At 37.9% G+C, this 72,089-nt stretch overlaps 1 protein-coding gene across 7 annotated transcripts; it reads right to left on the bottom strand.

The window, feature by feature from the left end:
• Positions 1-16,394: 16,394 nt before the first annotated feature.
• On the bottom strand, positions 16,395-64,946 carry MAP3K7 (mitogen-activated protein kinase kinase kinase 7). Of its 7 annotated transcripts, none has more exons than XM_064707278.1 (18): positions 64,292-64,946; positions 53,197-53,307; positions 51,532-51,597; positions 50,709-50,754; positions 49,907-50,045; positions 48,132-48,256; positions 44,449-44,577; positions 42,204-42,334; positions 41,698-41,779; positions 40,369-40,520; positions 39,603-39,762; positions 36,953-37,033; positions 30,665-30,732; positions 25,028-25,136; positions 23,071-23,157; positions 22,181-22,242; positions 21,525-21,640; positions 16,395-19,486 (listed from the first exon to the last, which is right to left on the bottom strand). In XM_064707278.1, exons 1-18 carry the CDS (start codon positions 64,379-64,381, stop codon positions 19,306-19,308), a joined length of 1,935 nt encoding a protein of 644 aa, XP_064563348.1. In that variant the 5' UTR covers positions 64,382-64,946; the 3' UTR covers positions 16,395-19,305. The 7 variants fall into 7 exon arrangements, with proteins under 7 accessions (XP_064563348.1, XP_064563349.1, XP_064563350.1 ...); XM_064707279.1 differs by having other exon boundaries at positions 30,665-30,729; XM_064707280.1 differs by lacking the exon at positions 36,953-37,033.
• Positions 64,947-72,089: the final 7,143 nt, after the last annotated feature.

Raw genomic sequence — 72,089 nt, 5'->3', positions numbered from 1 at the left:
TGGATGTGCCCCCGATGGATTTGCTTGCCCTGTGTGCAGCCACAAAAGCAAGTCCAAGGACAAGAGCACTAAGGGGGATGTTTTCTTCAGTGTGAGGGCAGATAGAATTACACACAATAAATGTTAATGTTAAAACAAGTCAGGCAACAGCACTGGGGAAGACTCAGAGAGCTCATATGCTGCAAAAGCCCAAGGGACCTTTTTCTTATGTGCATACCTTATATTGTGAAGTATGAAATATTGTAGCTAATGAGTCCCATTTACCTGAGATGTTAATACATCCACATCCTGTGCCACTTTATCTTTTGACATTTTACAGCTTCCTTTTTTTTAATGGAAGCCATAATTTTCTTGAGTATATTATCATGAATTCATTTCAACACCTAAAAGCTCAGCTATACTTTAATTGTGACACAGATATTGGCAATATGAAATCTGATTTTGCAATGCAAATGCCTGTCTATTAGCAGAATATTGTAAATTTGATCTGGACTCTGGAACAGCAGCTGTTTATTCAGTTCGCAGGTTTCTTGCGGTTTGTGGTTTCTTGTGGTTTAAACATTTGCAGGGTGTAGACACTAACGAGAGCACTGAATTGTTTATGGTGATCTTTGAAGCAGAATTGCAGATTTGTTATGAATTTTTGCCAGGCCAGCAGAAACCTATTAACCTCTCCTTATGCAAAGTCCCACATGCAGAGGAACCTCTCCAACCCAGCACTGTGGGACCATGACATCATGCAGGTCAGGGAGAGTTTATGCTGCTACTGTACGGCAGCTGGTCGCGTCCTTCCTTCTGATCTCTTATCTGGAGGATGGGCTTTTCACCAGAATACATCATCCTGGCATTAAGCACAAAACCCCAACAAACCAACAACTCCCCAAAATGTTTGCAGCGCTCACAACAGAAGCCCATGTAAGAGCACTGGATAAGGCAGCAGGTTAGTGGTCATCTCAGCAGCTCATGATCTAGCTTTGTAAAGCCAGCTCTGCCCTGGGAGTGATTGAAGGGATCCTCTTCATGGGAAACATGTAATTGTCAAAACAATACTGCCCTACAGAGGAACAGGAAAATTATTCTCACAATATTCTCTCTTTTCTACCTAATTCTTGACAACATGCCTTCTTCCTTTTGGTACATAGCAAAAGGGAGCCCTCTAGAGTAAGTGTCACATAGAAAAATTTTGGTTTCCAGATGCTTTGCAGTTGGTTTCATTTTGTACTTCATCAGCTGTGAAGGTTCATGGAACATGGTGATTTATGTTTCAATCTCCAGCTCAAGGGAGGCACAAGCTGCTCACATGGGCCTGGGACATGCTGCCAGAAGAAAGATCTCATCATCTGTGCCCTGTTTCTCTAAGCATTCATCAAAGACTTCATCAAAGGCAGAAAGAGTTGGGAAATCATTGTACTGGCTCAGACTGGCCATTCTCATGCTCCCTAAAATGAACAGGGGAATGAAGGCTAGGGAGCAGACAACCCTCTCACCATGCTAGCTTTCACCTTTTAACACTTCTCTGAATCTTTCACAGCTGCTGAAGTCCCATGTAAATGCAATGCTTCTCCTTTTCCCATTGTTATCCATCATGGTGCATTGCTCCCAGTCCCACTTACCTATGTGCTGCCAATACTGCAGCACAGTGGGTGACATGACACAGTAAGTGTCACGTCCTGTTTATTTCCTTTGTCTAATGACCATGCCTTTTCCTCCCCCTGCTCTCAGACTCCTCCAGCAAACCAGCAAACCCAAGCTGCTCAGCTTGTGTTAGCTGCAGTGGGGGGAAGGAGCAGAAGGGCTGGAAGAGAAGAGTCATCATGGTATCAGTGGTGGACCAAGGAGAGATAAAGGAGGATAAAGGGACAGCTGGAAGGAGTGGGATGAAAATTGAAAGCAGAACTTTGGCCCTAGCAAATCAAGGAGCCTCTGGTGTATGTATGGTCTCTTCCTTGCTGGTGACTGAATGCCAGACTCAGACCTGCTCTGTGCCTGTGACAGCAGCCCCCAGGACAGGAGAGTGCAACAAGCCCCTCAGTGCCCATGGACATCCTTCAAAGGGGACATGGCATACCTTGGTCAGCTGCAGCCCTCCTGAGCAGCCTCACCATCCCACCCAGCCCTCCTGAGCTGCCTCACCATCCCACATCTGATGGGCCCCGTGGCCTCCTGACATCTCCTCATACAGAATTACTGCCGTGCCAAGGCTAACAATTCATAACTGCCTCCATTCCCCATGCCATTTTGGCTAAAGCACAGAGCAGTAGCTCAGGTAAATTACAGGCCTGCACCAAAAATTACTGGGTGTAACTCCCTGGCCTGAGTTGAAAGGATGATAGACCTGGGGATTGCAGATCTTCCCTGTGAGCCTGGGAAACCATGAATCGCCTTGTGGAGCCTGTGGCTTTACTCAGTAGTGCAAAGTCGTCTCCTTTTCCAGCCCCTTTTGTTTACAACCCCAGTGGCAGTGCTTGCACCATCTCGGGCAGCTGCATAGCTCCAGGGTTACACATCTGTGTGTTCCCTGGTCTTTCCTTCTAACCCAGAAACACCATGGAGAGTAAGAAATTCTTGCTCAGAAATGACTGCCTGGGAGGCAATGTAATGCATTTTGATTTTAATGGGATTTCCCATTTCTTCTTTTTCAACTCTCAGATAAAGTAACAGAAACAAGCAATTTTTCCTTGGGTGCCAGCCTGTGGTGGCTTCTCCATCATGTGACAGCTTGGCCTTAGGCTTCCACCAGCACTGAGTTCTCTGCACAGTGCCCGACTGCAGGCAATGAAATATGTGAGAGAGTGAAGTTGTTTGGGTGAGAAAGACACAACTTTTGTTATTGCTGTCATTTTTAATATTGGACTAGAACAAGGGTAGCAACAGCAAAATTAATTTCCATTTCTTTCCTAATCAGATGCCATAGAAGAATCAGAGATAATTATGTGAAAGCTTCCTCTCAGACTTCACTGCTGCCCTGGAGTGGGCTTTAGATTTCAATGTTTTAATTTTTGTAAAATTTCTATCCAGTTTTGTACTGGCTTAACGTGGGAGACATCCCTGTGCCAATGTGTCCCTCTGCTCTCTGCTGGGGTGCCTGGTGGGTGCTGTGGGCCAAGCCCAACGTGCTTCTCCCTCTGCAGGGATGCATCTCCTGTCACTCCTCACTCTCCCATCTGACTGAATCTCTGAGCTGCATCCTGCTTAGCACACAAACACAGAGGGACTCCAGGCATGGGAACACGGCTCACAGGAGCTGGAAGTGCTCCACTGGTACAGCTTATAATGAGATCCATCTGGGAGAGAAGGCAAAGGGAGCACTGGCTGGCAGGGCAAAACATTTTCAGGAGTTGTCATTTGGCACAGTGCCCTTACCTTCCCCTGATGGGAACAGCCTGTCTTCATCAGAGAGGCATGAAGGCTTCGTCTTGAGTCACCAGTGGCATCAGTCTCCAAAAATACCTTCCTGCTTCTGGCACAGCCCTGGTTATTAGGTCAAGCACATTCAATACCCAGTAAGTAATACAGGAGTTTGGCTGTGACACATGCTGATTGCAAAAGGCTTCACCTGATGAAGAATTGCTCAATTAGTTAATGAGTTCCTCTGAAGAACAGAGAGTGGCAAAAGACCAGATTTTGAGGTATTGGCTGCTGCTTCTGGAGTGACAAAAATCAGAGTGTAAAATGGTGTACACAGAAAAGTCAGACTGTTTCAAACCAGTGTACTTGTCTCTGAATCAGAATGGGGGGATTAGGTATGATTGTCTTGTCTTTCAAAAAAGATCTTTCTATCCCAGCAGCCTCCATGTTTCCAACACTTATGCTCCTTTTTATCCAAACACTCCTTCTCTGGAGAAAAACATTTTAAAAAAGATTTGGCAAAAACACATCCAAGAACAATACACCAGCAAGCAGAAACTTTGGGACCTCCCTCAGGACAACATTTCTACTGCTTCTTGTATTTGTGAATCTTGAATTTGTGAGGCTTGTTTCCCATGGCAGTGGGGCAGCACCATAATGCCTAGCTAGGCATGGATCAGGCCACTTGCAAATTAGCATCAACAACTGTACTACAAAAATTGGTTTGTCAGATTCTCACATAGATGTTGTAGCTCCAGAGCATTTAAAGAGGCAAAGTGTAACTGAACAGCTCCAAATTGGCTTTTAGAGGAGGAAGGACTGTGCTTAAGGTTCACCAGGAAAAGCAGCATAAGCAACTCTTCTGAGCAAGCAATGCTGCTACACCTCGTGATGCTTTAGCCTCCTGTGGTGCCAGATGTAGCTAGTGTTTTACTATTTCTTTCTTCAAATAGCAGTGCTCAGGGGGGATAAACTTTACTTAACCTAATTAATTTTAATCACAGCTTTCAAATCTCATACTGTGCAAAGAATTACAAATTGGAATACATTAATAGAAGCCGTGGTTTGTGCTGCAAGCTAATCGGGAAGTATGCATTTACATTTTCTGCATGAGTTTGCAATTACCATTAAAATAAAATTCAGTTATGTCCTTTTAAATTACTAAAATGTGAAGAACAGATTGAGCTGGTCCCATTTGTTGTAGAAAATTACTTGAAAATGGACTAGATTTCAAAGAATTAAATGATTCTTAGTGAATAAGAGGCTTTAGAAAATGATTTCCAGTCGTCTAGAGTGAAGGTGCTTCCAGGCATTCTGGTTTATACAATCTTTCTTTAAAAATAAGAGATTGCCTACCTACCTGCTTCAGTATAGGTTCATGGAGGGAACAGAGAGAGCTCTCCCATGAAGCCTTGGCAATATCTTCCTTTAGGAGTAAACCAGAGAAACAGCTCAGCTGACCACATGCAAATTCTAACTCCAAAATACCACAGTACTGAGCACTAGGTTAGGAAATTTTCTTCCCTGTGGGGAGGTTCCTTTTCATGTTATGAAAGAGAGGTGGGTTTGGAATAAAAATACCTCCAAGTACTAAAATGAAGCAGCTCTGGATTGTTGTTACAACCATACAACTCCTCCATGTGTCTTTGAAATTGTAATTCTGGTATGACCAGGCAAAAAGTTTTACACACACCCAATGATTTAAGAGTCTTTGTGCCATTTGAAAAGAATAAATGCATGCACTTGGAAGACTGATCCCTCTGGCCACTGCTGGTGACTGGGGCCCATTCCCCAATGCCTGGCTGTGAGATCACTGGACTATTTCTCAGCAATACCCACTCTTGTATCTGGAGAGTTAGGTGTCAAATTCCTGTGGTCTGTGTCACCTCGAGGCCAAGGCCACCAATGACCACAGAAGAAGTAATAATAATAATGAGGCCCTGGCTTTTGCTCATGCATTTTCCAAAAGACCTGATTTTCTTTTGATTTGATTGTTACTCCAGATAAAAATGGTTTGGCCAACCAGCACTCATCTTCAAAAGCAACTTGATCTTTTAGGAATGTCAGTCCCATCTACTTCAGTGAAATGTAGGTTTCAGGGTGCCAAACACTGCTGAGCATGGAGTTCACATCCCATAGTAATTCAGTTCTTTGAGAAAGTGTTATCTACTTAGAAATGCTCTCATTTGCTAGAAAAGCTGAATTGCTCTGACAGGAACATTGTCCTGAGGAAAGTGTAGGGGTGCAGTCTGACAGTGTGCAAAGTTGGTTTTAATTTAAAGCTTTACATCATAGCGACGATGGTCAAGACAGTACAGCAGTGTTTGTATTTATTTTCTGGCATAAACATACTGTTGCAATTTTCTTTTTCTTTAAATTCAAAATCATGTAAAACGAGCAGTGCAAACTCTAAAGGGAAAACCACAGTGTCATCATGGTTTGTACAGACACAAAAACAGTTTATTCTTTTGTACAGCAAAAAGGTCAAAAAGCACGGCTTTGAGGAAAACACAAGCAGATGTATCTATTATAGATGATAACCTTTAGCTAAGTTGTAAGCTCCATGCTTATTAAATAATTGATATTACATCAGAACTTCAGGAAAGCCTTGTTTAACATGCTGAGTTTAAAAAAATGGTTTGTCATAATACTTTTTTCTAGAACATAATATAAAGAACAAACACAGACACAGAGACCAACAGGATGGAACATTTCCATGTTATTAAACAGATCACTCTATGTAAAATAGCACTAAACCTCCCTGGAAGAGGGAAATTAACCATGTTTTCATGGTGAAATATCACTCCAAACTTGTATTTGCAAGAGGAAACTTGCCGAGGGTTTATACTCTTTAAAAATGCAGCCTAAATGCTCTGTAGAGTGCTCATAACCACAGAATGATATAAGTAGCTTTAAAGGAAATGATGAGCTGATTCTTAACTGATGTAAATCACCAGAGCTCTGCTAGAGTAAATGGAAATTTATTCAATGGACAATTTTAATTTTAAATAAGGTACAGATTGCAGATCCACCAAACCAGTTTCCACATACTTTCTTTAAATTGCAATGAGAAAAGGAAAATTCACTTTTCCACCCTTCCAGTTTCCATAGGTGACTGTGAGACGGTGTGCTCATTTGGCAGAAGGAAATGTAAAAACACACCTAATTTTCCTCTCTGTCATGCTCCAGTAAATCGCTGGTAAGTTTAAAAAGGTTGCAGTGCTGCAAAAAGGTAGTCAGAGGCAGCATGTAGCTAAATGCAGAGATGCTTCACCTCCAAGTGATTCATCTGCATCTTTTATGCCAGGTAGGAGGATGAGAGTGGTACAAAAATCCCACTGCTTCCCTCTGAAGAGCCCTGCCCACTGCTGAAACAGGAGCTGGACTCCAGCAAGTGCTTTTTGAGCTTCTCAGGGTTAAAGGGAAGTGGCCACTGTGGATATGGAGGCTTACACCAGGGCTTGGAGCAGGAGAGCCCTGCACTTGTCCTGCTGCTTTTTGGCAGCTGCTGCAAGTACTGCAAGCATCCTCTGTTTGTTCCAAAGGCTACTCTAGTGATCCATCTTTGGGCTTTAGGTATTGTGCTGTGGTTTGGTTGGGTTTGTTTAAATGTGGAATTTTCTAAACCAAAAGAAACACAAAAGGTATTTATGAAAATAAATGCAGGGTAATTTCAGATACCTCTGAGATTAATGCTTCTTAATGGCTATAATCCAACTTTTTTTTGAGTTCAAGCCTGTCCAGCTACAAGACAAGATCAGATCAATCTATCAGATCAAGATCAGCCTAGATTGTAAGTAGGCTCTTGGTAGCAGCTACAAAGCCCAGCCTCTCCCCAAGAGCACATTTTCCTTGTTCTTACATTATTAACAATGTCTGATTTTAGACACAAAAAAACCCCAAACCATTTTGCACCCATTAGAGATGCTTTGTGCATTGAATAGGCTCTCCATGTGATGTTCCTTCCCAACAATTCTGGACCATAAGGAGGAAACCACTGCAATTCCCATTTCCAAGTGGTAAAACAGCTCTCAGCACCACCAGCTGACTACTTACTGCATTTTAATTAGCTCGAGAATGTTCCCAGGCCACTGCCTTGAAATGAAATGTGCACACAACTGAAGACTTGCTCATTGGCAATCAAATTTTTAAGTTACCAAGCCTGCCGGGTTCTCTTTGCAGAGCAAAGCCACTTCTTCAGAAGCAGTGATATTCCTCTGGGGGCAAGGGGGAGAAAAAAAGGCCCTGTTTTTGCATAATCACAGTTTTCAGTAGTACAAAATTCACTGCTCCTTGGGAAATGGAAAGACAAAAAGTCTTAGTAAATATGAAGTCTAGTAAATATGAAGTCCTCAGTGCTCTGGCATGTTAATGCAAGGGAAAAATTGCCTTGCACAAAAGAGATTATGAGGGCTATTTGGCACCATTTCTCTGTCCCCAGGTCATCACTCAGGGTCTCATCACTGTTACCAAGCAGAATGCCATGGTTTGAAGAGCTCTGTGAGCAGCATATCTCAGAAAAAGGGGCTTTGTCCTGCTGCTCAGCTCTCCTTCTGCAGAAGTCTCTCACCTCCAGGAAATCCAGGTTATAGCATGACGTAATTCAGCCCCTGCTGGCAGTCTCAGTATTGGTTAATTAATTTTTTCAAATTTATTGCAATTTCTTGCAGACCCAGCATAAATGCTCTGTCTTGGCTACTGCAAAGCTGACACCAAGGAATTTTACAGAAAAACCACTTGCACTTATGATCACTTACATAGTGAAAAAATACTGCTTTTGTGTACTAGTGTGCTCAATTAAAAAGGAAGCACATTTTTCTTTTCCACTTTGCCTGAATTGAGAGGCTAAGGTGTGTCTATCATATATTTATCTCTATGTATTGGCAAATAAGGTCAATGATTAGGTAGTTTAAAACTCATGTGTGCCCATATCCAGTCTTACAATAAAGATTACAGGTAGAGGGTGACCTAAGGCCTCTGTTCTCAGCTTAGCTTAAATGACAGAAGAATATGAAGTAAAAAGAAACCAGAGCTGGGCACAAAGAAGACATTGATCACAAAATTGACTGATCCTTTCAGTCACAGTGTAGGGTATAGGTGGCACAGGCTGTGGGCAGTTCCTCTGGACAGACATTGGCCTTGGCTGGCTCTCTGGCCAGGAACCCCCAGGATGGGTAACAGAGCCCCAAGCTGAGCAGGCACAGAAATTTCTGCAGGACTCAAAGAGGTTCTCCAGGAGAGGCCAACTCTCCTGGCAAGAGATGATAAATCAGATCTTCACTAACACAGCAATGATACACTGAGAGTAAGCACAGAAGAGTGCCATTCTGTGGTGTGCTGGATTCTGGTGTGTGCTTTGGATTACTGCAAGAGACGCTGGCATTAATATTTTATTTTTACTTTTTTTCCAAGTAAAGGGAGTTTGACCTGGTTTCTCAAGCCAAGTAGGCCACAGTTCTTTCAAAATGATGGGCCTCCAGGGAGCCAAGTGTAACTGAACTAAGTCAAGAGACTCCCACAATTTACTCTTCCATAGAGCCCTAAAGGTTTTCTGCAGATGGAAGGGAAACATTTATTTATTTAATTCTATTTGCTCACTCACAGGCATCACAAGAAAGAATTGTATTTTTATTTACAGCTTTGCAATCACTGCTAGATTCATAAAAGAAAGATGGTCTTATGTTTCCTGTGTTCTAAATAGCAGAGAAGATAGGATTTGAGCTTCGTGAGAAATTCTTTCTTCCTATGAGCACTGCATGTGGAGATACAGCTTTAGGCACATTCTTTGCTAACTGCACAGCATTTAAATGTAATTAAGCACAGTCACTTGTACCAACCAACATCATGAAGTGTATAATGTAAATAGATCTCTGTTAACCTCTTCCATCAACAAAAAATGATACCTTAATTTTAAAATTATTTTGCAGAATTTTTAACAAGTAATAATGTGTTTGGTTTAGAATATTTTACTCTCTCCTTGAACTATAAAGTTCTTTGAGGCATTACCAAAAAGTTGTCTCTTAGGGTTTTTATTTCTTTAACAGTTATGATCCTGAACAAGATTAGGCACAGTCAGCTAGTTTGCAGCAAGCCCAAAATTCATGGGCTTTTATTAAAGTCTTTTATATGTAGGAGACACCTTATCTCATACTAAGATGTAGTTTCATCACCCACCCTGCTATGCATACCCAAAATATGTACCCATTCATTCACTCACACTTTACTGCCATCCCACTTTCACAACGACAGCTGACCTGGTATGTAATTAGTTTATTTCCATTTGCATCAGCTTAATCAACTCAGACAGCTGAGAAATTAAAAATGTACCAAGTCCTCACTAGCTAAAAGGATGTTTCCTGGACCTGGCTTAGCTAGATCCAGGAAACTGCTCCTGAACTCTGCTGCTTAATTGATAATTATTCAGTGACAGAATCACTGGAGTCCCCCACATACATAATTGGAAGGATAGGCAGAAAACATGAAACTTACTCCAAAATTCTTACTCCTTTCTGGAAGGTCAGCTGTGCTCCCTTGGGCCTCTATTTTCCTGTAATCATGCATTTTGGAAAGTTATTTGAAGCCTTCAGGTGAGAAGTGCTCTGCAAGTGCTATATATCAGTAATAAAACAGGCCTAATGACCTCATCTTTTTCCTTCAAGGCTTCCCATGGAGCCATCATCAGCCATGGAGAGGGTTCTGCGGGATTTTGTTGGTTTTTTTACCCTAGGAATTATTGCAAGATGGGCTCCAGTTATGAGTTTATCGTCATAAGTCTGTGCTGAGACTTGTACATCTAAATACTGGTGAAAATTCAATCACCAATGTAAATTTCCTTATTACTTATGCTCCGTGCATTTCCAAACAAGCTTTTGCCTCCTGCTTGCTGCAATGACATTTTTTACAAGGCACTGCTGCCTGTGAGACCAGATGACAGTGCTAATGACCCATGTCCTTGTTCTCTGCTTCCCTTGCTTACGCCTCTTGTTTCTCCACACTCAATTAAGGAAAAGGAATTGAGGTTAATATTCCCGTCCTTGAAATTAAATCTACCCTTGCCCCACAGTGCAATTAATGAAAACAACTTGGATACAGAGCCTTTCATCTCTAGTTCACTGGTTTATTTAGTAGGAGTTGACAATGACTCACGCCATTAATTTGTCTGCTGAGTGGCAACCACAGAGTGAATTAGTGACGTTAGCTGGGATTGTAGGCACAAACCTTGCAAAATCAGTGCCACGAGTTAACAACCCTGCTGCTCTTTGAGGTGAGGAGTTGTGGTGACTCTCAGACTTCTCCTTGTGTCACAGGTCCTCCTGCAGCCTGCCTGCAGACACACAAAGGTGGGGGTAATTAGATAAAAATGGCTATTATACATAAAACATTAGCCTTGGTCCAAATAAAAGGGCAAGTTATGCTATACGCTCAAACTAAGAGAAGTGTTAGTCAAGTATATATTTCGCTATTAAAAGATCTTAAAGTCCAAAATAATGTTCAGCAACAGAAACACAACAGGTGGGTCAAAATGAGGGCACGTATAATCTCTGATTTTCCTCATTGGCAGATGCTGATGAGTTCTTGAGTTATTCACAAATGCTAAAGGCATCTGAGAGTAATCTCTCCTGTATCCACCTGTGTAGCCTCACTTGTAAGGCAGAGTTATTTTCTGCACCATCCATTTCAGGACTCTGAACTAGGCTCACAGCTTGATTTACCATGGGGGAATGCGTGTCTCCCTTGCCTGTAGCAAGTGGAAGTGTCTTTGTGAATACTTCTAGCAGCCCTCCAGCTACCTGTTCCAAGGCTGAGCTCTGAGAAAGTGGTTGGTATGGGAAGCCTAGCCACATAGAGACAGCACCATCTCTCTGTGACAGTGAAAGGGTCTTGGCCAGCCCTGGCTCTCTGGGAGAGTAACAATATCTCAGACCAACTGACAGAGCAGGACAAAAGCAAATGTTTTGGAACACCATCTTTCTGTGCAGGTGTGAGGGTGATATGTGATTTACTTCCTTGCCAGCCAGTTTTAGACATCTGGATGAACTTGCCAAAATGACTGCAAATTCATTTTCCTCATTGGTATTTTCTTCCATTTTTCTTGTCAATTTTGGAGATTTCAGCTTTTTGCTTGATTTCAGAAATGAACTAAGTAGGTTTACTCTCTATGATCCCAAAGCTCTGCTTTTCCCCAGCAGATTATTTCAATGTCCAGACTAGAAGTAACTGTTCAGGCCAGGGAAGCCACAGTGCTGGTTAAAAACTTGCAATATCAACACCAGCCATGAGACTGGTGCTCCACCAGATAAAGATATTCTGAAAATCACTCACTTGTGAAATCTGCCCCTAAATAAATCAAGTAAGGGCTAAACCTCAGTAGAATAATCTTTAAATTTATATTTTGCTACTTTCCTTAGCAACAGTCTAAACTGTACATAGAATCACAGAATCATAGAATCATTTAAATTGGAAAACACCTCAAAGATCAAGACCAACCACTAACACAGCACTGCAAAACCCAACATCAAATCACATCCCTAAGTGCCACATCTACACAGCTTTTAAACACCTCAGAGATGGGGACCCAGCCACTTTTCTGGGCAGCCTGTTCAACCCTTGACAGCCCTTTTGGTGAAGAAATTTCCAATCTAAACCTCCCCTGGCAAAACTGCGGGACATTTTCTCTTATTACTTGTGAGAAGAGGCTGAACCCCACCTGGCTACACCTTCCTTTTCAGGGAGTGTAGAGAGTGACAAGGTTCCCCATGAGCCTCCTTTTCTTCAGGCTAAGCACCCACAGCTCCCTCAGCTGCTCCTCACGGAACATGTGCTGCAGACCCCTCACTGAACCTCACTGACAGAAACTAAACTTGTAGAAGCTGGATACAATACAGAAAAGCCGTGTGCAATTGGTTATATTTGCATCTTTTCTCACTCTGGGACTGGGTACCAGGGAAGGAAAAAAAAAATCACCAAAATCTGAGTTTTCAGATGATTAAACCCAAGTTAGATTCTTAATGTTCATCACTGCACCTTTTGTGATTTGCCACAATAGGATTTTATTAAAGAGATATCTTTACCTGATGTCTGCTCCAGGAATATTTAGATAAAAACTTCTGCTTTACAGAGGAGCAAATACAGCTGTGAGGGCCAGGTGGAGGCTGAGGTTTATCCAGGAGGTGCAGATTACTTGGTCCTAAAACCACTGAATTAAAGCAGCTGAGACTGGAAACTCAGTTCCACCTCTAGCTCTTTTTGGGGAGATCATGGCATAATATGCAAAATTATGAATAAACCAGCCACATTCATCTCCCTAGCTGTGTTGTTATGGCTTTCCCCTCCTTTTCCTCCTACTTTCAGGTCTGAGAACGCAGAGCCCTCAGGGAAGCAGTCATGAAAGCCTTTACCACTTGTTTCACCGCATGGTTCTTTTGGTAGCACACTCAGAGAAGGGCTTGTACCAAGGCTACAGGTGTACTTCCCTGATCCAGAGGTGCGGGATACAGTGCTCTCAGTGACCCTCACCCCAATTTTTTTTCTACCCCAAAACAAATACACAAAATCCCTCCTTAGCCATCTCTTTGGAACTAGGGTTTTTGATAAGCACACAGCTATTACCCTAAATCTCACACTTCACAGCAGCCTTGGTGTCTGCCAGCACCCAAGGACACCCAGAGGGGTGGCTAAAGCAGCAGCCCTGCTCTCACCACCAGCCCTGTAACCTCAGCCATGGCACTGTGCTCTGGTGCAAAGCACAGCAGCATTGACCACAGGGGCTCCTGGTGCAGACTCCTCTGAGGTCCCATCTAAGCACATCCTTGACAGTTTGCTCCCAACAGCCCCACAGGCCCCAGACAGCCCTCAGAGGATAAGCTGAATTATCTACACCTCCTACCTCATGAACAATTCCTGGCTGTGCCAGGAATTTGCTAATGATGAAGATGATCTAAGAAATGTGAATAAGAATCTGATTCACATGTGGTAGCTTTGCAAATATGGATATCCTCACATGATAGGATGATTTACTCTCTCTTTTAGTCTAATCTTTGTAACTTTGCCTGGTTTTGGAAGGAGTCTGAGTAGTCTAAAGCATCTACTATATAGATACAGTAGCAAAGCTGATTGAGCTCCATTTCTTAAACAGCTTTTTGGCCACCCCTCTTCCACACTGCAGGAGCTACCAGCTCAGTCATGTGGCTTTGCACATCACTAAAAGGTGGCCACAGCTGTGACATCCACACTGCTACTCTTAATGAGAAAGAAGGGGAACAGACCCAGGCAGAGCCCTTCACATATCCACCTCATCATAGAATGGTTTGGGTTGGAAGGGGCTTAAAAGATCATGAAGTTGCAACCCCCTTGACATGGGCAGGGACACTCTTCACTAGACTAGGATCACAGAGCTCCATCCAGCATGGCCTTGAACACTGCCAGGAATGGGGCATCCACAACTTCTCTGGGCAACATGCTCCAGTGCCTCAGCAACCTCTGAGCAGAGAAAATGTAAAGATTATATAATCTCCAAGCTGCCTACAGATAGGAATTTTTTTCTAATTTTCTGGGGTAAACTAAGATTTTGTTCCTCAGTACATGTTAAACCCATATGAATGCAAGTCACCACTTGGTCTTTTGCCCAATTACCACAGGAGAGCAGTCTGTGTGCAGTTGCTCCATTGCTTTTCCTGTTCAGTATCAGTGCAGGGGAAAAGCATGACCAGGCAAAGGGAAGACCAGTGCATTTCCACCAGGCTGCACATCAGTGATAACAGATTCATAGAATGGGTAAGGTTGGAAGGGATGACAGTGGATCACCTGGTCCAGGCTCCAAAGGTTTCCTAGATCATGCTACTCATTATTGTATTCAAACATCTTTTGAATACCTCCAGTGAAGGAGACTCCACACTCTCCCTGGGCAGTCTGTTCCAGTGCTCAGCCAGCCACACAGTAAAGTTCTTCCTCATGTTCAGGTGGAACTTCCTGTGCATCAGTTTCTGTGCATTGCCTCTCATCTTATTGCTTGGCACCACCAAGAAGAGGCTGGAAACACCCTCTTGTCACCCTCCTTCAGAAAGCAATACACACTGATGAGATCCATTCTGTCACCTTTTCTCCAGGCTAAATAGGCCCAGCTACCTCAGCCTTCCCTCATGAGAGAGATGATCCAGTCCCACCATCATCTTCACTGCCCTCCACTGGACCTGCTCCAGTAGCTCCATGTCTCTTCTGTACTAGGAGCCCAGAACTGGACATAGCAGCTCACCAGGACTCAGTACAGAGGAAGAATCACTTCCATAAACATGCAATGCTTTTTCTAACACCATGTGCCTTCTTGGCCACAAGGGCATTGCTGGCTCACAGACAGCTTGTAGTCTACCACGTCTTTTCCAACCTTAATGATTCTGTGATTCTGTGATGTGCTCCTCTCTATCCACTTGTAAAAAGAAATGGTTCCCAAGTGCATGGGTGTCTTTATTCCAGTTAGAAGGGGACTACTGACAAACTATGTGGAATTATGCAGACACAAGCCTATTGTATCCTTTGGAGTATCTCAAATTTTTAGCTACTTAGTGTAAAGCACAGAGCTATGAACAAAAATTTTTTCTTCATTAATGCTTGTTTAAGCTAAAGCCCTAGGATTAGTAGTGCTACAAGTATTTTAAGACAGTATTTTATTAATAATTAAAAATGAAAACTACTTAGTCTAAATTCCTTTTTGCCCTTTCATTAAGTACTGCTCCATGACCAGACAGATGCAGGTTCAAAGTCAAAACATTTGCAGCAAACCTCTCCAAGTTCAGTGGAGAATGTGAATTGCCCCTGCAAGAAGCAGGAAACTGCTACACTGGCACAGAAAATATGATGCACTCTCACACCTCTATTTATCTGCCTCTAAAGAACATGATCTTCACAGGCATAGAATATCACCAATCTAGTGACATTACCAAAATAAATAAAAACTAAAGAAAGCTCTAATTTTGGAAAAAGATATCTATCAATTCCGATTTGATATATGCAGCTGTCTACAGAATCACAGAATCAATGAGGTTGGAAAAGACCTCTGAGATCATCAAGTCCAACCTATGACTGAAACCACCACGTCAACCAGAACATGGCACCAAGTGCCACCTTCAGCCTTTCCTTAGGCATCTTCATGGACAGTGACTCTGCCACCTCCCTGGGCAGCCCATTCCAAAGTCTAATCACTCCTTCTGTGAAAAAGTTCCTCCTAATGTCCAACCTCAATCTCCCCTGGCATATCTCAAGGCTGTGTCCTCTCCTGTTGGTGGCTGCCTGTGAGCAGAGGCTGACCCCCCCCCGGCTGCATCCCCTTTCAGGTAGGTAAGAACACACAAACAGGTAACCCTGTGTTTATATGCGAAAATACATCTACACAAGTTTGCTTTTCTAACATCCTCCTTGCCAACCAGCTCACCAGGGATATCTTTATTCTGAGGTGTTGGGTGTGCCACACCTTTTTTCTTTCCCCTTGTTTTTTCAAACTTTCCTGGCAAGTTACAGCAGGGCACCTGAAATCAAGCTGTTCAGAACACTTCAGAACAGATCTGAAGCACAATTTTGTGATCTTCACAGGCAATGAGACACTTTTGGGGGTCATCTCTGTCTCTGGTATGGCAATGGAACCTCTCAAGCTGTAACATCCATTATGAACAAAACAGGTAAGTTACAGGGAATGGAATTTTTCTGACCTTAACAACAGAAGACAAGCACTTATCTCTTTGCACTACATCCACAAGGTACATGTGGCATTCTTAAAATATCTTTATACTCAGTTATGAGTAAGACTATTCATCCTACACCCTAGTTCTGCATACAGGAAGGAACAAGCTCATAGCAAAAGAATTTTTTTCAGCAGTGGGAACAACTGCACGATGATTATCTTCCACCCAGTGTGGGATTCCATGAGAGATCACGGATGCTCTGGCAAGTGTTGGGGCATTACTACATGTTTGTGGAAGTCTCTCAGCTTTTATTAATTAGACTCCTGACAAAGCAGTAAAACCCTGTAACAGAAAGCCACACTGCTCATTCCTGAATCATATGAAATCATTCACCATTTTATGTACAAGTTTTGAATTACAATCTTCAACTCCTCATCAGAAAAAATAACAAACCAAAAAGCCTAAAAAAGCATTTTTGGAAGAACTGCATAGTATACAGAAGCATACTTCAATTACAAAATATCTTACAGAACACAGACTAACAAAAAGCAGAGCCTGTTACCTTTTCTGAGAAGGCAGTGCCCAACCAAACTAGATGTTTCACCTCCATTATTAGAGGAACAGCTTTAACTGAACAGAAGAGTACACGAGAAAAGTTCCTGAACAGTCCAAATAGTTTAACAGAAGAATAAAAGCACATTTGTAAACAACTTTAAAACAAGAGCCTTATGAAAACAATAAAGGTCACTGAAAGTTAAGCTGTTAAAACTCTTCTTAGCCCAAGCTGTCGTGTTTTACCCTTAGAGTTTTTTTTTATGATAAACAAATTTTTTCATATGGAAAACCTCAGTGAGAAATCTGGGCAAGTATTTTTGAAATTTTTAGTAAAATTAAGAAAAGGACAATTTGAAGGCAAAAAGTCAAACTCCAAATTTCTTTTGAAAATTAAGTGATAAAACCAAACTATTGATTGAAGCCAACAATGCATGGTAGCACAGCACTTATTTTATAATCTGAGACCCTTTTTGATGTAAACCCTGGAAAATCATTAACAATTTGTAGAAATTACTTTTGTATTATGTACCATTAATTTTTCACTGCATTCACTTCGATTATTCAAACCTTGCCATAAAGTGACTTTTCACATACAACAGATTGACCTTAAGCATATCTCTTTTACTACACAGCAAAAATGTAAAAACTGTCCTGAGAAATGATTTTGTGTATGTAACTATCAATGCCTCTGAAGTTGAGCATCAGTATTTATGCTGCTCTACTTAATGCTTCAGCATATGTTAAGTAAGCTGCTGATCACTGAGTGTCTCCATTTTGGTAGATAGACAGATGTATGTGAACAGCAATGCTTTGGATAACTTGTGCTATTCCTAATACTAGAGTTATTTTCTCCCTCAATTACATTTTGCTATAAATATGTGTGCCCTTAAGTTGATCCCAATATCAGTTTCAGCTAACTAATCAAATTATCTGTTAAGGTTTTGGGAATGAGAACCCTTCCTTTATTTAAATAAAACGAGGGAAAGGTTTCTAACTCCCAAAGCTTTGCCAACAATAGATTTATTTTCAAGACAGGATGTTCAGTAAGTTGTTCGTCCTCTTTGCTGTTCACAGATCAGCACAACTGTAGTAATAGTTTTTATCAAGTAGGCAGGACGAGAAAATAGTATGAGTTTTTTCCCCTTAAGGTTTTTCCAAGTTCTGTTCATGGGTATGAGTAACTATTCATTTGAAATAAGTGTACTTCAAATTTCAGATTACTTCTCTTTTATTTATAGGGCTCAGCAGCTAAACTTCAATTTCCTATTTTAATTTTGCAAACAAGTGTTATTAAAACCCTGCCTGTAACTGAGAACATCAAGAACTTATGTATTTATATAAGGAGTAATTTACCATTGTATATAGAAGTGTCTCATTTTTGTACCAGTTAAAAGTTAATTCATAATCCAAATAATCAATCTTCTATGTAAACAAGTAATTATCTTCTCCTATGTAATAATGGTAAATATCAACACTGAGCATTACATATTCCACTCCACCTCATTAAATGCAATTCTTCAGTCACAAAGGCAGCAGGCATTCTGTAATGAGCTTCCTCTGAGCTATGTTCAAATGAGTGGAATAACTGAGATTCCTGATGGAGATCTAAGCTATTTCCCTCATTTTCTTAATAGTTTCCACTATTCGAATACTCAACTCCATTTTATAATTTGCTATTTAAAATAAAGTAATTTCCCCACACTCTTTCCCCACTCTATCTAAAACAAACTTATTTACATTTATGGTAAATGCTTTTCATCAAATAACTTTAAGAAAAAAAACCTCCTGAAACAAAATCAATAACGGAGCAAAAACATAGAGGAGCAAGTATTTCAAGTAGTGTATTAATCTTCTTTCTGAATTTTCTTTCAAAGATTCTACAGGGACAAAAGTTTTAAAAGTTTGAAACACACTTTTACATATTTTGATGATATCTCTTTTACACAAGGGACCAATTCTGTCCCATGTATAAAGTGTAAAGTGTATATTGTGTAAAGTGATCACCTTCCTAACTTTTGGCCCGTATTTAAATAAAACTGCATGCCATTCGCCCCAAGAAAGTAAACAAAATACAGCCTTTTACTTCAAATATTTTATGAATGCAAGATTACAAGAAATATATTAGTCAAAATGCAGGGCTATCAAGCACTGAACTGAGAATGCTGGCATCAGCTTGCCTACCATTTTGCATGTGGAAAAATACACTGTCTACAGGTAAAAGGCACCACTAATGCATCATGAATTACTCTGATCAGCCAACATCACCTCTGCAGCTTGCTGCATGTTTCAGTTTATTATGAAAATAATCATCATAATAATAGTTTGAGATGAGACACTGGAACAAAACCATTCTTAAACAGGAAAGTCTTTTCTTTTTTGCTCTTACTGAGGCAACACCAAAAACTAAAAATAAGTTCTCACAATTTAGCAGCCTCCTCAACACTTGTTAGGCTAGCCTTCACACAAGGAGCATGCAAACAGCCACTCTTCTTGCTTTAAATTGAGGGCTATTGGTTAATTCAAGTCACTGTTTTTTCACTCTATTCAATTAACCTGTTGAACTGGATTTCACCCAGGAAAAAGAAAATTAAATGATGTTAAGTGTAGCAGACACATACAGATCACACCAAGAAGCTAACACTCATGAGTTGTCATAATAAGGGATAATAATATCAATAAAAAAAAATCAGTCTTTTCTGTGCATATTTTTCATTTGAAAGGTCCCAGGAAATCATGATGTGCCTGGCCGCTTCTGTTGCTGATTTCTGATGACCTCTAATTGTTTTTTGCATTGCTGATAGTATGTTGAGAGACTTTTGTTTTCATCTAACAGCTTTTTATGTTCTTGTACCAGACGAGATGTATTTTGCTGGTCTTTTTCATCCTGGTCCAGTTCTGCTATTAGTTCTTGTCTGAAATGGGAAAAAAAAAAGTCATTGTCATTTATGTTCTATTTTCATTTGTGTGTAGATGACTTCATATGTTTCAAATCAGTATTTGGTTATCAATCTGAACTTACAGCTGGTGATATTCTGTGCAAAAGAAGTTGTCAAAAGAATGTTATTCTTTAATGTAGTGTGGGGAAAAATTCCCTTCCAAATCAAATCCACATTTAAACTTTAAAACAGCTGAGGACTGAGCCTCAGTCTCTAAACCTGTCCTTCAGATAATGTCTTTCAGATGTAGTTTTACAGGTCACAGTAAAATACCTAAGGAGCCACACAAAATTTCATGAATATATTCAACTCCAATTTTAGATATCTATACGCACATTTTAAATCTCTAAAAGGCAACTTCAAATAGAAAACTGCAGTAATTTTTGTAACTTTTTAGTGAAGTGCTATTTTCTATCTGGACTTGAACTTATTAAAGAGGCGGAAAAGTAGAATCAAGGAAATTACTTCTGTAACTGGCATTTCCCATTATTTATGCTGTAAGTGTTCAACACGTTTTTTTAGCAAATATTTTAGAGGCCTACACACACTGATAATCTTGTTATAATTTATTCTGCAAAACTGATGTAGCAGTTTGTTTTACTATTTTGTTATGAGGTGACAAGAAGGAAAGCTGCCAGCAATATTTTTGCAACAAAATAGCAAAGGAGAAAGTTAATTAATTGTTGCCATATGGTTTTTAATTACAGTTAAAGAAAATTTAGTAATTATATGAGGTTTGAACTAATAACTATTTAACCAGAATTAAATTCATCCATCACAACAACTTTTTGTGTTTTAACACTTATGGACAATTACATTATAAGAAAAAACAGTTTGGAAGAAATGTGAACACAAACTTCCTAGAAAAAAAAACCAGTAGGAATCTAAAAGCAGAAAATTAACAGTTTTGAAATAAATACATTTTAAATGATTTACTGACCATTGGGGACAACACAAATAGAATCAAAATGAAGATATTAACTCTAGCATCATTATCTCCTCATCAAATCTAAAAATCCTAGTTACATGTTAAAAAACCAAATTGTTCACACAATACTAAGCCCAAAGTGAATATGTGACAGGAGTTCAATCTTACAGTAACATTTTCCTCCCATTCTGTATGCTATTTCTACTGTACAAAAGGTACACACATTTTTCTAATTAGCTAATCCACAAATACCAAGGCAAGATCCCTATTAACAGCTGCCAGTGGCTTGGACACTGGTGGGTCACAAGCTGATTATTTGGTCTAGTGTGTGACTATGACCTCTGAACTAGTCCCCAGCATCAGGAAACAGAACACAACAGAACTTGTTATGCACTCAAATTCTGAATCAGCAATAATTTTTGACCTAATACAACAATATGTGCAGCTGCTTTACTTATACATGTAAACACTGCAAGAGGAAAGACTTTATTTCCAACACTCAAGGAGAAGGCACATAACAGCTTTTAAGCATCAGGTCCTCAAGCCATGGCAGAAAAATCTAAGATGAATGTTGATAATACAGTTTTAAATGCAGTGCTTGACAAAAGTCACAGATATGATTAAAACTAACTGCAAAATGAGTAACACTGACATATTACCCAAAATTCTATAATCCGTTAACTAAACAATTCTCTATAAATTACAACTGTAAATACTTTAATGGACAGTGTAGCAAATACAATTCCAAGGTTCTTTAACAGTTCAGGTGCTTCATTTGAGATGATAGAATCAAACGTTACCGGTTCGTTACTACTTCTGTAGGACTTGTCCAGAAGAAGAGTCTAGATATTGATTGTAACTTTCAATTACTTGCTCTAAATATTTCATCTGTACTGAGCAGCTCAGTATTCCTGAGTTTAAGGTTGGAAAATAATTATGCCCTACGAAATGTTACATCATAATGCCAGAAATAATAGTCACAGTGACTATCATTTACTTTTTATTGTGTATTTTTATTATTATACACAGACTTTGTGGATAGGAAAGACATAGAAGAACAGAAAAGGTTAAACACATTTCACTTACTTCCTCTGCAAGAGCAATGCGATTTCTGTCTGAACTTTCATATATTCTTGTGCCATTTTGCAGTGCTGTTCAAACACAGCCATAGATTCTTTGGAGTTTGGGCATGGTGCTAGAGGCTGAAAATAAATCAGACATGTAAAAGACTAATGAACTGATATCTTAGTAAATAGTGTGTTAGAATGTCTCTGCAGTGTATTTATAACAGTCTTTTAAAAACCAGTAAGCATTTAAAAATAAGTGTTAAACCATCCTGTGGAAAATATTACTGCACCGATGTCAAAGTTTACTCAAATCTGAAGTTTTTAATCTGACACTTGTCACAAAAATCAGAGCAACATTTAATATCACACACAAAAAATAAAGTGTATACAACAATTTGATTCAGTAACACTCAAGCAAATAATGTCTTATTTTGACAGTCAAACTCAGCTTATATTTGGTTTTAGGGATCATGTTTCCCAGGGCTTGTTTTTAATAGCTTGATCAAACCTGAGTCAACCAATCTCAGATTACATAATATATTTTTTTTAGCCTTGGTCAAAAATTAGACAGAACATAAACCCAGGTAAATATGTGGCACTATATTTTGCAGTCTCCAAGTCACATGTTAGAATGAAATGCAAACATGAGAATCTAATAAACTGTATATTTATTACCTGTAACTGATGATCTAATGTGAGATATGCCATTGGGATGGAGTTATCTGACCCATTGGTCTCTGTAAAAACACCAAGAAAACTTTAAAAAGTTAACTTTAAAAACTTTATTTAAAAAGAGTTAATTCTATTCTTACAGGACAAAAACAAGAAGTCTAAGTAATTACACAATACACAATCTGAATGTGGATAAGCAGATGGAAATAGCAGCGTTCCAATCCCAAGGCAGATGAATCATTTTGTTTTTCTGATAGTTAAGAACATCAAAAGTATGGTCTATCACATCAAGAAAAAAAATTATGGTTACCAACCTACACTTCTAGAAGCCATGTAACAGCACACAGATTTTAAAAACACCATTTTTGTACAGTTTGCAATCATTTCTGTTTATAAAAAATTTGCCATTTCATTCTTGTTTATGAAGGATCAGCCAGCCAGCCCATGCATCTAATGATTTTAAAATTAGAAGCTGTGCAAATCAGCTCTGCCAAAATAAAATAAGCACAACCTCCTGCTCAGTTTTGAAACCTGCTCCCAGTGAGGTCTCTAAGTATCTTCCTCACAACATGCTCTAGAGCATCTTCTCTGCTCCATACAGATACTTTGTGGGTAGCAAAGAACCCAATAATCGGTCTGTCTCCTGGGCATGGCTGCTCTCTTCTTACACTGCAGTTGCTCTGGATTTCTCTAGAGCTTTCATTCCAGATTTAGTATGTTTCTGCATTCTTATCTTTCAGTAGCCCACAATCTGGGGATCACAAGGTTACTGTTAAGCTTTAAGAGACACAGGAGTAAAGACACATGGAGAAACTACTGATTTTACAGCCGCATAATTGCTACTAGAGGATTATATGGAGGAGGGTAGGTGGGAAAAAAAAGGGGCTGCTTACCCATACCCCAAAAGCACCTGCCACAGAGTAGTCGTGGTAGAGAAACTAAGGTGTTGCCCTCAAAGACTATGCTATTTCCAAGAGCAGCTTCAAAAGGAAACAGAAATAAGAGGGTGGGAATGGAGAAAAAGTGGTTAAGTGTATGCTTGTAAGGAAACTGGAAGGTGGTAAAAACAAAAAGGGAAAAGAAAAAGGAAACAACCCTAAAACCAGAGACTTAATCACCATGGTATCTTAAATGCAATCAACATGAGAAGTCCTTCCCTACATTAGACTATTGCCATATACGGATATTGAGACAATGAATTGCCATGCTTCAAAAATACATCACTACATGTCAACGCTTCAGGCAACATTCCCAAGTGTTTCAGCACCACATCACAGAACTGAAAATTCTCCCTGATTGACCAGATATGGCTGCATCCTTGTTTTATCACTTTGCTTCATTAAATTAAAAACATAGCATCTTTTACAGAAAACCAGTATTATTTCTCTCCTCAGAAATTTGAACAATTCTTTGTGCATGGCCTACATAAATCTAACAAGAAAAAATATACATATGACACATTCTGTGTTTACCTGACTATAAGGTGACCAATTTCTGTGGGCCAGAAAACAAACTTGACTTTTAGCTCCAGTGCTGTGCTGCATTTAAGACCAAAAACTTGGCACAAACTTTTGTTGCACTGGTTTATGATTTGCAGCTTTTGGTTTCCAATGAACTCTTGACTGGGTAAGAGCTTGCTTCCAATGCAAGGCAGCAATTCCCATTAGTGCTCACTGCCTAAAGCAACTCAGGGTCCATGCTGCACAAGAGGGCCCAAGGTGGGCTGCAGCAGTGGGAAATGGCTTGGGAAAGTTATGAGTGACAAGCCACTGACTTGTGGTCAGGCAAAGCAACAAAGGACAGAAAGAAGAAAATAAGGAAGCAAAACACAAGAGTGTGTTGTCCTCCCACTAACATGGGTAAAAAAGGAAAGTACATTTTACATAATCATCTTATATTTGGTAAAATGCAAGTGTGCAAATATACATACATATTTATGTATATATACATAGGCTTGTGCAAGAGTCAGTCACCACATGAGTTTCCATTTTGCAGTTGGTTAGAGGAAAAGAGTCTGATCATCAAGATGAAAAGATCACAAGAAAAAGATTACAGTATTTGAGGCACTCTGAAGTATCATCTTGAGAGAAAATTTAAGATTCAACATGTACATTTTGGTATCAAAATTGTAATTTTTATTTATATTCTAAAACTGAATTTGTGGGGATCCATTTTTTCCTGCATTCCAGTACTGGTTCTTTTCATAACAGAACACATTATGACCTTTAAAATCAAACTCAATTATCTTCATTCTTTATCCTATTTCATAACAAAGGAACAGTGATGCTACAGTAGAAGTATTTACAATGTCTCTACAGACATGTGTTAGTGCATTTAAAATCAGCAATTTTGTGTGCACATCTACATCCTGCATAAGCAAAATTATAAGAGCTGGTAAACAGGAGTAACCTACTCCAGATGATACTCACCTACATAACATTTAATATCAGATATCCGGGCAATGAAGTCTTTAAATGTGCCTTGAAAATACAACTGGACAAGACTAAAATATTCTAAGATGTTTATTCCCCTAATTCTCTAAAACCACACTAAAAAAGGATGGCTAACAAGATGCTCATTAAGTATTATCATAATTGCAATTTACAGCGCTTTCTTACAAGCAAAATGTTTACAAGTTTATGTAATTTACCAATCTATAAATAAGTATTCTTACAGTGTATGTGAAAAACAAGGCAGCAATGTAATGATTGGATTTAAGCAGAACTTAAAAAAATAATGATCTTCATTGCTTACTTTTATTAATGTCTGAGCACACACCTCATACTACAATCAAATAAATATTTAAATTTTTTTACAGGCAAAAAATTTACACAATAAACAAAGGATTACCTGCATCATCTGGTGTCCATGGATTACGCGTTGGCTTTTCAGAGGTTGGTCCCGAGGTAGTGATCATTCTCACACTAGGACTAGATGATCTACTGCTGTTTCTACTCTCCTGAAATGACAAAATAAAACACAACAACAAGTTAACAGAAGATTTTTCGAGAAGTTCATTAAAAAGAAAAAAAAATTTAAGAAATATGAACTTATAATCCTCCTTAAAAACACTTTCCCCTTTCCCTCCCCAAGCTTTTACCCTGAATGCTCTCCTACTAGTTTGGTCAACTTTACATGCATTGCAGGGACACTTTCATCCCCATTTCTTCTTAACTGTGTAAAAGAAATTGATACAATTTTGCTATTCAGCGTAACAAAAAGCAATGCTGAACAGAGTGTTCAAGATCTATAGAAAATCATGACAATATGTCTAGCGATTTTTGCACCATTGTTCAGTGAAATCTAGCAGCTCTGTAACATAAAGAGGAAATAGTTTGTTTCCAATGTTTAATTAATGAATGAACTACACTCAATAAAAGGAATACATCTTAGTAGCTGCACTAGACTACCATGTAGTAATCTACAGTTTTCCTCTGGTTCTTTAGTTAACTCAGAGGTTATGTGATTAATCTTCAGAAAATGTGAAAAACGAAATCAAAAGAATCAGTCAATTGAAGCACATAAATCAGAAAATGAGTACATGCTTCCCTATGAAGCAGTTTAAGAACTAAACCAAAATTCTGAAGGCTGTTTTTTCATGTACTGCTTGATTCCTCCAGTCTTTTTGTTTACCAAAGCACAAAAACATAATACAGATTTCATTATTCTCCTAAGCTGCTTTTTCAGAAATGTTATTTACAATATATATGTTTCTATTTCACATACCCCCTCAGTGACTTTAAATTAACACAGTAATGGATTTAAGACTACAAGCCCCAGCAAGTTTCTCAGAAAAAAATGAAGTAAAAGGAAAGATGCTATTAAAATACAACTATTTTCAGGATGGTGTATTTATCATGAAATGATTCATTAAATGACTCCATTTTTCAAAATAAGCACTCAAATATACATTAACTAGAAACTATATTTCTTTATGACTTTATTTCCAAATATCCTACTTTAATTTAAGCTTTAAAATTCAGGATTCTGGCCCAGTAATGATCCGAAGAATAACAAGATTATACACACTGAAACATCCATTATTTCAAAGGCATACTCTTTCTTCTGTGATGTTTATTAAGCATTTTGTGTTTTATGTTAATATCTAGAAACAAGACAATAAACTGTAGAAATAATTTGATGGATATTATCAAGATGATGGCATCAGACATTTTGAAAAATCTTTTGTGTTGGAGTTTTTGTTGACATTAAGTAAGATTTAAGTTGCTGAGCTTACTGTTAGCGTCCTCAAACATGAATGATAAACACACCCTGCTGATGTAAAAGATCAGAAGATAGAGAAAGCACTTGTAACAGCATAAAATACCTTTAAGCAAAAAGAGATTTGTTGTGTATCTATAGTGGATAGTGAAAGGCACCTGAGAAATACTCTAGTTACAGTAACTTCTCAGTGCTTTACCAGATTGTTTTGGTCCACCAATCAAAACCACATTTCTTTGATATCTTTATTTACATGAAATTCAGTAGATGTAGAAATGAAGGAATCACATCTGAAGCATATCTAAAAAGCACTATGAAGCTGAAGGGAAGTTTCCCAAACTGAACACTGGTTAGATTACAGTGTTTTGAGAGTTTGTTGAGTGAGATGCTTTAGGCCACCTGCATGGCAGCCCCTCTGACAGGTAAAGTCCATTGTCTGGACTTTGGCAATCAGTTTCTGCTACGCCTTCATCCTTGCTTCCTCCAGACTTGCTAGTGGGTTACTCTCAAATCATCTTTGCCAGGTGGTCAAACTCTCACGGCATTCTTAGCTGCCATTTCTCAAAGACTTACAGTCTTGAAAAGCAGGCATATTCTGAGTAATAATCTTCCCTGAAGCTTAATTTAAACAGGCAACATGATTTAAAGAAATCATCATTACTAGTCCTGTTTCTTCATCTCAGCTGTGAATTTTATCTTGCTGTGAAAGGGGAGAAAAAAACCCGAATGTGCATCTGTGACAAATTTCACAATCTCATGGACAGAATGATTCATCTGCGCAATATCAGATCCCCAAATTATCCCACTTAGTTTGCATGCATGTGGGCATGTACATTATGACCTTGCTTCTTAACTCCTCACATCAGCACATGGCTTTCTTTAATATAGTAATTTTTTTCACTTCAAAGTAAACTGTAAAAGTTATGGAGGCTCTGCAACAGTTACAACACCCCCTCTCCCCCCAAAACCAACAATCCCAAAACAAAACAAAACAGCATTTAAAAGAGGAAGCAGGTAGTTTTGGTGTTTATGGTAGTACTGTGAAAGATGAGTACAAAACATCCAAAACAATAAAAGACACACAGGCAAGGAGATGGATACCACACTGAGCATCAGATCACAACCTGCAGATCTTGGGTCACTAGGCCAGATATGTTTCTCAGTATCCATATAAAACATGAAATTTTGTAAACACTGCATGCAGTATTAAGGGCAATTTGCTGTGTTACTTGAAATCCCCAAAAATATTAGTCGTTGCAGTTAAGAGACTGCACATGTTTCTATGTTGGAAAGGTGTTTAGGCAAGAGCAATAGCACCAGAGAGAGGACACACTAAAATGTTTTAAAGTGCATGTACAGAGAAATAGGCAGAAGAAACAATTCCATTCCAAAAAAAAAAGAAATGACAGAGAATCACAGTATATAGACAGAAACAAACGAAAATGTAGCATTTGATTTTAGAAGGGACAGTTGCATCAGTGATGCTTATGTCACTTGGAGTAAGGACCAGTCTAAGGTCACCAAGTGCTAAAATCTGTGAAAATTCAGACCTGAACATGTGTTCTCAACACCAAATCACTCCAACAGCTGATCCAAAGATGGAAAACCCTTGACCTAGCAAATTTCCTATCTAAACTGTTGATGCTGAGTAGTAAAACCCTCTGCAAAGCACTATTACTGTCTGCTGTTGAGAACACCAGTAAGAGCAATGCTGTTAAGCACCTTAAGTGTCTCAACAACACAACCATAGTAATTGTCAGCCATATAAGCCTCACAAAGAGCACACAGACATAAAATAGACATACAATCATAAAACATACAAGGTGGTAAAATGAAAACTGACAAACAGGTAACAGGACCAAGAGTCTTGGACTACGCCTTTCAGGTAAGCACCCATATATAAAAATATTAATTAATACTATATATACATATATTTGATTATTTATATGCAATCCTGGTGTTTTCCTTCACCTTTAGAAAAACTCCATTCTGAATTGGAAAAACCTTTCTAATTAAAAACCCATAGTAGCAACAGAACCATTTTCTATAGACAGAGCAGCAATTTTCAGGAAAAATACATTCAGTAAAATATTCCTGATCAGTTTAACTGTGTCAAATAGTTAAAAGCCAGAAAAGAGGCACCGTGGCAATCTTTCAATTATGAGTGGGATAGGGCCTTCCACGGCCTGGGTGAGGGAGCAGAGGGGCCATGGCTGCTTGGTGAAGAAGGCTGTGCCTCAGAGTGGGTGTAAGGGAGAATGGAATGTGGGGAAGAAGATGTTTGCAATGAAGGGAGGGAGGGGAAGGGGATTTTCACATTAGAAAGGATACCCTAGATATGGTATAGTGCATATGGGGAGATTGGATAAACTCACCAGAGCTATATCACTCAGATGTTTTTTCTGCTTTGGCTCATAGATTGCTTATATGGATAGCAGCTCAAAATTTTAAATAAAAAATCAAGGCACTGAGGTCCAGATGTATAGAAACCCATAAAGATTAATCTTAAGTCTTTAGCCATAATTACATTGTGCTCTGTTTCTTCATTGTTTTCCAATTTTTTTTAATATACAAGCATGTGTACATCAGAAGTTAGCATTAGTTTCAGCACACTCCTCTATCTCTCTTCCCATCAAAAAGGGGATAAAAATTCATTATTTGTTTATATGGTCAGTGCAAAAATATCTTTGAAACTGCATTTTTCATGCGCGTTAAAATATTATGTTTTCCAGATTTTACCATGTTTCCAAAGAAACTGCAGGATAGCAACAGACAATTGTAATTCTTCCACTTACATTTCCAATATGTACACTATCAAAAGTATGAAAGTAAAATATCACTCTGGTACTTCTATAGACCCACAGGAGATATTGGTGAGGTAAACATAAAACAAAATTTCTGTATCATTCTGTTCACAACGACAATTTAGCTAGAACACCCATACAGGCAGTAGAACAGCTTTCAAATAAAGATTATAATACTAGTTATTAAGATATGAAGGAAACGATGAAAATTTGAAATATCAACCATTCATTAAAATGAACAGAATGAAAACTTTTAAATAAAAAAGCTCTAATTAAATATATTCATACATCAATCAGCACAATTTGGTATAACTGATGTATTGTCACTTAATTTTTTCCCTCAAGTCTTGCATAATTATAATTCTACAATTAAATGAATAGGCTAAATTAGTTCCTAAATTTTGCAGATTAATTTCTTTCTAACAAACCTGTCTTCTCTGAAGATATTAAAATATATTATGTAGACTTGTTATCTTCTGGTAAATGTAGACAGTAAATTTACTAATACCTACAGGCTTGATGAGGTTTCTGTGGGTTTCATACTCCATGGAATTAAAGAAAAATCAAAGGTTATTTTCCTGACAATTACACCCCCCAAGAATTACCACCCATTTTATATTATTGTAGTAGGCTGCTTAATAAGGAAACCTGATTAACCTGATCAATATGCTAAGCACCAGTATCCCACACTCAAATAATAGTAGGAATCTCAAAATTGCCAATTCACACTAAGGACCAAATAGCCTCTGTGAATTGTTGAAGCAATTAAAACCACAAAATAATCACATCTGAAAAAAACACATTAGCTACACTTTTCTCATTTAAAACTGAAATGAAACTAGGAGCATGTTATGTAGCATACCACTGTCTCTGTTTCCATGGCATTTACAATACTAGTCAAATAGCGATGTTATTATAAAATATCTTTTTGAAATAGTATTCTTTTAAAACAAAACTTTTTGACAACACCCTGCTGTAAATCTTTCACAAGAAATAGAGAGATATCTCTGTAATTTACTATTCAGAATTCAGAAATTGATAATAAGTAACATTTAAAATACTGATGCACATGCTTTTTATTTTCATGCAGAAAGTGAGTCTATATATAACTGTTTTACACAATAAGTAGTAATTACAATTATTTCCTACATACAGAAAGATGAAAAGGCTTTCCTGTGTAACATGTGCCCTCAGCCAAATTAAACAGTACACAAAAAAACATGTGTACATAAAAGTGATAAATACTGCATAAGCTGTACAGAAAATGCTTCTCATCTAGAGCTCATTCATAGCTACTCTCATGGAATCTCATTTCAATGCAATACAAACAACACTACAGTCTGCCAAGCTTCCACATCATTTCTATGAAAGCATCAAAGGTGAAGATTTCCAGATCAGTTCCCCAGTACAGATTTGGTGCTGACTTTACTGAAAGGCAAAGAAGAGATGAGAAGGACATTACCTGACTGGACTCTGTTCCAGCAACACTAAGATCTTGAATGGATCTGCGCCTCTGCTGTCCGTTTCCTGCTGGGAAAAAAACAAAACAAAAACAAACCAGTGAAATATATTCAGAACAAAATAAGAAGGGTGCGACTGTTGCAGAGGAGCTTGGAATTTGTACAAATCCACAGAGACAAAGTGAGAGAGGGGGAGAGACAGCTGCAGAATTTTAACTCAAAACATGCTGGCCTGTCAACAAAAAGTATACCCTAATACAATAACCACTCCTACCACATGAATAGCTGCTGCACTCTACTCCACCATCTTCTGTCACATGTATTTGGTCAGGCTTAGTACTTGGGGCAGGAGCTGATGACGACATCTATTTCAAGTGCGTTACGTTATGGGGATTTCTAAAAGCTAAACCACAAAGATAACAGGCTGCCAGCTTTAACCTGTTGCTCTTTGGCTTGCTCAAGGAACACAGCAAGGACTCCTGCCTGCGTGACGCTCCCCTCAAGAAAAGTAAGAAGTGAAAGCGCTTCCTTCTGCTCTCCTGTCTCCTTCAGGGGAACGAAACTATGTCCTGTTCTCATGCTCTGAGAAGTGTGAAAAGGGGACCGTTCAGCTAAATCACATCTCACCATCAACCTACGAAGCACAATGCTGTAATCTTTTCCTCTTCTCCTTCCACCTGTTCGCAATTATCCACCAGTGACAGCTACATAAAACAGTTTAAATTTTAGCACTGACAAGCAATCAAAGGCATTTTCAGGAAACAAAATCTCCTTAAAAATAAAAGGAGATTATGCAACAGAATCTCCCTGACTACTTTGATTTTTATTACAGTGATTGTTTATATTATCTCTTGAGAGCAAGTCAGCTGTCCAAAAGGAAACACCAAAATGTCCCCAGTAACAGCTGACAATGCTCAAAATTCTTGCTCTTAGCTCTGCATTACGTAACTCTGCTACTGGAGGGGAGCATCTGAAACATGTACTGCAGCCATGGCAGCCCCTCGCCCAGCAGCCCCACACTCAGCCACCAACACAGCTCACTCAAAGCCCTGCAAAAGGCATCACATTGCTGACCTTTTGGATACTTCTCATTCAGCATAATTCCCACGACTCCAAGCCTATCCTGACACATGTTTTGAATTGCAACAGTTACTACAAAAATGTAAGACTATTTAATATTAACTGATATATTTAATAAGCCTTTAAGTTTTTAAATATATGCATTATTACACATAGGAGCACACTAAACAGCAATACAAAATGCTTAGTGTCATTTTATCAATTTGTCATGTTATTTTAAAATTTATAGAAGATACTTTAAGAAACAAGCATATAAGAAGGAGAAGAAGCATATAAGAAGTCAAGCAGGATTCTAAATCAGGAATATACTTTTTGCTCTGACTACAAACGGATTTGAATTGCAACTGTTCTGTGGTCTTGGTATTTTGCTTCTGAAATTCAGGGAAAGTATATACTTACCTAAGCAACAACAGCTAAGTTTGTTTAATGCTTTCATATGGGGATCTTGTGAATTACAAATCTATGTAAAAATGTCTGAACTTGTTCATTTGCAGTGAACTTTTCCTCTATGCAATTGTTTAACAAACAAGATTATACATTTAATAGAATTCTGTGCTGTGGATACTTCATCTGGCTGCCACAGCTCATCTCAATATGCAACATATGCGAAATCCACCCACAACTGATACAAAATTATGTGCACATTTCATTCAACAACATTGTTATAAAATTAGCTCAGCTGAAATAGGCTTGCAAAAATATCTGAAATTCTCATTTCAGATTAGCAACATTTGTGAATTTAAAGAACCCAGCGCATGTGTTGCTGAAATATTAGAACATGGCTGCCAAAATGTTAAAATAATCAGGGTGGGGTGCAAGAAAGAAAAGAAAATGCCTTGCGGGAAGTGAAGGGGTGGGGGGGAAAGAGGGGCCAAAACTACTGTTGTAAAAAATGAACACCTTTAAATGAAATATCTTCAAGTTAGTAGCATGAGGGAAGAGCAAGCTCAACTAGGCAATGCCATTTTAATTAGTATAATACTGCAGACATCTGGCAAATAGCTTCAACAAGGCAGAAACAGACTACGAATCAACAAATACTTATTGCTCCAGATTCAAGACAAATTTCAACTGAAAAATACGCTGTACAACACAACAAAAATATTTATTTGAAAAGCTCATGGGTACTTCTTTATGCTTTCCTCTCCCAGTTTTGATCTTGTTCTTACCTCTATGTCCATTTAAAAATATTTTATCCTCATTATAATACTAAGAGATTTGTACATGGACAGAAGTTAATCTACAGTAACTTGATGCACAGTGTCAGGTTTTTGGTGGTTTACAGGATTTTAAGATTAAAAAGCAAAAGTCACAAATATACTTCATGGCCTCAGAACAACCCATTTCACATAGTGTTGTTTATTTTCTAAAATTAAATTCTAAAGGAACAGGAAACTTCCATCACGTCCTGCCCCACATACTCTAGGCAAAAATAAATTGTACAACTTACTAAGCTTTTGATCACCGCCCCCACCCAGCCGCCAAATATCCAGACCAGCTATGACCTCTTCTCCCTGCCCTTTAGCAGATACTTGCATCTCCTTTTACACCTTCTTATTTACTCACAGTCCTCTCTCTTCCTTACACACCTACAGGGCTCAAGCCTCTCTCACAGTGCAGGATGATTAAGTGACTGCAACATTGCTATAAGACATTCTGAAGAAGTTAAAACATTGATCTGAATTCCAGATGAATTAAGTGATCTGGGAAGACAAGAGTGGGATTTCTGGCATACATTGATTTTAAAAGTAGATAGAAAAACTACAGACCTACAGCATCCATAATTCCTATCTACCTTCTAAAGACCCTCTACAAAACGTGTCTATCTTGAGTAATCATTTATGCAGTGTCAATGCTATAAAAATTGTAACGCTGTGGCACAGTTTCAGATGACAAAATTACAAAGCCAAATGCACACATGCTAAATGCACGAGATGTCTAACATTGCCAGTGAAGAGAAGGCTGTACTTGTAGGTATATTTGCTAGATGCTGCTTGAATGGTTTCTACCAAAAAAGTACACAAATTAGAATTCAGATTTTTTTTTGTTTCTTTAAACATAAGGATATTAAACCTCTTGTACTTACTAGGGTTTTCATTTTTTTATATATGAATATGTATATAAAAACAAAGTTGGTGCTTATAACCTGTACTATAAATACTGTAAATGAAAAAAAAAAGAAGTGATACATCACTAGGCTATCTGGTTACAAGATACCACCACTGCAAACTCATTTGCTAAGCTGTTACACAAAGGACAAATTTTTTGACCCATCTTTCAGTATTTAAGTTTTGTAAGCTAGTAACACAAAATACCATCTTAAATAAACAAATAGCTCTCCTCACTCTTACAGTACCTACTTAGGAAGAAGAGCAAATATATTCTAAAAACTTTCCCTTCTGACAATATTTTACCTTTAATTGATAAAGTATGTATTTTACGACCTTGGAAGCATAATCAGTTCATGGACGAAATGCAGTTGAGGCAACGCATTACGAAAACCCCCAATGATAGCAGATGTAGCACTCATACTTCCAAAATAGCCCTGCCCAAAGCAGCTGACTCACGGTAACATGCCTGCCTGGTGCTTCCCCTCTCTGGGCAGCAGCTGCTGTGCCATGTGCTCAGCACAACTCCAGGCAGCAGCACAGACCGGCGCTTGTGCGGCTCCAAGGACAGGGACGAGCTGCTCGCCCCACCGAGGGACGTGCCCGGGGAAGTCCGCAGGAGCTGGGTCTGTGGCAAAAGCAGCATGGAACGTAACTGGGTGGGATTGAGATGGCGGTAACAGTTTGGGGGGCTTGGAAGCTTAGGGGTCTAGAAAGTGAAAAGTGTGTTCAGAGGCCAGAACCGAGAGCTTTGTGCTGAAAGAGTAAAGAAAGGAAAGAAGTGAGAACTATATAGATGAATATAATTAGTTTACTGGGCAGATGATCATGTTCTGTCATGTAATGATTAATCTCATTTTTTTCTGGCTTTGGGATTATTACTGGAAAGCTGTTCTGACAACCGGAAAGTTTTCAATATAAAGCCCAGATTTATTTGCAGACAATTTACATATTTTTTCTGTAGTGCCAATACTGTCTTTTAGCTTAAGTAGTCATCTCTTCCTAGTTTTTAGCAGCAGATTCAGCTATAGAAAATAATTATTCATTCTCAGCTTTCACTTTGTGAGGTAAAAAAAGCCATGCTTTCAGATTTGTTTTTATACTCTCTATATCCCTCATATCCTAGTAACTCTTCTTCATATTATTTGAGTGCATGTATGTTTCTTTTATATAGCCGACCAGAAGAGTATGTTCAACTCCTCATTCAAACTCAACAAGGGCCAGTAATAGTGTCAGTGCTTCTTTATTTTTCCTGGAAATGCACCTTAAGATTTCACAGTTTTTCACAACTACATTAAATTCGTGGCTCATACTACCTGGAATTAATCTGCATGCATGTGCTATGATCTCATGTCATCTTATTAATAGAAATTGTTGTTAGTGCATAACTCTGGATTTTACCCTATTTCTATTCAGTCACAGCAAAATTCTCCCTATTCTAATCCTCCTCTTAATGAATAGTTGCTTCTGATAAAGCATTAACTCAAACTCATTTCACTTGAATACTTTAGGAATAAATTTTGAGAAAACTCCTTAATATGCTTGCTCCAACCCTATACCTTTTTTTTTTTTTTATTTCTACAGGTTTCTATTTCTTTCACATGTATTCCAAATTCTTGAAATTCTCATCCAGTCAAGTTCAATTAAAATAGACCAGGTGAAGAATTTCAAATGACTGCCTCTGCCTAAGAAACCAATAGGCTGGTAATGGTACAATACAATCTGTTTTGTGAAAATAACATTGTATTTTATTTCACTAACTTCTTCATTATTGCCTAAAAGCTTCAAAGTTTCTTGGAAGCCTCAATGTTTTTATGGACAGACAGTGTATGGAGACAAGAGGCACTCATTAGCTTCTAGAGCTTACTTACCAGGCTCTCATCATGAGTTAACACTGAAACTGGACAGATGTCTTTACTTTCGCTTTCCTTCTTTCTCAGGATTTCATTTATGTCAGTGCAGGCCAGGACTGCTTGAGAGTTACAGTGGAAAGCTACTCTAGTAAACTTTCTTGCCAATTTGTTAGCCTCAGTGCCAAAGAGGTTTGCTTTTCTATGGGTGCTATTGCTCTTTGGAATCTACTTTCTCATATTCTGTATTTCTACTGTAAGCTTCAATAAAGTTATTTGAAAGAAACCTTTGTACAAAATTATCTTTTGCATTTAATACCTAACAATATCAAGATTTACAAGGAAACTTCCTCAGATGACAGAAATTTAGAAGAGGAGTGCCACGGTTTTTAGTGGATTCCTAGATACTTTCACTCACATTTCCTCATTTTCTGCTCCTGACATATCACTCTGAAGTGACTTGCATACTGTTAATGGTATGCCTATCACAGTTTGGGATTGATTATACTTATTTTTAGGCTTTGAGAAGTATGAAATGAAAGAAAGAAAAATGTCATTCTATTAACTAAAAAAAGACTTGGAATACATGAGAATTATTCATGAAATTCCCAAATGATATTCCCATCTATAGTGCCTGATTATATTAATTTTTTTCCTATCAAAAGCCCCTCCTAGTAATTTTAGTTGGCATTAACCTAAACATCACAGCAATACCTCATGCACACACACTTTAGCCCTTGAAAAGTGTACTCAAATATAAGAATTACACAGACTAAGTGTTAATGTTTTAATCACAAATATCACATGGATTTAAAGTTCTGTACATCATTTATCTTAGCTTTTTTTCCACTATGATCTGATTAAAAATGGGAGCCTAAACACAACAAAGATTAAGGCAAAACAATTACTTAGACAGGAATTTTTCAACTTAGTTCCATTTTCACGAAATGAGGTACTGTAATACAAGACTGCATATATAGTTTTCCTCTATAAGAAGACTCTGAACATCAAGATCTTAAGGGAAAACGTCCTTTATCAGTAGAAGTAAATTTGAATTAGAAGACTGAACAATTTACTGACAGAAGTAAGTTTGTAATAAAATATCATGCTCCTCTTTACTGAAGCATTATGAAAAATTTAGTGGGATAATTTCTGGACCTGCCCTAAAGCAACTGGAGCAAGAAGTATTTCAGCAGTCTGATCATTATTCCGGCATCTTAACCAACTGACCCGTTCACCTGGTCTGCGATACCTGGTATGATGATCTCAGGGACATCCAGAATGTTGCCAAATGAAGCAGTTTTACGATGGCCTCGTTTAGGCTTGGAATAGGCTGAAAAAATACACATATACAATACACATGCAAAACACTAAAACGGCAAGAGCAAAATTATTAAATTCCTAATACTGCATTTTTCATATATTTGGTTAAACTAGAGTTCATGCAAAAATGTGTCATGCAGAATAAACTGCATTGCCTTCCACTCATGCTTACACATAGTAAAGCAACTGTTAAAAAGCAAAAAATGCAGAACTAGCCATCATTACAACACAGTGTAATTAGTTATAGTTAGCAACACAAAGGTCAAACACAGAAAGCAGCATGGCAACACAGAAGGGAAAACCAAATGTAATTATCCAAACAGAAAACAAATTAAATTTTTTCAATTCACCTATACATTCAGAAATAAAAGAAGACTTGACTGCCTGAACATAACTAACATTTTCTCTTTAGTGTTAGGCACAAACTATTTTATTAAAAGTCTAATAGCTAGGTACTTCTGCTTCTTTAAACCACCTCCTTTCAAAGGAAATCTCATCTATCTCTGAAAAAATATTTACTTTTACTACATTTGACAATCATTCCTGCCACTTACTCTTTTGTCCTTCCAGTGAAGATTTTTTGTTTTGAAAACTGGATATAACTACCAGCTTTTAAATTTTTGAATAATGCTCAAGAAACATTATACACCTTGAAATAAAATCTAATTGTACTTTTTTTTTATTTTACCACTTCTGTAGTTTAAGATAAATAGTTCCTATTTAGAGAAAAATCTGAATGCATCTCCAGAGGGTAGAACATTGTAGCATACCTGTCTCAGTAAGTAATGGTGATGTGCATTACATGATTTACTCTTACAATTAATCCAGAGGACGATGGAACAAGATTAAATAATTTTCAACTTGATTTAACAACATCCCAATCCTCACCCAGCCATGCAATTTTTTTCAGGTTCACAGCATATTATTTCTGTCACATGGCTAACAAGATTAAAAAAAGAAACCAATACAGTGCTGTTTCACCTTTTTTTGAAAAAGTTAGTCAGATGTGCTTGACCACATTTCTCATAGTCCAGTACTGCATGAAGTGATTTCCCAAAAATTATCCAAAGAACCCCAAACCAAAAATTGTATGTTCAATGTGTACTTTTATTTCAAGAAAAAGAAACCCTTCAGTCATAACAAAAAACCACCAAAAAGCCCTTAGATTATTCCGAATAGTAATTATTATTTCAGAGCAATGTACTTAAAGAAGACAAACTAGGAAAATTAAAAACTCTTACAAAGGAGGGCCAGGCTATCTCTGATAATGTCAATAAGTTACATTAAGAATGTCAGTGACCAAAGTGTGTCCTGACATGTTTTAAAATAAAACCAGCACAGTGTTATTACCAGGTAAGTACACAGCTGCCTTCTGTGTTAAGAAACCTTTATAGATATTCAGGGTGAGATGTGCTACACAGTCATCCAGTCAAAGACTGACAATACAATAGACAGATTTTGGAATAAGGCTTTAAAATAAAAACATTAAAGTAAAAAAAAAATTAGGGCAAGATAAATATTATTTCAGTACCTCAGTATTTAATAAAACAATATCCTGGAGTAACAATAACACAATGAAGAACAAAAATGAAATAGCCATGGCGCACAAGAAAGCCAGAATTTGGATGTGTAATTTCTTACTAATTGCAGCTACTCAACTACCCTAATTTTAATATTGGTATAAAATTACTCAAACAGCTAAATAACCCTGAAATAACCAAAGTAATTTTGTTTAATTATTTAAATCTGTGCTTATATATTGTAACACAAAAAACTTTCACATATGGAACTTAAAACCTGAAGTTTACATATATTAACAAACAGTATCTTTGATGAAGAAAAGAGACAAGAAAGTGTTTGCCAAGTGTACACATTTTTATTAATTCACTCTTCTGGGATGAATCAAGATTGCTTTCACCATAAAATTATGTATTTATACTTACAGATAAATTCTAATTCTCTCAATGATTTAAGGCTTAGAGATGACAGTTTGTATCTGAAGGAAACCTGGCAAAACACCTGTAGCTTGTTTTTAACAAAAGACAACAATGCTTTCTTAACCTGGTGAATAAAATCTAATTAAGTTTCTCATTTTGAAATCTGTCACAGTGGATTTTTACACTTATTTGGGAACAAGAACTTTAAACCTACCTTTTAATTTCAAAAGTATTATAGAGACCACCCTGAAGAATATGTTATTATATAAATAATTATGCTAGCAGAGATGAAATAATACTATTTCAGATAAAAAGGAGAAAGTTGCGCATTTGGAATAGGACTAATATTTAGAAGTCTCATAACGCTTTTTAAAAAATGGTAAAAATCTAATTCAACAAAATCTCTAAAACTTTTAAAATACTCAATTAAAATACTCAGTCTTGCTGAGTGTATCACCATAAATAAAGGCATTTTCCCCCCACAATTAATAAAGGACAATCAAGACTACAGGAAAACTTTAAGTATTTTCATATAGCTATTATTGTCAACTTTGTATAAGACTATGCATGTTTTACATTTTCCTTCCTACTTTATTTCTTTCCAGTTCTTTAGTCTACTCCCCAAACATCATTAAATTTTACCTGTGATGGAAGCAATTCTTGCTTCTATTTCAGACATGTCAGCGCTCATCCTTTTGGCTTCTCCGGAAACAAGGGCGGACGGTGGTCGTGCGCGAACATCTGACAAGCTCTCAACGCTGCTCCCACGGGATGGGGGCAAACTCAAACGGCCAGGGTCACCCTGTTCAACAGTCACACCTTGTGAAAAGAAAATTCTGCACAAGCCCCTCCATAGTATGCACCAGTATGTTTCTACAGTATGCATTTTCAAAGGGACAAGATTTAAAATTCATAACACAATAAATGGCAATAATTGGTATAAACAAATGAAGTATGTGCAGCTTTGAAAACAATCTAACTTCACACAGATAAAAAAAATCAGCAGAATTAGGCCAATGTTGTCATAAGAGAATCTTTGTATTTTTGCATTCTGCTTGAATTCTACTTCAAAATTCACCTAAAATCCCTTCATGTCATACTAGTATTTTGATTATAAATTAAGGCAACAATTTTCAAACATACTTTTTAAATCTAACAAATCCCTTTAAATACATTGGAGATGTATTTAAAGGGATTTATTAGATTAAAATTAGAGCCTTCCAGTTTACCTTTTTGGCACCGTACAACATTTTTCTGTCCCTTTTCTTCTACATTCTTCTCCTATAACTAACTGCATTCAATTCTGCACTATTTTGAATGAGGACACATGTCTCAAAACAGACACAACACTTAGGTCTACCCATGTCCATTTTTTTAGTATGGTTCAAAATTGCACCCGTTGGCTTACCGGCTGCTTGGCTGTATTTTTGATTTGCTGTGCCAATTTTGATTCTAAACGTTTAATAGTGTCATTGGTAGAAGCTCCTTGGAAGTCACTTGGCTCCATGTTAGCATCGCTCTTGTTACTTGTGTTTGTAGAAGTGATGTCCATGAATGAACCTAGAAAGCAGTAACAAGGAAAAGCATTTGAGAATGTCCACTAAAAATACTGAAGTACATCTTTTCACAGCAAAGCTCTCAGATGTCTAACTTGCCTTTAAAGCAACACTTGAAAAAACTTTTAATGAAAGACAAGTAGCAAGACTGCTACAGATCAATTAGTATAAGCAAGAGGAGTGAAAAAGGAATATGTATCTAAATACTATGATAACATTCTGAAGTCAATCTTTACCTTTCTTTGAAATTTTTAGGATAGCTGTTATATTAACAACATAACAGCAACCTCATTCACAATTAATGACAAAGACCATCATTAACTACAGAGCAGCCCAAACACCTGAAAAATATCAGCCAATATCTATTCATGGTTTGATGTGATAAATTGACTTAAAATCATGCACTGAGAGGTGAAGAAAAACTACTAAAGTTAGTGAAATGCTAAAGCTGCAAAGTTATTTTTAATATAAAGATCACTAAGCTGCAAAGTAGTCAGTGAAGCTTTATCCAAAATAGCAGCAATTTCTTTGGTGATAGAAAATAATTTAACCAAGCAGAGGAAGCTGGAGACATGTAAAATAAAAAACTACTTAAGTGGAAAAAAATGTACTCTAAACAATAAGAAAACTAAATGTTTTTTTAGTATTATTAAAAAAAGGATTTCTTTGAGGGCAAAACTACCTGAAAATCTAGCCCACATTTTGTTCCATCCAATGAAATTTCTAGTGATTTTTCTTGCACTTATTTTAAATTACTGTATTTACATGCAACTTATCATAAAACAAATGCAAGTTTAAATTGTGGAGATTACAACTTAAATCAGATGCAGCTTTCAAGAATAGTGAAACATTTTAAATTGACAACTCCTAAACATTACATATGAGTAAAAGAGTGTCAATTGCTAGCAACATACAGGGGGAAAAAATGGACACATTAAACCCAGGCATTTGGAGACAGCTTTTATTATAAGCTTTTTCTTAATTACAAGTACACTTCAGCAAAACCATTTGGCTGAGAACACTAAGTATGAAGTATTAACAAAATAAATAGGGTCTGCTGATGCTTAAGATTTCAGAAGTGTTTTCCACTTTGAGTTCAAAATCAATGTAAGAACATGTTTTACAATCTATCTGCATCATTTCATGTTGCTGTTCTTTTTCTCTAACTTAAACAAATGTACCTGTGCTAGTGGCAGAGTTGCTTTGGCCTTCATCTGAATACTGGCAAGGATATTGCAGAGGTTCATCAGCTCCTGGAAAGTACTGTGAAAAACCAGTAATTATTTAATTAAAAAGTAATTACAATTGTTTTAAAACTATTTAAATAGTACCTCATAATTTATAAGTGTAAATTATATATTACATTTATAATAATTTATTTAGAAGATAAATGAATGCAATTATTTTTAATAATGTAATACATTAGATACACCTATGACTTTGTTTATTTTCTCAAATCTATTATGAGTTATTATACTCCTTCAAAGAGGAAATATAAACATATATATATGTATATAAGATGAATTATTTCCCTTCAATAATTTGGTAATTTTTGTCAAAAACAGAGAAGCAAAAGAAAACACGCAAGCCCACCTTTGGAGTCGGATGAAAAGCATACTTTTTGTATATCAATTTTCCAGCTTAATAGTTTAAGAAATTATTAAAATATGTAAATAAATTTTTATACCCGCATCAAGTGTGTCATTATTTTAACAATTTCCTCCATGGACGGCCGTTGTGAGGGATCCTTGGACCAACAACGGGTCATCAAACTCTCAATTGGTTTAGGTAAATTTTTGATCAGTGGTGGCCGAGTACCTGCAATTGAAATTAGAAAACACTTTTAAACAGACTCTAAAACAACTGAAGGTGTCTGATCTTGCTCCAGTATTTTGCTATATAAATAAAGGAAAATGCAGAACTAATAGTAATATGGATGAACTGGCTTGTACTTAATTTTCTCTCTTACAAATAAAAAACTGACAAGAAAAGTTCCTTTGCACTACACAGCAGCAGTAGAAAAAAAATCAAACTTTTCCTTCAGTACAAGTTTGAATACATACACTGACTGACCAAATACAGCATATTACAAAGGCTAATGAAATGTTACTTCTTTCTGAAGAATAAAGTTCTAGGCCAAATTAGAAAGCAAGTAATAACAGTCTTTGGTTCCTAATGCTGTATTCACAAGAAAAAAAAAAAGCAAAAAAAAAAAAACCCAAACAAACAAAAAACACAATTAAAAAACAAACAAACAAAAAAAACCCAAACAAACAGAAAAACCCAAAAGACTTAAAGTATTTTTGAAAGCTGATTTTGAAAGCTGCTCCTAAGAACATCCTGAAAAATTATCAGGCCCTGGAACTACCAATTTTGTGTGACTTTTTCATGGTCTATACTCATTTTTAATAACATTTTACCTCAACTATTGTATAAATATTCAGCTGTTTTTTGCTTCAAGTTCCTCCTCTTATTACAATTTCTATGAGAACAATTAATGGACAACCAGTTGTGCCGGATATATGAGATACAGTGATGGTTTGCAAAGAAAGTGGTAAGTATTCAAGAATATATTAAACAGAACAAGTAATACATGAAGTAAGAATGCCACAATAGTTTTAAGTGAGATGAAGTGCACTAACTTTCCTTCCTAAGAAAAAGGAAATGGAAAAAGATAAAGAAGATAAAATTTTAAAGCAAAAGTAGGTAGAGACAGTGAATTTTAAGGTATACTCCCACACCTTACTGAGGCCTCCAAATTTAGTACTAGATTTACACTTAGTTTTACAGTAAATGCTTTTATGCAAGGCACACATCACTCATAATCTCATCACCCAGTGTCCTTGAAAAACTGGAGAATCTCATTCTTCACTCAAGAATGGCATTTACAAACATCTCTCTATATGCATTATTAAGACTATAATGTTAATTGATTCTGTCTCTGTCTGCCCCATTCCATTCTTTGAACAGGATATGCCTGTGCCCACCATATGCTTCTATCATTTATTACTGAAGCAATGACACTCAGGCAGAGTACCAGCCTTCATTGCTTGTTTGCTAATTTTTTCTTCCAAAAAGTTGGCGCTTGCCTTGATGTTGTCTCTCACAAATGGCAGAAACTCTTTGCAGATATTCAGTGAACTACTTCACTATCATTACTTTATTACTCAAGAAATTTGCCATAGTACCTAAAAACACAGCAGTAAAAAAATTACACCTCTAGCATGAAGATACTACAGCTTACTCTACTACACTGACCAATGTTACACAACTGCTTTAAAGAAAGCAGTCCATTTGAACACAACCACTGTGTCCTGTTCATAGTCTAAGCTCCTGAAAACCTGTTCTGCATAGCACCTAGCACAGTAGAGTGCTGCTCCATGAGTGCAGGTACCTAGGCATAGAGGTAAAACCATTCAAACAGCAGAATAAAAAAAAAAAACAAACCCCAAAACACCACAGATGAAAAACAAAAATAACATTTTTAATGCCTAATGTTCCTGGAGGAGGTTTCACAATTTCTAAGATTTATAAACACAGGTTAAGTTACCTAAAGTTACACATTTCTTGTAAACATCCAATTAAAAAAAAAGTAAAAGAAAGACAATGTAGCTAATAAAATCATCATTCAGCCAGGTAAGAGGTTTTTCTCAGATCACTTTTAAAATGGAGTGTTGTAATAACGAGGACATTACTCTTTATCCTTTGTTCATACACCAGTTACACTGCAGCAAACACGGTAGCAGCCAAGTAACTCAAAAGTCACACTGACACAAAGTGGCAGTATCTATTTAGTCTTTGTGACAAAAATGCATATCCAATGAAGCACAAAATGGAAACACTAGTAATTTAAAGCTGTACAGTTAAGAATGTTCAGCACATTTATAGGTCATATACACAACTTCAAATGCAATAAAGTGTTTTCAACTCACCATTGTGAACTGCCCACATTATCCGGAAAGCTGGACCACCAATCTCATCAAAAGGTTTCCTACGGGTGATTACCTCCCAGAGAATAATACCCCAGCTGAAAACGTCACATTTTTCACTGTAATTGCTACCTGGAAGAAAGCCATCAATATAATTTGACTCTTTTCTATGTAACATGTCAAAAAGAAATATAGTTTGAGCAGATCATAGAACCAGGCTTTAAAAGAGCTCCAAGATCACTGAATCCATCCTTTCACTAAACACCATAATGACAACTAAACCACAGCACTAAGTGTCATGCTGAGTCACTTCTTCAATGCTTCCAGGGATCCTGACTCCACCACTCCCCTGGGCAGCTTGGTCCAATAAATAAATAAATAGCTTTACATACTTACTTTCACTTCACATTTAGTTTGCTGAGAAAAAACAGTTTTCTAAAGCTGGCTGATTCATGCTAACTTAAATCTGAAATCACTTGACAGTATGACTGTTAAGAATGCCCCTCTCTGGAAATCAATCCTTTTCATTTGGAGTCATCTTGAAATGATAAAATGCATCACTTTTCTTATATGATACAAACTGCAATTTATTAGGTTTTAAAAAATCTCTTGCATTCAGGGTTTAACTGATTATGTTTGCTTCCTCTAAATATTCTTCAATTCACTTCTTCCAACCTTAGTCACAATATGCCAGCCAATAACATCTGTCATATCCATTACTCTTAATTAATTTCAGGTCTTCAAAAGAACAACTAAGTTACCACATGAACAAAACAAGAGAGTCCTCAATTCCTCACCACCTTATTTCCTTCTTGTTTATTATTCTTATTCTTTTTGTAATGTCATTACTTAACTAAAACTCTCTGACCATAAATTCAATATTTCTAAGACTCCTAAGGCGCTGAAGACAGGTTGGGGATATAGAATAATAAATAAAAATGTTCAGAGGCTACAAAGAAAGAATGTATGCTTTGCAACTCATGCAAATGCCAATAAGAAATGTGAATGGCTAATGACATAAGAATATATATGTGTGAATATATATTTGTTTATCCCTAATCAGAAAGTATTATTCAGACTAATCATTTCAGTAACAGTGGAATTAAAGAAGTCTAGTTCCATGTGAATATCCACCATATAGCAACAGTTGAACAGGCTCCATCCACTACCTGTGAGCCAAGTTCCTCTGCCCCCCTATCTCTGACAAATTGCAAGGCCAACAGCCTGTTCTCTGGTCAGTTCTTCCAGTCCAGCCAGTTTGCAAGGCAAACACAAGAAACAGGCTGCAGCATGAGCCACAAGCCCTCTTTAAGTGAAGGCACTAATTTGGACTTTACAAAACTCTCTAAGAATGTGGATCTCAAAAACTCTTTACACTTGTATCAAGTGGACAATGAGTTCAAAAGGTACGAAGAAGAAAAAGCTTTATCAGTCAGCTCATTTTCAAAAATGCTGGGGAAAAAAAGTCATGTAAACAATGGCAGATCACCAAGAAAAGCAAAACAGTCTCATCTATGTAGTCATAGAATTTCTGTAACACAAAGCCTATAAAACTTGGCACATCACTAAGGTAAGCAAAACAGTCTCATCTATGCAGTCACAGAACTTCTGTAGCACACAGCCTATAAAACTAAAGTAGTACTATTCCCCTATTTGAGCAACGGAATTCTACTTTATGGCTGAGAAGTCTTGGACTAATTCTGAAAAGTGAGAGTCCAAAAGAAGTGAGAAAGTATTCTGTATTGTTTCCTTATTATCCTAAAGTAATTTAATTTTTTTAAAAAACAGTTTCTTCTAATGGGAGTTCTTATATCAGAATTGCTCTCTTTTATTTCATCCTGATCTACAGCATATTGTTTTTATTTAGATTATTTGATCTGTACAAGGCTTTAGGTGCCCTAAAGCCTTAGGTTTAAAATGGGGGAAAAATTCTTAATATTACAGTAACTAGTTCACTAAGCAACATGTTCTGCAACAGATGCTTTTCATGCCTTTATTGTTCTCACCTAGAAACCTTATACTAGAACAGCATCAAATTAATATTAGCCTTTATTCCATTGTTGAATTCTGCTGGAGTAACACAAGCAAAGGAATTTTTAATAATTTTGCCATTTAAAGTGGTTATTTTTAGTAGTTTAATGACTGTTCTAAGTGTAATTTGATATGCTGCATTGTAGAGGATGCATCATACTAGATTCTTTCCTCTCCTTGATACTTGTGTTTTTATAATGATTTGTCTATTTATCAGTAAATGCTTTCAGTTAAAAGCACATAAAAACAACTGTAAACTGAAGGCTTCTTGTGCTGTCCAACAATAACTGCAATACAAGGTTTCTTTCTACCTTGCTGGATTCATACACTAGAGGAACTAGGATATGAACTGCAAATCCCTATTACAATACACTTATTTATACTCATTTTATATTAAGATTTTTTATGAAAAAAAAATCTATCTTTAACACTGATTGTTCAATTGCTTATTTCTAAAAGAAAAAAAAATCTCCTATTCATACAATTTAATTTAATAGAAAACAAGCATTAAGAAAAGAAGCAGTCCTGGCTAAAAAAATAGAGGAAGTGCCTGAATATAAAATGACATAACGGAAAATTTTCAGGCATCTGAGTGAAACAAATAATCCTCCAGTTGGTACTCTAAGCAATATGTGGAAGAAAATGGTACCTTCAGAACAAAAGTTCCAAAGGTGATGTTTGAGAGGAATACTAAAACTGTATATGGACAGTCTCTGGAATAAGGACAGTAAAAAGAAAAGAGGTCACCTGGATCCAGAATCTGGGAAACCACTGCTGCACATCGGCACTTGCCAAATACATCAAATCAAGGACACCTGCTTCCTAAAGCAGGAGGGTGACTCTTCCAGACCACTGCTAAATGGCATTGATAATTAAGGTACAGACAGATTAAAAGGTGTTTAGTCTGCAATTTAATATCTATGAGTTTATTTCTTTGATAATCATGCAGCAATTATAGGTATCTAATTATCAAGTATCATCAGCCTTCCCCAATTACACTCAAAGAAATAGCTTGTTTTTCTACATAACCAAATTAACTGGTATTAACAAGTTCCTCAGTATGTAGGAAAGAGGAAGTACATCAAATCTCTAGATTACACAAAAAGCAGGTGAAGATGGGAGTTACAAGAAAGTGGGGGATGAAAAAAGAAAGCAATTATGTTCAATTTAGACTCTAACAGGGAAATTCTAAAGTTAAAAGCTAATCAGAGTAGGGAGTGAAAGTAATGACAGTGTATTTAAATGACAGAAGAGTTTGAAATGATTTAAGAATCTTAGAAACAGCAAAACTGTGGGGAAAGAGCCCTCTGGCTGTATTTTACTGACTTACAAAATAAGGAACTGCTGCTGTCTAAATGTATTCCTTATGTAAATCTCAGCAATGATGAATAAAGGTTCTACATCTTCACATAAATAAATATCTAATAATAACACGAGAGATTTGGTTCAGTGCTATTCTTCAAACCTCTGCACAATTATTTGACAATATACACTTGTAGAGATTTTTAAAAAAATGTTAGACTTCTGCCAAAACTCTTTCAGTTTTTAGTAAACTTTATTTTAAGGACTACATGACGGTCTTATTCTTACACCACATTAATTCACAGTTGCATCCCTATAAAGAAAATGTAATATTGACACTGAATTTTTATTACCTTCAAAAACTTCAGGTGCCATCCAAGCAGCACTTCCTTTGTTGTTGGTCATGTGTGTTTGAATATCACAGGCTGTACCAAAGTCACAGATTTTTAGAACAGTCCCCCCAGCTACCAAGAGCAAACTATCAAAGAAAAAAAAGGATATTAAACCACTTTTTTTTTTTTTAAATCCCAACAACTATTATTCTAATATAGGTGAATATCTTAGGCTTTGTATCTCAGGGCTTTGTTTTATAATCTGGGAAATAAAGAAGGTCGTTTGTGTCTAATGTGAACATATTACAATTATATGATGTAATTTATTAATATTTCTATATGCTAGATCTTAAATAAATATCTTTAGCCATAGTAAACCACTAAGCATATACTGACAAAAGTAGACTTTCAGATACCAGGGGCTGAAAACCAACAAATGCTGTAACAATATATGATGTAATTTATTAATATTTCTATATGCTAGATCTTGATGTATTTTATTAATATATGATGTAATTTATTAATATTTCTATATGCTAGAAATATTATGATATAATATATGTGTAATTTATTAATATTTCTATATGCTAGATCTTAAATAAATATCTTTAGCCATAGTAAACCACTAAGCATATACTGACAAAAGTAGACTTTCAGATACCAGGGGCTGAAAACCAACAAATGCTGTAACAATTTTACCAAAAGAAGAACAATCAAGACTCCCACCAATGTCAATCAATGTAGCTATTTATTTAAATTGAAGCACTTGAAGTTACATGGAACTCTCTAAATCAAAACTGAGGAATACAAGAAAGGACTAAAGATTTAAATTGTGGCTTCATGTTATAATTTTATCTGGTAATAACTGCAAATTACCACCAAAAAGGGATGATTCTGCTGATCCTCAAATATCTGTTTCTATCTAATCTGTGGAGCCAGATCTGAAGCTGTGAAATGAGCTGGATAACAAACTGACTGGGTAGGAAACCATTAAATTTTGTTTTGGTGGAAAGTGATGGGAGCTTCTGGCAGGGGTAGTGGAAAAAGCAGAAGGAGGGGATAAAGGAGGATGGCCATGTGGCAAAAGAGCTCTAATGCAACAGATTAAATGTGACATTAGAACAAATCAACCCGCCCCACAATGATCTCTTATTAAATACCACAACCATTCCAAAACTGGAAGATTTTAAATGCCTCTCATTAGAAGCCCTATTCCTAATAAAATCCTCTTCCATGATGGATATCGGTAGCGGGAGAGGATATAAGAAAATAAAGATAGTGTAGAAAGTAATCTTGCCCCTAAGGAGTTGCAGCTGGGCCCATTATCAAAGATTAGGAACAGGCCTGACTTTAACAGGCCACAGCTGTAACCAATGAGAAGAAGATGCTATAAAAGAGTGGGGTGGGTTGAGAAGGGATCTGGAGTCAGGTGGCTGCTTTGTGAAGAAGAAAGAGGCAGTGCTCTGGGGAGGTGCCCATGAGAAACACCAAGAAGGTATGAAACTTTTGTGATAAGAAGACAGCAGTATGGAACCCCTCCAAAAGGATGACAACACGTACCCTGCAAGAGCAGGGCATTTTTCCAGTTGAACAGAAAGTAACTGAATACAGTTAGTTTTCTGTATCATAAATCATCATTCTGCAACTGAAGTTTCATATGCACAGCTTTCATTTGGAATACGGTTAATCTAAATGTTAGTACTAATTAAAGGTATTTCTTTTAAATGCAATAAAGCTATTCTAAATGATCTTAAATCCAATTGTAAGAAAAAACGAAAAAAGAGCTCTAAACCTACTTTGGTGGTTTCAGGTCTCGGTGAATTAGAGCCTTTGGCTTCATACTGTGGAGATATGCCACTCCTTGGGAACATTGTAAACACCAACTCATGGCATGTGCGGCAGTGTAATGAGGCAGAGGTTCAGCACCATGCAGCACTGCAAAACAAAGGCACAAACTAAAAAGAACTTTATTGCATATTACAACAGATACAATGGAGTTAACAAAATACCAGTCAGAAAGCTCTATGGAATCTAAGTAATCACCAACACCTCATTACTGAACTAAAAATACCTTTCTGCAGACTGTTAAAATAACAGAAATGTCAAAATATTTCCCATCTTTTTTAGTACATTTTCCATAATAATTTATGTTAAAATTCAATATGAAAAGTGTTGCTTATTCTCAGCTATCCCTGGTAGAGTCTATGTTAAACAAATGCCCAGGGAATTTACAAATTAGGGAAGAATTTTTTCAGATGTTCCACTGAAAAACCTTACATTACTTGTATAAAATATAAGAAACTGCTACCAAGAACAAACCAGTGAACTGAAAAGATGTTTAAAAATGCACACTCCTTTCTCCTTACATTATTTTAAGAATTTCAAAGAACCATATAATAGTTGGAAGAGATCTCTGGAAGTCCACCAAGCAAGTAAAGCAGGCCACCTCCAGCCAGTTGCCCTGGACTGTGTTCAGGTGGCTTCTGAATAGCTCCAAGAATGGTCTCTACTGAATTTCATATTTATGAAACAACTTGTAGTTTACATGTTTGCCCTAATACTAGCACTTTAACTCCAGGAAGCTGAAATGATACTCACCATTGTATAGAGAACCTCCTTCAGCATACTCCATAACAAGACACACCTTTGGGGGGAAGGGGACAAAAAATGGGCATATTTTCAATGCAGAGGCAAAAAATAGCTTTTGTAAACTGAAAGGGAAGTTCTTTGAGAGCAATTGCAAAGCCTCCATCCCTAAGCTAATGGAAAATACATCAGTCAGTTTGCAGTGTATGTATTCACGTGTAAGAAAAATCAGTTTTACACTTAGTTCTCACTGGAAGTTAGAAAATAAAAGAATGACCTCCCTCCTCCTCAGACTTAAAAAGCAAATACTGTTTTCCAACTGCAATTCATTGTCCTTTATACCTTTAGTGGCTTACAAAAAAAAATTTGTGAAATACTATGCCAGAAGAATTTCACTAGTACAAAGAAAGAAAAGGGATGCGGCATTATTTTAAGCAATTAAATAGTCCATACAAGAATTAGCTAAGGATACATCTGTCCTGTCACAGTACCCTCTTTTCTGCTTAGAGAATTTGTGAGACTGTTTGCAGCTGTGGCAGAAGGCAAGTAAATCCTGAAAATTACATGTATGAAAATAGGAGCTGAACTATAACTGGTGATGAGAAACAGATTTGGGGTGTTCTTGAAAGAATTTATTTTTTATAGCATTAGAAAGGAAAAACAAATATCTGAAAATATCAACCACCCTACATATCTGTGTATTTACTTATTATGGCTAAAACATGAAAAATATACAAAAGATGCATTTTTAATATAACATACATGTTCTGTGCATTGATGCTTGCATATGTTAAGCTAGTTACCTTTTGTCATACCGACATAAGTTATAACTTACTGGGTTTAGGCAGGCTCCATATAACTTGACAATATTGGGATGGTTTACCCGTGACAGTTGTCGAAGCTGCAATACAAATCAGAGTTTCAAACCACAGGAAAAAAAGGCTAATGCTTTATTTTCATAGCTATAAATAATACAACAGCAAGTACAGTCTTCTATGTCTGCATAACTCCAGATGGTGATTTCACAAATTACAAGATTTATGTCACTCTTTGCATTTAATTTATGTAGTCAGGTTTGTGTCAAAGTGGACATGTATTTTAAAAGAAAGTTTTATGAAATTATGTTTAACAAAAGTATTTTTGTCTAAAATACAGGCTAAAGTCACTCAGGACACAAGCACTGTGCAACTATGATGTCTATAGATTTGGTGCTCTTCCTGAAGCCTTCAATTCTGGGACTACATAAAAATTGTCTGATTAAATTAAAAAAATCAGAATCATATTGTCTGTTTTGACAATATAGAGGACAAAAGTTCTAAAGTCCCCAAGCCCACAACCCCATAAAATAATTTAATATTAAAATGACAAAGTTCCACGAACCTATTACTGTTCGTACTGACAACTGCATTATTTTGCATTTGGATCTTTTTACTAGTACACAGTAGAAGCAAGCAAAAAGGAATTTTTTCCCTGTACACAGACTGCTGAAGTACTTTACACTGTCTTCGGAGTAAATGCTATTTTTTCTACACACTTTCAGAAGATCCAAAAAATCAGAATGAAATATTTCAACCAATGCTTGCACTGAGCAGGGTTTCCGAAATAGCAGTAATTACTGAAGCATTTCTGGGATTATCTACTCAGATCTCTCTTGAACACAAAAATCCCAGAAGACTGATTGGATTTACTCAGCGTTAAACCAGACTCAAATTAATAACCTTAAAAACTTTCCATCATGATGAACAACATATAAATATTTACAGAAAGGCCTACCACAAACATGTTTTTTTCAGCCCTTTTAGTGTCACATTTTGTAAAAGTTAGTTCGAAATTTAAGAGTTTTATTTTTAACATATCTTGTGTATCCTGAACATTCTAAGCTATAACTGAATAAATACTAAGCAGCATGTCACAATATATGCCAGTTTAACTAAGCTTTTGATTCTAGAAAATATTATGTATCTTGGGAAGTTTATCAGTGTATCTGAACTACTTAAGATGTTTTTAATAAGCAGACACTGAATGAAAACAGTAATTGCCTTCAAGGTAGCAATGTACTTGCATAGAAGAAAAAAAATTTATCAAATTATTAGAACCGTTGAAAAACCTCAGAAACAGTTTCAAATATCAACCTGATTGTACTGGAGAACCTATGCTGTGGCCTCTGGAAGTGTTAATCAGCTTCAAGGCTTTGGTGGGTATTCCAGCTGCACCCTGACTTCACACTGGGGCAGAATCTAAAAACTGTTATTTCCCTACTTGTGTACCCTGTCTCTCCCACACTCTTGCTTTTCAGCTTTTATGAGAAGCAAACTAAAGGAGCTGCAATGTGCTTTGGCAGGTCTCCTGCTCTGCAAGACAAGGGTCCAGGCCTGAACTGGGTACTGCAGGCAGCATTTCTCTTGTGATAAAGACATAGCTTTTAGTACACTGAGTGCACCCGCGAATTTCAGGAGACAAGCTCTACCAAACCTTATATTTTCCATCACACATACTGTACCTCTACAATGAAGGCTTTTCTTTCAGATTCACTTTCTATCTGTTTAATGGCTACATCTTTAGCTCTCCATTTTGCCTTGCAGACTACACCAAAGGCTCCTCTTCCAACAACCTAGAACAAAATATAAAACACTGGAGTTAAAATTTGAAACAGTTTCATTCACTGCGCAGGACTTCACAAACAGAAAAAAACCTTAATTTAGAAAACTGAAGATACACAGGCTCGAGTTTTGCAGTAGGAATTGAATACTATGCCATTAAAGCATAACTAGACTTAGCTAAGCTTGCCCAAGAGATCATTTAGGCAAGAATTGGAAAACACACATACAAAAAAATTTTATTACTAATGTGCAGTGACAGTGTCTCAGAAAAGTATAATCTCAATTATTTAGAACAAGATTTGCTCAGAAGAAAATTAGAAGAATGAGACCTTATTTTTTTTCTCTTCAGGTTTCACCCCTGAAATGACACCTATCTGCTGTATTTGTTCATTCTTGCTAAAAAAAACAGGAAGTAAGACTTCTGAAACTTAAATGTATACACAACTGCACAGGACCATGATGAAATTGGGACAAGATGTTCCATGTGCTAAGTTATCAGTTCATTTTCTCATAGATGACTCAAGAGTGTGATAGCAGTAAATTATCCTGCAAGTCCTCCAAAAAAGTGTCTATGAACTAAGTTATCCCTATTTCTGTTGAAGTCTGCTTTCTAGCTTATTTGGAAATAACATTGCCTAAAATTATGGAAAAAAACAACCCCAGACAAGAGTCATAACTCTTCACTATAAAGTTGCAAAAGCAGTAGTAGCTGCTACTGCATACTACAGTGTTCAAGTAATCCTTAACCTTTGCTGTGAAGAAGCTCCAACACCACCATTATTTAGAGCAGCTCTTTGAAATCAAGCATAGAAATAAAAAAAGCAGGATAGAAAGAAGGTCACTTTCAGTTACTGGTGAATTACACATGATGTTTAATTGAAAATCCACTTCTTTTAATTGTTCCTCAAAGGAAAAATGGCAACATACAGGAATAATGACAAAACATGTATGTGAGATGTAAAATTGAAATGAAGGTGTTGCCAAAGCAGTGACTGCAGCCACTACAGGAAAGCACAGACAAGTACGTTATTACTCATATGCTCAAAAGAAAATGATGAAGAGGAGGAAACCTAAGGCACACACAGGCACAGAAGGAAAAGGAGCTCCTCCAAAACCAAAAAATGCAGGGCAGGCAAGATGAGAAGTAGGAGAGAGGAGGAGAAACAAGGGGCTGACTACCATTTATGTAATCCTTGGGTTAGGTTCTTACTATGTACTTCCCAAATAAATAAACAAACAGTGAAACTGATTTCCCCTGGGAATGGGATGGTAAGGGCTGTAGATGCATAACTCAAGACCTGCTAAACTGTCATGATGGATATGAGAAAGTCTGCAATCAAGGCCCCAATGTGAAGAGATGAAAAATATAAATTAAAAAACCCCATCAAGATCTTACATTAAGAAAGATAGAAAAAAGGAAATTATGCTTAATATTTCTTAAAAGTTTCATGTGAATTATAAGGTACAGCTGCCCCTGACAGCCATGGTGATAAAAGGCACTTTCTTCTTCTGGTTTCCTTATTACTGTAAGAAATACTTTTCTCTTTTTCATTACAGCATGCACTTTGCCTTCCAGGAGTTCCTGCCATCTCACGTTTACTTTCCACAGCAGTGGTTCAGAGTCTGCAGTAAGACATGCCCAGGAGATGCACAGAACATGCCCAATTCTGCTCTGTTTAACAACAGAACCTGTTGATTGTAACCTCATCCCCCAGCCAAAGTGCCTTGCACTTTGTGTTGCCTTCTTACATCTTGTCCTGATGTAACACACACTAACTATTTTCTTGCATTCCACACGTGAGGTTGGAAACACCAAGCCAAGAATGATAGATGAGCAGCCTACAAAAATAGTACATATAAACAAATTGGAAACAATGAGTCACTGGAAGACATAAAAGTCCCGAACAGTCTTCCTTGTTATTTCCTTTTCTCTCAGACCATGTTTTGAATAAAATTGCTCACTTTATAGGGGCTGGCAGGCCCCCCACCTTCACAAAAATTGTCCATTACAAAGCCCCTACCCATCTTGTACAGCACATGATCAGACCTACAGAATAAGGAAAATCTCATCAGTCAGTGTGTGTGCTGTAAGTCTGCATTTCACAGAAATGGTGATTAGCGAGCACATAAGTGCAAGCACCAGGGAAATACTAAGAAGAGTTAATGAGAGAAGGATGCCACAGAGCAGCTTGTGAAGGATGAAGTGTATTGGCAGAAGCAATACAGTTAGTTCCACATCTGCTGCTCCCCTACACTGAAGAAATCTAAACAGGGTTACCCAACTGAGTGGGAAGAACACTCCCTTTCACTTAGGGAAAAGGAGATGGGCATGAAATGAATTATCCTAGGTGGATACAATTGGCCTTATGGTTCAAGGCTCTGAGACACCTTTTAGAAGGTTCCTTTTCTTAATATACCTTTTCTCACATGCTTTCAGAGTTTTCAACTATAACTCTGTTACATTGAATCCAATGACAGAAACAAAAAGAGTGATTTGAAAGCAGTGCATATATGTCAGTTAAAAGACTGGTCTAAAAATTTAATGAAGTAATTTGACTTTTTTTTTTACACTTAGCCTGAATTACCTACAACAGTTTGTGATGGGTCAGGCTTACTTTTTTTCTGGCTAGTTGTATCTTTCCCTGCTGAAAAGCGTTGTGTATGTCCATATAAACAAATACACTATATACATTATGTATATTATTTTAATATTATCAATATGCAATATATACTACATATATTTTTATACATTTTATTTATATTTATTTTTGAGATGTATCACAAAAAAAAGAAACTCCATGTATCTCTTCTATTTGATTCCACATGGTAAATTCAGCTCATAAGTCAATATAAACGCATACTACTTCCCTGCAGAAAAATTCATTACTATTTTCATGTTTCATCCTGAGAACTGGTACATGTACTTCCAATTAATACACTAAAGAAATCATTATTTTTTAATGCTGTTGTATTTTTAAATAATATTTCTAATAACTGAAGAAACTCACAGAAACGAGTATACTGCCCCATGTGGTATTTTACATTGAGCCATGAATGTCACAATATTTGGGTTTTAGCTGAAAAGTGGAATAAATTCCAAGAATTAGATGTTCTTTAGAAGTCCCACTGATGACTGGAAAAAAATAATAAAAAAAAATAAAATCAGTGTTGTGCACCAAGAGGAAGAGTTTACCAGGCAATCTAAACCTCAATTATGTAATGGAAAGCTGTGAGACCACCAAGTATGTAAATTTTATTACTGGTGAAAATAGTTTGATAAATGATTATGCAGTCAAGGTTTCATAACAATTTATCAGTGACTTGTTGCCTGCTTAGGCAGAAGGTTAAACTTGAGAAGAGGACATGGATGCAGTGAATATTTACCTAGGATACAGGGAAAACAGAAGAGCTGATCCTCCATTAAAGCAGCTCAGGCTCTTGGATGGCACATGAAAGGAGCAACCATCAGAAACAATGACAGATCCAATACAAATTGGTTTCCCATATGTGAAAACTCAGTGTGCTTTTCCTACTTAATCTGGAAAAAGTATATTACTCATAGCAAAAACCCCTTTATAATCGACAGAATGCAGGTTGTGGTGGAGTCCATTTACATATAATTTTCTTCCCTTAAATTTATTCTTTAAAGGAGTAAGTCTTAGATATTGTCAGAACAGTTTAAACACTATATAGTTTCCTTCAGCACCTCGTGCTGGAACTAGGTAACTTAATATCACAGGAGGGAGGCAGTGCCTGAACTTTAGTTTCTTCATGCTCATTCCTTCTTGTCCCCTGCTGCTGGTGCCACACCATATGCTTGGGCAACAGCGCATATTCGGAATTATATGAAGCACAGTTAATGGAATTATTGACACAACAAATCAATAAACAGCAGTTGATCTGTAGCACTGTGTTTATTTGGAAAATGATCTAAAAATAAACACATTCTTTTAGTAAAAGATTCTGTTTCTTTAAATATCTTCTAGGAGAAAAAAGGAAGATATAGGGTAGATGAGACATTTAGAAATAGAGTAAGAACAAGTCTGCTTCTACCTTTATCACAGAAGAGAATTAAGTTTGTCAAAAACCACTTGGTACATGACACAAAACCATTTTAAACTGGAACTAATACTTAAAGAGGTTCAAAGATTGAGAAGTGTATTAAAATTTATTCTTCTACCTGTAAAATACATACCAGTAAAAAGTTACATTTTACTGTACGACAAAGTGACATGGTGAAGGACAGTGCCACTTGCATGTTTTCCAGATAATGTATTTAGAGTCTTATTTAAAGAATATGAACCATACAAGAACCCTGGAACACGCATTACCTCTGTCTCTGTGTACAAATAGTATCAAATGCTGTACATAAACAAAGATACATGATACTAACTTGTAAGTATGTAGACTATACTGACTGGTAAGTTATGTAGACTAGAAATCATGCAGGAAATAGAGACTGCAGATATGTTAAGAGCTTAAGGATGTATTTTGTCCTAAGGGATGTGACCAAAAATTTCCCCTCCCCCAGTAAAACAAGAAAAATGCATCTCTATTTATTTAGATGCACTATAATTCCCTAACAAATGTTAAAACTTTGGAAAAATTAATTTCAACTTTGCATTAACTCCACAAGTTTTCTATTAACTCAAAAACATACAAATGCAAAGTTTTTCTCTTTATCCATAAAGTTTCCATGTAAGGTAGTTCTGCATGCTGGATACTTAGTGCTTTTATTTCTAAAAAAAACCTTGCTGGATATATAAGACAGCAATAAAATATAATAGCTCCCTGGTTAGCAGACGTAGTATTCTTTAGAGAACTGACTTCATAATTTGCTGTATCTACTGTATTACTGCTCATTTACGATTTTGGAAGGCAGGACAAGCAGTTACAAAAATCCAAAACCAGAAAACCAACAAAACCTGTGCTTCCAAAATGACAACAGGCTTTAAGTTATCTTTAATATCTATATTGCTTTGTTTACTGGTATATTTGCTAATGAAATGGGATGTATGCAAACTGAATGTTTGGATCTCTCAAGCTCCAGATACTACATGAGAGAGAGTGGAAAAAAATGTTTTATTATGTGTTCTAAAAAACACAAAAAAGATTCACATTTTAAAATTCAGTTGCTTCTACTCTCTCTGTCTACCAGAGCTCCAGCAGTACCAATAAAGTATACTAATATTTTCAGTTTTTCACATATGTGAAATGCATGGCAGATGTAGCTTAAATTTTAAAAAAGTGCCAAAAGAAGACATGAACAACAGTTTAGAGCTTCTAAAATTATATTCCTACACTTTCCATCATTCATTCAACCAGCGTCAAATTCCAGCTTCAGTTCCTCTGTGTGTGCTATCCTTTATTAAGTAGGTTGAAGCAAATCGGCCCCGTGCCACAAATGACTGTGGCCAATACCCTGGCAGCACTTTTAGGAAGGAGCTCAGATCTATCTGCCAATTCTTACAGCTATGTTCTTTGACTGGTTAAGTTTATTTGTACTAGTGTCAGCACAACTCTAAATGTTGCTTTTCCTTTCTGGGATTCATACAGCAATGAAGAACCTCCAAATCCTCTCCACTCCCCCATCCCCAAAACCCCTGGAAGCAATCCTACTAATTTGAAGTAAACTAAGTAATTAGATTTAGTTTCCAAGTTTGAACTTAGAATTATGCAAAACACTGTAGAAAAAATATTTCTTCCTGAAAGAAAGTGGTTATTAAAATCAACTTAGATTCTTAATATAGGAGAGTTCTGCTTGAGAAACTCATACAGTTGGTCCCTATCTAGGGTTTCATCTGTTAGAGCTGTATAACACTGTACAGTTTTCATTAAGTGGCTGGTCTATCTGAATTTAGTTCTGTTTTAAGAACTAATTCTCTTTCCAGCTTCTTTAGAACACGTTTATGAAGAATCAAAGTATCATCATACACGTTCCTGAAACTATAGATGCACAGAATGGTTTGGATTCGAAGGGACCTCAAACATCTTCTAGTTCCAATCCCTCATCGTGGGCAGGGACACCTTCCACTAGACCAGGTTACTCAGAACTCCATCCAGCCTGCTCTCGAAAATTATGTTTCCAGAAATTCTTCCTTGGCTCTGAAAATGCAAACAACCCCTCCCTGCATTTTGATAGCTCAAGCCATTCCAAGAAATGCAAGCATCTCAAAGATAACAGTTTATCAGGTTATACTTTCATTCTGGTTTATCACATATTGAAAAGCTTTTATGCACTGATAGGATTTTATACGTCTCGAGAACTGAACTCATTTTAATTAGTGGCAATTAAAAAACATTAACAAAACAACTTTCTGATGCTCTAGTATGAATCAGTTTGTTCTGTTAGAGCAGCCCAGAGAGTGAATTATTGTTTTAGAAACAAGATGTTGGATAATGAGGCACTCAGGGTACAGGACTCTAACATGAGCTCTCTGGGCTGGTGCTGTCTAAAATTACTGGTCTTTGGAAAAAACCAAACCTGAAAACAAACAAGTATTCTGCAACTAGTAAAATACTGGTAACAATCCACTGGGTGAAATGTGAAATTTGCTCTGTTGTATCAGTTTTTTTCTTTTTTTCATATTATCTCATAAATATGGATCTTGCTTTCATCACTGAAACAGGAAGATCTGTGAGGTTTCTTTCCCATGGATTCTTTATGAAGTATGAGTCTCTTTTACAGGATACAAACTGATTCACTGAATGTATCTGCATTTGTAGAAATGAGTGTGAAGTGTCACATTAAGAGTTTAACTAGCTTATTAGCTATCTTCTAACTCACTAGTAAATTTCATCCACATGGAACAGGTGTTGCATCACTTTTGCTATAAATTCACACCCCAGCTGACATTCCAGCTATTTTCTTGTATAAATGAATGAAGAGAATCTTCTATTGGTGTAATTAAACTACATTTAAGTAGTTATTTGAATTAATCCAGAAATCATTTAGACTAAAATCAGAGAAAATACTGGCATGTTTTCATCATGTACTTATTTTTCGCCTTTGTTTTTGAATACCCAGCTTTGCACCTTGACGTATAACTGAAAAACGCTGTGAAATTTGACTGAGTTCAAATGGATTTCTAACTACCACCCTTGGTTTTTGAGAACCAATCCTTCTGTACTCATCTCAGTTATCCAATAATGCTGTTCAGATCTCAAATCACATCTGGTTCTTCTCCAAATTTCTTCCAAGTTTTCAGATTGGTATTCTACAAGTGGGGATGATCTCCCACGACACAGAAACAACGGAGGCAGTAACAGCTCCATGTTCAACAGCAACTCACACAAATCTGCTTTACCTTGTAATGGACATAATCAGACACTGCATCTCACTAACTTTTTAAAAGTTAACTATATAAAGGGAAGCAAAACCCAGTTGCCTTGCTGTATTGTTCATTCTCTTGTTTTGCTCCAGAATTGGAAGGAACGCACGTAGTTCCCAGCACACTACTCAGTTAATGAAATTAATCAACTATTTAGAAAATATCTAAGATAGGTGGATATACTATAAATTCCATCTCCTTAGTTGCTGGGACCTTAAGTAAATTTTCTAAAATAAATATTTATAAAGCTTACCTCTTCATCTCAAAGAAAACATGACCCTAACTCTCTCAGAATTAACTACTACCCAAATAGATTGTTGAAAAGAAACTTCAGTAAACTGCAATATACCAGTAGAGCATTAAACAACAGTTTTCAAATAATTTACATTTCAGACCATCCAAAAGTAACTTGCACCTATGCAAATATGGCATTAGTTTTTTAACTGGTCTGCATCAGGCAGTGACTGGGCAGGGTTGCAGTATGCATGACCAGACATGTACCTTTGGCTGTGCAATCCAAGCACACACACATCATGTGATGGAGAGGTCTCTGTTTTGGTCATGTATGGGACTCTTACCCAGTTACCTGGTGGAGGAAAGCCTGTGGAATTTTCAGGAAAGTGTGGCAGGGAGTAGGCTGCCAGAACAATTAAAAACCAAAGACTGTTTTAGCTTAGATGTGGAAACTCCTCTGGGAAGAGGAGTTTTCAACAACCAGAGTGTTGTTCTAGATTCAAATATGAGATTTTAAAACAAGGCTATTAGGCTTTTTATTGTTGACTTGATTTCAGCTACATTAGATTTTATTTTTTCAGTTTCTAATGATTTTTCTATACAATACTAAAAACAAAATTGCCATTTTCACAATCAAAAACTTGCATAGTGAAATAGAGAGCACTTCTGTTGAACAAAAGTTTTGTGTTGTTTTTCCCCTTCTAGTTTTGAAGATGCTCCTGCTGGGTCACATCAATTTTGATTTGACTCCAACTCTTTCATAATTGTCTCTATGGTTTACTTCATTTTAAGCACTTGAAATAACAAAAAGGCATTCTGAAACTGAAGATGTGTTTGACTGGTGGGAAGTAACACTACAGTTAGTCATGTGCATGGTAGCTAAACCAAAATATGGTATATTCTTGTTTTTATCTCAGTAGAGTTCAGACAAACCCAATGAAAGTGCACTCAAAGATCTCATATTTATTAGCAAGTTCTCTGGGCCTGCAAGTATTCCAGAACTTCAATATCTATTAATAAACCAGTGGCAGAGTGGGACTGCTATCTGCTGACAAGACAGCCTTGATAATACAACAGCAAAGCTATGATTATAAAAGCAGTTGAGTTTCCAGTGTAGATCTCTTAACACTCCATTTTGAAACATTTGAAGTTTGCCAAGCATAAATATGACCATTTTGAGATATTACAGCCACTTAAAATCCTTGAAAACCTCTGAGCCTAAAATGAGGGCACAGAAAATCCTCAGTAAGGATGTGTGTTTTGTTATGACTACAAAGTTGACTATTTGTGCTGAAACTGCATCATGAGTAAGAGGTCAACACCCACAGCTCAGAAAAGCAAGGCCTAAGTAGGATCTCCAATCTATCTGTTTTCTTGTAAAGTAGGTCTTATTTCTTCCTCTGTGCAATGACATTTAGACTTTGTTTAACACTAGGGTATTCCCTTTGCCTCTAAGAACTTCTGGGAAGACAGCTACACTCAAAATGCTATGCCAGCTGTGACCAGATTTTTTCATGGAGACAACACTATCAAAGTTGTCACATAAGTTTTGTATCTCTACGAAGATACTGTGTTTAGAATAACAACAACTGCATTAAACAAATTTCTACTTAAGCTTTGTCTCTAGATACATTTTTGTACTGACAGTTCTGTTTCTGTGAGCCCCAGGCACACGTGTGGGACACAGTCAAGCTCTGAGCACTAAACCTTAGAATGGCAGACTCTAGTTACACCAATTACACACTATGCAGCTCCACATCTCCCATATGTAAAGCAGCAATACAATCCTTGCTAACACCTCCCCAAGGGTGTTGTGAGGATTAAAGATTTGTACAGCACTTTATTAATTCAAAGGGCTATGTCTAACACAGCAGATGTGGTACTCACTTCAGTGAGGCATCACTGGGCACCTTTTTACAATGGACAACCCACTTAAACTTTCTTCATTGGGTGAGAAATTATATTTCTCCCAAACATGTGATTTGATCCCCAGCTATTAGTAAGTGTTGCAAAGACAACAAAAAATACCTTCACTTCAGAAGAGTTAAATGCATAAAGGATGGCAGAACAACTAGACTTACAGAAACAAAAATCTTTATGGTTGCCAAATTCACAAAAAGAGATAGAGGCAATCTTTTGAAATATATTGTCTTCTGAAAATTTCCAGTGCCCAGTGCTTGCTATGGTGAAAGCCAAAGTCACCAGAATACTACCTGAATACAGCAGAAGGTGCCCTGGTGCTCCATGGTAGATTTTAAGGTCCCTGAATTAACCCCAGGTGACCCAAGCCCAGTAGGATAATTATGAACAAACCAGTATCTAGCAAAGTACTGTAAAAATGTGCGATGCAGGTTTTTATAGGTTTTACCTATAAAAGCTACTACATAAAACTCCACTTCCACATAAACTTTTTAAGGAAAACAGGATAATTATTGCTCTAAAAGAAAGATGGTAATCTACAAATAAAAGCACAGGGACTGTTTCAGCAGTCTTGGATGCCTGTTAGGTCCAGACTCTACAGGCTGGCCTCATCAAATTTGTTATGGATTTATATGAAGAAACTTAATTCCTGTAGAGAATTTAGCAGACCACAAAGGAAAAAACAGCAGCAATATTTTTGTGTAATTCTGAGAGTCAAACAACACTGTAGTATATAGAGACTACTGAGCCCGTTATTAAAGCACACAAGCTACCCTAGATGACTCACTTTTACAGGAACCCCTGACAGATGAAAGATACACCTGAAATAATTTCACTATGTGAATTTCACAGAAGAAAAGCTTCCTTCCAATTTTATTATACAATAACTGAATGTCATTTTCTACATAACAGGCACAGGTCACAAATGAAATGTTAAACATCGATAAGTGCAACACCAATAGCCTATGTTAAGAAAAAAAACCCTGTTTATCCTTACAGCTCACAGAGCTGTAAATTTAGCAAATCATTACGAGTGGTATGATCATCACATATACAATGGCTCAGTTTGGTGGCAGAAGGTGAAAGCAGGGGCATAGAGATCTAAAAGAAAGATTAGAATTAACTGTTCTCTCTTGACAACTATGCTGGCCTCCCGTACTAAAGTGAGTGGCAAAATGGGCGGCGAAACTTTTAAAGTCCTGAACAAATCTATCCCATTTAAATAAAACTCCAAAGTAAGGCATCCAGCAGCAGGGCCGGCAAGAGTAAGCTGGCACCTCCGCTCCCAGCCAGACCGCCTTTGTTCGCTGGTGCCAGCCGCCGTAGCATCCACGGGAGCACAGAAGCCCCGCTCAGGTACACCGGGGGGCCGCGGCATCCCGGCGCACCCGCGGAGCCCCCGCGGGCCCGTTCGCAGTGCGGGGCCGGGCAGGAGAACCGAGGGCTCTGCGCGGCGGGGCCAGGCTGGCCGCGCCCGGGGAGCCAGGGGGACGGCGGGACCCTCACTCACCTCTTCCACCTCGATCTCTTTGTAGTCGATTTCTTCGAAGTTGAGGACCGGGGGGGTTTCAATCATTTCAGCGGAGGCGGCAGCGGACATGCCTCCTCTTTCACCGCAGGGAGGAGAGGGGGCCGGGGCTACGCGAGGGTCCGGCACCGGGCAGCCGAGGGCCGGAGCCGGGGCTACGCGGGGCTCGGCGGCGGTTCCGGGCGCAGGTCGGGGCGGGCCTGGCCGAGGCGCCGCCGGGGCCGCATCCGCGGCGGCCTCGGGCCTCACTGGCGGCGGGCACAGGCCCCGGCGCCGCCGCTGCGCATCCCGCGCCCTCCCGCACCCCCGCGGGGCGCCGCGCCGACTGCCCTAGGCCGCGGCCTCTGCGCAGCTCGGGACCGCCTCGGCCGCGCGTCCCCGGGCGAGAGAAGGCGGCGCCCCCGGGGCCGCAGCCGGGCTCCGCCGGCAGCCCCAGCGGCGGCAGCGGGAGAGGGGGCCGCGGCGGGGGTGGGGGAGCCGCTTAGAGCCGCGCCGCGGCCGCCGCCGCTGACATCAGAGCCGCTTCCTGCTGCCCCGGCCGAGGAGGGAGGGACGGAGTGAAAGAGTATGGAAGGGAGGGAGGGAGCGCCAGGCGGGGGCGGGCGGGGAAGCGCCGGTAGCAGCGCCTCTCGGGCGGCCGCGGCGGGGCCACGGCCTGGCGGCGGCACCGCCCCCGCCCCGCCCCACGCCGCTCGCTGCCGCCAGGGGGAGCAGCCGCGGCCCCTGCCCGGCCCCGCTTCCTGTTCCTGCCGCCAGCCGGAGCCGCGGGCAGCGCCGGGGCCGCGCGTCCCAGCCGGGGCTGCAGGGCTCAGTCCGGCGGGGCTCCCCGCGCTCCAGGCGGCTGCCGGACACGGCCCCATCCCGGGGCTGCGTGTCACCGCCATGCGAGTGCCGGGCACGGCCCCCTCCCGGGGCTGCGTGTCTCCGCCATGCGAGCGCCGGGCGCAGGCCCTTCCCCTGTGTATGTGCTTGTATTTGTCCAGGGCAGGTGGTGTTGTACCGGGTCTTGGGACGAGGGCAGGCCTTGTGCTTTCTCAGCACAGCGGTGCTTTCTCAGCGGAAACCTGTGTGTAGGAGGGTGGCTGTGGAGTCAGGGAGAACGGAGCGGTTGATGTAAACGCATAGTAATAAAGGGATAGGGAATGAACGTATACCTTAACCACTCCAAGGGAGTCTTGACCCACTCCTTGCCAAAGCTGTCTGCTGACCCTGCTTCTGCTTTTGGCTGCAACACCCTCCCCATTAGTGTTTCGGTGGTAAATGTGACAGACTGATGCTTCAGGGCAGTCCATGGTGTGAAATCATTGCTGAGATGAGTGAATAGAGCTGCTGTGTTCCCCTGAAACAGCTGTGCTTCATTTTGATATGTTTAGCCTTCGGGCTATATATAAAAAGTTATGTTATTGTACAATACTATTAATAGTATGTAATTTTAGTAGATCTAGTAAGCTTTCCTAGATCTTCCTCTGCTAGCGTGCTAGTGAATGTCTGTGCCTCACAAGGAAGTCTCATAAATGTAGAGAGATCTGGTTCACAGAGCTAGCCTGAGAAAGCCGCTTAAGCAGTTAACTAGGAAAAAAAATCAAGGATGAATATGGGAAGTCACCTAATCTTACGGTGGCTCAGCTATTGTCAGAAAAGCCAAAGTGAAAGTACCTCTATCTGAGCTGCTGCACTTTGTGACAGGTTGCTATTAAGGGTTGCTTGCTCCCCTCCTATATTTTTCTGTCAGCTTTTATAGTTTGTCCAGGATTCTCAGATGTACACCAATCCAGAAATTGCAGCCAAGCAGTCACAGTACGTGTTGACTCTGTTGCATGCAAGATGAAACTCGTATGCAGGGCTGGTGGGGTTGGTGCAATTACATTGCCCAAGCAATCTGTGTGTGCGTGGGGAGCAGACTCATATGCTGAATGTGCTTTTTCTGCTGTTGCTGTTTGATTTTCTGATATGGTTTGGTGTAGAAAGATCTAAAGAATCTTCTCTTAGTCCAAGTACCACAAAATCTGGCTAATATCTGCTTCATCCAGCAGTGGCATTATCCAGATCCCCTACTTTCTCAGCTTGTTTATGGGTTTGGATGTTCATACTGACTCTGACACCCCCTTATACCCAGTGAAGCATTTGAAAGCCACTATTAGTGCTCATCTTAGTCATGCTGTGACACAGTCATAAAGAACCGTGTTTATACCTGGACCTCATAATTTCTCACAGGAAAGTGTATCACTTGTGTAAGCAGCTGCTGCTGCTGTCTCAGCTGCTGGAGTGTGCAATATATTGATTATTGGAATTAGGAATATGGATTTCTGAGGTATTGAGAAAACTGCAAGTCCAATGAAAACCAGACTCCATTCAGTCTGGTTCATACTGGCTTCATACTGCTGCATGAAATGCTTCAGTTCTCTAAACACTTGTAGATCAAGACAAGAAACACCTGAAGTCAACTGAAGCTAAGGATAAAGTACGAATGAAAAGAAAGGGAGGTGTGAAAATCTATCACTGGATACTTGAAATCCATCATCCTGATACTTAGTTGCAATCATGAGCACGATCTCAGGCCAAAAGCTTAACATTTCATTTCTTTTTTGGGCACATATCCATTGGGAAGGGTGAACTACATTAGTAGTTTTTTTTAGAAAGATGGCCAGGTGGGTGGTTGTGCTTTAGGGGGTGGCAGTTGGTGATCTCTGGTAAATGTAACTGAATATTATTTGGCTTTTTGTTATGTTTCACAGGCCTTTCTTGAGGGTATGTATCAGGCAGATGGCAGTTGCAGTCTTCTGTTTTTCAGTGGAGAGATTTTTCTGTTGCCTTTGTTACGTTTTGTTGATGGGTATTAAGACAGCAGAAGAGAGCATTCCAATTATAGCTGCTTGTAAGGTTCATTTCCTCTCAGAAATTGATGTGGAAATATGTATCTCAAAAATAATGAGCTCTTTCTTTGTGAAGGCAGAGTCATCGTCATTATCAAAATGTCACTGGTGTGAAGATCAGGAGGGGTTTTAAGTATGTAGTAATATTGATATTTTTTTTTTCTTTTTTTCCTGACTGACACAGTCTTAATTAATTAAGATTAGCTATTTTGTGGACAGGGTATTGCTTGTACAGCCGCAAAATATTTATTCAACAGATACAGGAGAAAAAGAAAAAGAAAAGCTGCACCTGCTGTGCTTGTCTTGGAGAAAAATGGCCCTTGTGTTTAGAAGAAACACCTAGAACCTGGGAAGTCCACATTCTGGGTCTCAGCCTCTCTCTAACATTGAAAAGTGGTTGCATTGCCTGGAAGGTTGCTTGAAGACTGTTGGAAAGGTCTGGGTACCATGGCCAGAGTGTGCACAAATATTCCAACCTGAGACAGCTGCTGTGGCGCTTTTTGTCACACCTGTCTTAGAGTGTAGGGCTGTGTTTTTTTCAAAAGAGACAGCAGTAAGTCTGATGCAAAATATAAACAAAGTCCACCTGGATAATTAACAGACCTGAGGTTTAGCCCTAATAACTGCATATGCTAAAGAAAATTTATCCAATATAATATGGAATTGTACAGCTTAGAATTTGGACACATTTTCATGAATACAAACAAAGGCACAGATAGATTATCCTGACTACTCTTTGTCCATCTCCCTTAAAATTACTCTGACAATTTTTAAAGAGGGGTGAATTATTTTCCACTGACTTAATTTAGAAAAAAGCTAAGTGATTTCTTCTTTCAAAAGACTTTAACTCGTGTTGTTTTTTAGTATATGCATTTAAAAAAAATTGGTTAAAATGTCTCACTTTAGGTGATTGAGGATTGAAACTAGAAAACAGTGGTGGAACATATTGAATGGTATCTATAACTGGAATGCCTACAACAAAAAAGGTTCCCTTCTAGATTAAGCGCAGGAATATGTTTCTGCCACATCTGACTCTATTTTGTCCCTGTTAAATATTGTCCTGTAAATATGAAGTTATGTTATTTCAGTTTGTGGGAACCCTCTGTGATTAAAGAGCAGGTTCCTGGTGACTGTAGGATGGAGAACACTATGAAACACACATGTGCCCCACAAATTCACGTCCCAGCTGGGAGGCACCCCAGAGAAGCCTGCTTCTCCTTCCAGTGCAGGTACAGTGGAAATATCTCATGAGGACAAATCACTGTGATGATATTGAGAGACTTCTGTTTCTCTGCATAGCCAAGTTGTTGCCTAATTCGGTCTTCTCATGCAACTCCTTTGGTTTGTACATTAATATTTCCCAAGAGCAGGTTGCAATATTGTGTGTGTGTCAGATTCCACTTTGAATCTCAATGATTTCTTCAATTATGTCCTGCATTAATGGTTGCAGTCTTGGGAACCTTGATGGGAACACCCTTGTGTGTCTTCTGCCAAATACACTGAGATAGCACCCCCAGCGTGCTTCATGTATTTTTATTGATTCTTTTGCAGTCTGGGAAGACTTCCCCATAGTATATAAAATCTTCTAAATAGCTATTAATTCCTTCAGTGGTGGTGTTCTCTATTATTTGTGATAAAATACATCTATTAAAAAAAAACAGACTAAAAAAGCCTTGCAAAATAAATGCATGAGCTGCTTTGCTAAATAGCAAACTCAGTTGTATGCAAGGAATTGTATTCACTTTAGTAAAAGGAAAATTTCTGTTGTATAAGTATTACAGAAACTCAAATGATCACATTTGTTTCTGCACTTTATTTTGCCTCCTAGTCTGGGACATGTTAGATCTGCCAGAGTTTTCCAGCAGTCTAAACCACAAGAGAGCCAGGAAAGTCAAATAATGCAGCAACTGTGCAGTAAGGGCTCAGCAAAGGTGAGAGACTACCCAGATTCAGTCCTGTAACCAAACAAACACATTTTCTCTGGTGCAGCTATCAGCAGCCGGGCTTGGCTAAGTGGCCAGGGGGAGAAAGATAGCAACAAATTTAGCATGGAGAAGGAGGAGACAGATGGCTGTAGACCGGCTGATCTTGAACTGAGAGGTCTGAAAGATATAGTACATGAAATTGCTGATAGAAGATGTGTTAGGCAGAGGCGTAAATGTAGGTAGCTATAAAGTAGCAAAGGTATTTTAGAAAGATGCAAGAACAGATCCAGACATCTAAGTGTCTTTTCCTCTGCTCTCAGTAGGCTTTAAAATAAAATGTAATGGAGAGAATAATAAAGAGCATGGAGGTAAATGGAATGAAATGTCACATCCTTTTAATCAAAGGTCAATTATCTCGGATTAACAAAAGATCATTTTTGAGATATTCAGTGATATTTTTAGGCAAGGAGAATGGGTAGAACTATTCTATCTTGAATGTATTTGATATATTGTCTTGTGGGAAATTGTTAATTAAGCTGGACATGATAAGAATCATTAGAAGAACTGAAAATGGGTAAAGAAAGTAGGGGAGTGGTTAGGGGACAGTAGAGACTATCAAAAGGGAAGTATTGGAATGAAGTTACTAATAAAATCTTCTTTTCAGGATTGAATTTTGAGAGAAAGCTTCTTAGTAATTTCATTAACAGTGTTGATAAAAGAATTAGGAGTATGACAGTGATTCTGAAGACACAAGTTTAGACAGCATAGTTAATGGAGAGAAGAATAAGAATATCAAATGGGAGAAATTAGATGACTCCAAGGATAAGAGAAATAAAGTGGCTAGTATTTAAAATATTAGAATACACGTTCATAAATTAATTTGAGAACTCATGACATCTTGTTATCCTGTGAAAGGTTTATGAAGACGAGGTGAAGAAGATTACAACTTGCAGGCTTTAACTGGTTTTAGGACTGTGAGTGTTGTAGGTAATGCACCTAGAAAATGTGCAAGCTTATATATCCCGTTTGACATATCCCATAAAGCTATAAAAGTTTATGCAGACCTCATCTGAAAGGCTCTACTGTTTTGGTACCTGCTTTCCAAGAAAAATGAATTGAGACCTAGCTAGTTGCAGAAAAAAGCTACAAAGATGGTCAAGATAAGAGAGGGCTTACCACAGAAGGGAATATAAAACAACTTGGCATGTTTAATCTTGCGAAGCAAAGACAGAGAGGATATATGTTGCCTCTGTTTAAAGAGATTGGAAGGATAAAGATATTGTGAAGGTAAACAGTACTGATGGGAAATGATATTCAAGTAAAAGGAAACTCCTTTTTGCACAAGAGCCCTGTTAATGCATGCAGATTGGAGACCTGTAAATATTCCTTGCAACTGGGGCAAGTCACTTCACTGGATGGTCCTGATTAATGAAATAATTTATTTGTCATAACTATCTGTGAAAGCAAAGTATTGTATTAATTTCCTAAGGAGGTATCTTCTAATCATATGTTAAATAAAAATGTGCTATTAAAAGTATAAATAATGTAAAAAATTCTTACTGTGGTATTTCTTTACCTGAATATAGATTGGAATGAACTGCATGTTCTTAAGATTAAGGAAGTATTGCATTGAACTGTGTGAGTAAGGTGGTATTCTAAAGAAGGAAGTGAAATTGGAAGTAGGAGAATTTTTTGATATTTTATTTCTTGGGAAGTTATATAATTATTTTTCATTTTAAAGCTTCTAATTAATGAATCAGAGCATGTGAAAGGAATTGGTGCAGGTGTGATTTTTAACACAGTATTGGGAAAGGGAGTTTACAGCCTTGTGTGTTTTATACAGGACACAAAAGTGGGTGGAGTATCACAAAACATGGGAGCAGTAGACTGGAAATAAGAGGGGAAGCTGTTCATGATCTTCATCACAAAATGGGGATAAGACATGTAGTCTGAGCTCATACACTAAGGCTCCTGTGTATGAGGAACTTACCTTCAAAATTTTCTTCTAGAAGACCTGTTCTGCTATTTAAATGAGAAACAGGAATAAATATTCTTACTTTCTGGTTTCCTACCAGCTAGAGCTGACAGAAACATGGAACATAGAGAGCTCTTGGTCAAATGGAGAACTTGTATGAGGAAAGTCTGAAGCAGTTAGTCCTTCTCTCCCTGAGAAGAAAAGGCTCAAGAGAGAATGTCATCACAAGTATTCTAGTACTTAAAGGGCTTCTCCAGAGAGGATGGAGTCCCTCTCTTCATAGGGAAGAAAAGGTACAATGGGTGCTAGTTGTAGTAAGATAGCGATTGTGATGTTGGTTGGCTTGTTAGTGCGTCATTGTTTTATGTGGTTTGTAGTGTGTGGGGGAAGTGCGATGGCTGTGCAGTATGCGAGGCACAGATAGAAGAACAGGCTTAGTAGTGATGCACGAGAGTGTTTTTTTACAGTGAGAATAACCATTGCCTAGAACAGTATCCAGGCTCATGGTGAAGTTGCCTTCACTGGATGTTTTCAAGACACAAATGGACAAGGTGCTAGACAATCTCATCTAGCCTCCCTTTCCTGCGCAAGGTTTGACCAGATAATCTTTCAAGGTTCCTTCCAACCTTGGCTGTACTATGTTCCTGAGGATATGCTAGCAAGCTGGAAACATCTCACAGAAGACGCACTGATTCTTGTGTGGTTTGCAATAACCAATGGAACGAGTGTGGAACATGGACCTGCAGCTCCAGCCTGGTTGGGTGCACAGGCATGTGCTCTATGTGGCTCTGCTTTCTTGTTGCTTGTGGATGTGTTTGGAAAACAGCCTATGAATGCACATGGAGGACCCAAAGATGCCACCAGATAATCATATTTCTAATTGATATTTAAGTCACATGTTATGTATGCTGTAAGTCAGTGTTCTGTAATGTAAAACAAAAATCAAAAAGATCTGGATCTTTTAAAGTACTTGTTAACATGCTTTGCCATGCATCATTAGGACAGTA

This window comes from Zonotrichia leucophrys, chromosome 3 (genome assembly GCF_028769735.1).
Source record: "Zonotrichia leucophrys gambelii isolate GWCS_2022_RI chromosome 3, RI_Zleu_2.0, whole genome shotgun sequence".
NCBI lineage: Eukaryota > Metazoa > Chordata > Aves > Passeriformes > Passerellidae > Zonotrichia > Zonotrichia leucophrys.
Note: the sequence above shows the minus strand (reverse complement) of the source record. Positions and strands in the feature narration are given on the sequence as shown.

Excerpts from the sequence above, each read along its gene's own strand:
- MAP3K7 (XM_064707278.1), bottom strand. The coding sequence starts at position 64,381 with ATGTCCGCTGCCGCCTCCGCTGAAATGATTGAAACCCCCCCGGTCCTC. Across the intron at positions 42,335-44,448 it reads AATGTGGGCAGTTCACAATG|GTACTCGGCCACCACTGATC; the intron begins GTGAGTTGAAAA and ends TTTCAATTGCAG. Across the intron at positions 23,158-25,027 it reads ATGGACACCAGATGATGCAG|CTGCTCTTGGAAATAGCATA; the intron begins GTAATCCTTTGT and ends TTCCTTTTGAAG.